Source organism: Saccostrea cucullata, unplaced genomic scaffold (genome assembly GCF_032062105.1).
Source record: "Saccostrea cucullata isolate Sc308-1 unplaced genomic scaffold, CSIRO_AGI_Scuc_v1 ctg251, whole genome shotgun sequence".
Taxonomy (NCBI): Eukaryota; Metazoa; Mollusca; class Bivalvia; order Ostreida; family Ostreidae; genus Saccostrea; species Saccostrea cuccullata.
This window is the reverse complement of record NW_026935559.1, coordinates 260,205-330,277: the sequence shown is the minus strand read 5'-3', so window position 1 is coordinate 330,277 and position 70,073 is coordinate 260,205. Positions and strand designations below refer to the sequence as shown.

Sequence of the window (70,073 nt, the reverse complement as noted above, 5' to 3'; positions counted from 1 at the left end):
GATCATGTAGACCTAGAGAAATTTGGCTCGTTCCGATTTTTTAGAATTAAAAACATTGTCAGTCTCAGAATTATTTTTTTAAAGAAAAAAAATGTTAAATAGGCAAATTAAGATACATTCTTTATATAATCAAGTAATAAAATAATATATTGATGGTAAAATTGTGGCTCATAATATTTTTAATGACTTAAAAAATTAATTTTGAAACACAGAAAAGGTGGAACAGTATCTCAATTTTAATTTTGTCCACTTTCATGGATTGTTTTATTTTTTTAAATTAAAGAGAAATACAATTCACTTTCTTTGCAATCAAAATTAAATTTTTATTTTATACATGACTTGCAAATAATTATATTGGAGTTATTATACACTGCATAGAGAAATAAAAGTTTGACGCCAAATGCATGCTTTTTGCAGACATTTTATTCACAATACAAATGATATCTTCGAATTCTCGATCATTTTGGATGCATTTCTTTAACATTTACTTTTTTATTTCAAGTTCGCATGCTCTGCAAAACTATTTGCTTATTAAATATTTATAATAAACTTCATGAAGAAATTTCATTTCTCAAGTGCAGTTATATATATTTTTGTGTGAGAAGTAACATACATGTATGGATTTACACTGAAAGTGTGTATTTTTGAATATTTTTGTTTATTTTAAGTGCAAATAGCTACAAAGTTGAAAAAAAACTTTCAATTATTAACTTCATGAAATATTTTAATTTAATACAAATATATTTAGTTTATTCGATCCAAGAAATAAATTAAACAAATGTAGAAAAAAGTGTATCTTTTTCACCATCCTCTGCATCCTTCGTTGTATCATACAGGTCTCAAAACAATAAATAAATATAGTGTACATGTTGTTCTTGTAAGCACTGTTGTAATCGAAGTACCCACAAGCCCTTCATAACCTTGGACAACAGAGAAAGTAAGAATTTCATCACTGAACTATTTAAAGTTAATCTTATGAATAAATATTTTACGCTTTATGTTTTATTACGTGTACGTGTACTCAAATGCCCGAAACATGAACCTCACAAAATATAAATTATTTTTTGTTAAGAAATGTATTGATATTTCATTACTTTATCCAAAGCAAATGCATTCAAAAAAAGATTTATTGTTACTTTGTTGATCTAAAAAATTAAAATGTGGAATCTGTTACATTTACAATTAAGTTCATCGGAATATTTTTGATCAGAGGCTTTTAAAACTCGAGTCCTATATAATGAAGACACAATGTCAATAAAATATGCTTTGAGCAAACAAAATGGTTTAATTTCTCCTTTGTTAAACAATTGGCTAATTTGAAGAAACTGATCAAAAAATACATTCAACCTGTTATACGTTCCATGTCTAAATGAATTTGCTGTCTTTCATTTCAGATTGAAAAAGTGACAGTGACAGACTTGAAAGTCACAAGTGTTTTTTCCCTCTGGTATACATGTATAAGATTTTGAATACATTCAATGCTGTATATAAATACGAAAATAATTAACTCTGTTAATTAGTTACGGGCGCAGTAGGTACTCATAAGAATTCCTACATCTTGTTGGAAGACATTGTTCCCCAAAACCACCTTATACATGTTGCCAGTGAGAAAATTAAGCATCTTTTTATATTAACTTCAGAGTTATTGTTTGTACATTGCGAATATTTTTTTAATAAAATCTTTTTTGCAAATAAGCAATGACAAGAGACTGAATTTTGTAAAATTTTGTGATAAATGTATGGATATAACGAACAGAATTCAAGCTCAAAAGTCCATTCAACAATTAAAAAAAATAGGAGCAGAGCAAACACGGACCTCCGAGGTGGGATCAGTGCATTGGAGGAGTGAGCATCCCTTGCCGACCGGTCACACCCAGTATTTGCTCCTTGTCATGATCGGGAAATTACGGAAAAATCCGTAGTCAATTCAGTGTGTAAATCATAGACTAACAATTAGTTTGAGAAACGTCACTCAGCATTTGACTCAATGATAAATTGTATTTGCTGACACGGTCATTGTATCGACCATTTGAACTTCTGAAATGAAGACTGTAAAAGAGAGTGTTGATATTTTTGTTTCATCAACTTGTTTGTCAATAATTTACCTCGTTTTAGAAAATCTACATACGTAGAGCATGCTCTTGCTTATCGAATCAACTGAGACATTTAAACTCCGTATGCAGGCGATGAAGGTATATTGCTGCATAAGTAAGTGAAGTTGACAATTGAAAAATTAAAGTCATCAGGTTTATCTTAGAGTTTGGTTGATAGATTACCATTTACGTCTTTTTCAAGTAAAATTTCCAAATATGAAACAGATTTGTCAAACTCTGTGGTTTCTTTTATCTCAAGCTCAAAGGGATATATCGTATCGACATTAGAATAAGAATTACTATTATTAACTGACAATACGTCGTCGATATATCTAAATGTCGAATTGAAGGCCATAGCAAGTGTTTTCTTCTTTTCACGTATATGATTTTTGACAAATTCTGCTTCATATGAATACAAAAATAGGTCTGCTAATAAAGGGGCGCAATTGATACCCATTGGGATTCCAATAGATTGTTGGAAGACTTTGTCTCCAAAAACTACATAGATGTTGTCCATCAAAAACTCAAGCATCTCTTTGATGTCAACTTCTCAAATCTAAAATTTCTAAGAGTTCCTTGAAAATATAAGTATCCACGTCTAATTTACAAAATATTTTGAATACATGTACATGTATATTGTTGCAAGTACTATTGAATTTTTTCCTTCACTGTTGCTAATATTTTAGTGAAAAGTAGACTCTGAGAAAGAGGCTTGGTAAACTATACTGGAGCTGGCTATGTACTAGCATTTTGTAAGATTTTTTTTATGATATTTAGATATCCTGTAAAGATATGGTCATCCAAATTGAGTATAGATATGGTATTCAAATTCATTTCGATTATTTGGAATACTAAAAATATTCAAAACTGGTATCTGATTTTGAAGAATTCCTCCTTAAGATAATGAGCCTTATGAGCGAAGACAATGTTGTCCTCTTTATCAGCTGGGACCAGTACTGTGTACTGATCAGGTTCTTTATAATAACCTTGTTCCATTCCGAATTATTAAACATAGAAGAAAAGATTAACACATTTCATTTTTAATACATTTTATCCCTTCTGACAATGTCTTCTTTTTCATTTTGACCTAGGGCCTGATATAATCTTACACAGAATTTATAATATGAAAATATGACGCCTATTGAAAAATTGCTCATTGTGAAAGAATCAATATATCAAAATATCCTACTGAAGACAACAGACAGTATATCCATGGGAATTCTAGCAGATTGTAATGAGGAACTCCAAACTTTGTTCATATAAACTTTAATGAACTTATGAATAGAATCAGAATGGCTTTAACAGAGTAAGTTTGTAAATGACCAATGCAAACATAGGGTCATTTTCGAGTTATTTTTCTTGAAGAAGCCGTTGGCAATATGGTACAAAACTATACTGAGTATGTTATATATATATATATAAATAATGAATGGAATTACAATACACTACTGGATTGTAATTTTATTCAATAGAATCTAATTCAATTGTTTAATATTTATTCAAAAGTCAATTTATAAACATCATTATGAGATATTCTTTGACAAATTGTTATTTTCAAAATATTGACAAGAGTACTAAAATGTACATTTTTTTCTGATATAAAGCCTAAACAACAGTAATAATTTAAGATATTTTTTGGGGAAAAAAAAGATTTTCATCCATAGAATTGCATGCAAAAAACTTGAAGATTTGTATGAAAATCAAAAACAAACGCACTGTGAAAATATTAAAAAATAGTTTGATTATCAAAATGATTTCAAGATAAGTTTTGACCTGAGTATGTTCTCATAGTCGGGTTTCGGTATTTTCTTTTTGCTAATTAATAACTCAGGCCCAAATGCCATACACTGAGAACAGACTCACATCAAAACTTTGAGTTTTACCATCTCGAATTTTATTTAACATGTTTGCTTACAATTAATATGCTTTTGTGCATAACTTTTAAATTCAAACAAATGATGAAAAAATATATCATTATTATCAAAATTATTTTCAAAAGTTTTTATTCGTGTTGCTATTGTGCATAACGTTTAAATTCAAACGAATAATGAAAAAATTAGTTCAATTTTAAAATTATTTCAAAAAATACTAATGGTTTGAAATGTTGACTGATTTCAGTTTATGGTCATAGGCCCAGGTTGCAGTGGACTCTGGCTACGGTATTGCAGGTGGCTGTTTCGATTCCGTAGTGGTGACAGTGAGCCAGTGACGTCTCCGATCCCTGACAGTTCACACTGTTCATCCATATTAAACCATGCCCCGTGGTATATGTTTCCCCTCTTACAGCTTGGGATCGTCTGAAAAAAAAACTCCATTTCATATCATTTTAATCATATGTATGTGTGGACTTGTAGTTTTATTGGATTAGAATCTTGCAAAGCTTTGCTATGCTTGTATACAAATGAAAGGATCCAGAACAAAATCATGATCCCTTCTATGGTTTGAATGAATTCCGCTGTAAAATGGTGCAACCAGGTTCTTAAACGTCCCCTTCTTTGTGAAGATTAATTTTCCAAAAAAAAGATATCATGGATATGTACAGCAGTCTTTTCTATAATGCTGAATGAAAATGTCAAAAGGAAAAGAGCCCCTTAATCATGTTAATCAACCAATCAATAAATTAATAAATCAATCAATCAATCAACTAATTAATCAATCAAATAGTGAGTCATTTATCACCAAGTAATAATAGCTTTAAGGGACAAAAAATGTATACCCGTCATATCCCAACATCCTACACGCGACTTCTGCAGCATTTTCGTCCCAGTCCTTGTTAAACCAGTGTCCCACGTCATAACAAACCACACCCCAGAGTCCGCCCACGGATACTTCGACACGGCCGCTTGTGGCATTCCCATCAGCCAGCCGGATGGCAAACTTAGTATCTAAAGCAATATTATAGGAAATACTCTTCTTTAACATATGTTAAAAAAATGTTGAAAAAAATAAAAATATATAATTTTTGTGAATAAATTTCTACTGTTTTATTGTTATATATATATATATATATATATATATATATATATATATATATATATATATATATATATATATATATATATATATCTTTTATTAATATTTTTTTCTTGTAATTATTGTTTTCTTTTTCAAAAAGATGAATTTTCTGGAAAATATCATCAAAATGATGCTTTGAACTTTTGCTTGGAGCACTGGTTTTTATATATAAACCTTTTACACTCGGTCCTCAAACATAATAGCTCATCATTTATTAAATGAAAATATCCAACTGATTAACTGGGTTATTCAAAGCACAAATAAGTTGCCCTTGAAGAGAACGACCAGCCTACTCTTAACTCCAGCCCTTTGACCACTAGAAAAGATTTACTCTCCTTTATCAAGTTAATCTTCATATATGAACTGTAAAAGTTTGTGATTCTCAAAACTCTGTTAGCAGACCTATTTTTGCATTCGTATGAAGCAGAATTTGCGCAAAATTTTATAAGTGAAAAGAAGAAAACACTTTCTGAAGCCTTCAACTCGACATTTAGATATACCGCTGACGTATTAATAATTAACAATGGTAATTTTCATTCTGCTGTCGAAAACGATATATCCTGGTGAGTTTGAGTTAAAAGATACCACAAAGTGTGACATATCTGTTTTATGTTTGGATATTTTACATGAAAAAGACGTTAATGGTAATCTAACAATCAAGCTCTTTGATAAACGTGATAACTTTCACTTTTCTATCGTTAACTTCCGTTACCTTATGCAGCAATAAACCTTCATCACCTGTATACGGAGTTTATATATCTCATTTGATGCAAGAGCATGCTCTAGTATGAACGATTTCGAAAACGAACTAAATTATTGACAAACAAGTTGATGAAACAAGAATATCAGCATTCTCGTTTTTAGTCATCATTTCGTAAGTTCTATGATACAATAATCTGGTCAGCAAATAAAATTTATAATTATGTCATATGCTAAATTATGTTTTTCATACTTATTGTTGGTCCACTATTTATACACTGAATTGACGACGGATTTTTTCGTTATTTCCCGATCATGACAATGAGCACACGGCGGATGTGACCGATCGACAGGTTATGCTCAATCCTCCATGGCACCTGATCCGCCTCCGATATTTTGGAGGTCCGTGTTTGCACTGATCCGACTTTGTATTATTTTATAGACTTTGATCATCAATACTGGACGTTATCTCCATATGTTTCATGGAAAAGGGAATTCAGTATTTCCCTTTCTATTCAAAATGTCAGTTGTTTATTTTTTGTTTTTTTTTAATTAGATAAGCATAATTTTTGCAACACAGAAATCATTAAACTGCCCAAGATTTGGTCTTGGAATTATTATCAATATTGACTTGAGAAAATGCTAGGGGATTTAAATTAAATAACATAAAAATTAAACTGCTATATCTGTTTTATTAGTAATGGAACCACAGATTCACAGTAAAATGGATTAATTAATGTACTTGTAGTTAGTGTCAATATATATTCAGTTTTAATTAACAAGGAAATAATATTGACGCACCACACCAGATACCACCGTCTTCATTGTGTGTACAGCCAGAATTCCCTAATCCTAAGCTAGAACATTCAAATATCGAATTTTCGTTGCCAATGCAGTCTACGTTTTCAAGATGGATAGAGCCAGAACCTTTGGGTACGATTTCTGTAGGGATGACGATAGCTTCCGACCTACAACATAAGATAGCAGGTCGAGATCATTTGTATTGGAGATATAAGGAATTTGGGCGAGCTCTCAGGAACGTTTTCTCCAAGCCCCCCCCCTCCCCTGTTATTTAATCTACAGGAAGTGGCATAGGTAAAGGGATGTTTAAAATTTGTTTTTAAAAACGAATTATAATTGAATAGTATTCAACACTGGGTTTGGTTAACTAATCTTGAACGAGGTTCCTATATAACCATAAACATAATGAACATTAAAGACTGTCACAAGAACTTGAATAACTGTGAGAAAAAATATTTTAAAAGGATTTCCATGAGAAGAGAACATTTCATCAATAGTTTTTTCTTGTGTCTGTTAAAGTGAGACAATCTAGAAAAAATACCAGAAAGAAAAAAAAAAGACTTCAGCGATACATATTCTACTGTACCATGGATATCCCAAGGAGCGACAGACGACTTGAGCCACTTTGTTGTCGAGTATATCATCACAGACCGCGCCCCACACCCCTCCGTGAAGAACCTCCAGTCTCCCAGCAGTACAGTCACCAAACAGAGGGTTCCCAGCAAGTCGGACATCTGAAGAAAATTACTTTGTCTAAGATATCTTTGAAGTTTAGGTTTTTCAATTCTTGGCTTGTTTACTAAGTTTTACTTACTAATATTATTACTAAGATATTTTAACACTTGAAATTGACATATTCAAAGCAATGTTTTCCCAAACATTTTACAAAAATTTTAGCTTAAGAAGATAAATGTTGGGTGGAATGGAAAACGTTTGAATAAAAAGTGTGTACTACACATGTTACACAAAAAACAGTTAATAAATTTATAGGTCTCCCCTGGGAAGGGGAGACAAGAGTATGTGATAGTAGTGAAATAGATGTGTGAAGATGCAAATATAAAAACAGATAAACAACAGTTACAGACATACACACACACAAAAGTACAACTCTGATAATACCAAAATTATGATATGAAAAATTCTAAATTCAACACAATTTTTTTGACGTACATGTAGTACCCAACAAACAAAGCATGCAAGAGGTGTTCAAAAGCAATGTGAGAGAAAATGATACCATAGAAAATGCAAACTCTAAATATTTTTGAAAGAGAAAAGAGAAGAAACAAAATCAATGATTTATTGTAAAATCACTTACTTTTGTTATTCCAACCTTTTGAATTTGGATAAATTAATTTCAGTATATAAGGAAACATGAAGAATGCGTGTTGTATAAATTAAATTAATTAATCTTTATAAGGTTGGCGGAATAGGTATTATACCCAGAAATAACACAAGAGATCGACATTCAAAGGTTTTGAGTGACCTCAGAAAATAGATTATTATTATTAATATGTATCTATTTCAATAGAGTTACAGTATTGTATTGATAACTGCTTTCTGTATTTTGTTTTTCATACGGAAATAAAAAAAATCGACCGAACCTACGTTACGGGTCGGTATCAAAGAGCATTGTCCGAGTTTCACTGGTTGAAAGAAAACACGATTTATATTAATATGAAAAGCTAAAATTAAGAAAAGCCAAAATTTCCCGAAAATGTGATATGTTTAACTACAAAAGAAATTAGGTGATTTAAAATTTGAAACACATGTTAACAGATACACGCTCACGCGCATAAATAGACAATGAGCCCCTTACTCTTATGGCTAGCCCGGCTAAAGTGGCAAAAATGTAAATAATGCCATGAAAAGGAATATATACAACAAGAGAATACTCGTACATTCAGGACCCTATTTAGACGTCCATCATTTTAGAACGGACTGGTTGACCATCAAAAGCAACAGCTGAGTCTTGTAAAGTTAACTATTTAATTACTTCAGCTAAGCATTTCTTTTCAGACGCTTTTCCTTTCTAAAAAGGACGGTCAAGACATGGGATCTTGAATATTATCCAGCCCCCTGAACTATTTTCTCATATCAGTATTACATGCACTATCACCATTTTTTAACAGGCTAGCTAAACAGATGTTCGATATTGAAATTTTTCTTTTGACGGTTTACAGTCAATTCAAAACTCTCTATTCAAATATGAAGGACAATTTATGGGATTCTGAATACTAGTATTATCCAGCAACTATACTACGAGTCCGTTATAACATTATTATATGAACTCCACCATTTTCTCTTGACATATTCTAAACCCTATTTGGTCATTCCTAGACGTGTCTTCTTTCCAAATTTGACAGTCAAATCATGGAATTTAGGTTGATTTTGAGACCTTTGTACAAGATTCATCTTAATTTAAGGGTTTTCTAAAAGTCTTCTTTTTAAGTGAGACCCTTTGATTTGCTGCTTCTTCACATGTTCATTTCAGTCAATCGTGCATTTGAATTTTTTTTATCAGGACATGTGCATGTACGGATATTCAAAAAAAAAAAAAAAATTGAACCAACGACAGAAAACTGTTCGCAGTTCGAGCAGGGAATAAAGAATACTTGTAGTGAAAATATTTAACTTTTGAATGCTTATATACTTTGGATCACATACATGTAAGTAAGCCAAGTACATTCATGTATTTAAAATCTCATATTTGTAACGTATTCTATTGACCATTGGCAGTTTTCTTGAACAATATAATTCTAAAACAAACAAAAAATCAATGAAAAATTCCCAGATTTGTTTACTTAGAAATTTGATTGCGATATCATTATTATTTCAGTTCGTATGCTTACTGAGTCTGTTCAACTTTTTTTTACTCGAAATATTTTTTGTTTTAATTTTTTCATCTTTTACATGTATATTATCGATAACACACCCAAAGAAACAATAAAATACATGTACAGTATATGATGTAATATGAAAAATAAGTTTTGTAGGCAGTAATTATAATGATTAAAAGATTTATACTAACTAAAGAAGCAGAAAACAAACCTTGGTATATTCTCCATCCAGACTCGTCTTCTTCTACCATACCATTGAGATGGGAAAACAGAATGCATGTTTTAGTAACGCTATTGAAACCGAAATACTGACATGACCCTAGGCACATGGCCCCACAAAGAGTCTTGGAACTCTTGTTGTAGATGCCAAGATTTTCACCTTTTAAATATTTATCCTTGTAAGAAGCATTTTCGGTATAATTTATCAAGTTACACGTAGCCAGAATAGAACGAAAACAACAGAAAAGTAATATATTCCCCAGCATTGCTCTCACCTATTTGCATTCAATGAAAGGCTTAATTATGAAGACTAACTAGGATCGACAAGAACTGTTTACTCATCTGCCTTAACAAATAGGTTATAAAGAGGATATCATGGTACATTATTTCATTGTTTGATTTAATTGCATTCTTAATTGTGAGAAATATTTCAAAACTGAATATATAAATATTTTATCTGCTTCGATTTACTTAAGGTACATTAAACTCTTGCTAAAATCTATGAGGAATTGGAATTTATTTTGTTTATTATTTGAAATCAAATGACGGAAACATCGTTTATGAAACAATGAAAGATAAGTTTTGCAATGATCTGATGTTCACTGAGTAAAGACAAAGACACAAAAGTTTAAAAGATCTTTGTAATTATCTTCATGTATAAATATTTCATTGCATTTTTGGGTTGAATTTTTATGCTCACCAAGATCAAGAATCGGGACGTAATGCGTTTTTATTTTTTTATTTCTTTTTAAAAAAACCTTTTGTACCCACTGCAATTAATTCCTGGAATTCCCTTTCTACAGACGTGAGAGACACAACCTGTATTAGTAAAATTAAAACAAGAATATGCTCACATCCCTCAAAGCCGCCTTCATATTTTTCATATGGAAAACGCTGATGATTGTCAGCGCATGCGTGAACGTGAAAGGTGGACTAAAAAAGAAGAGAGAAATTATGAGCTAAATTAGCGTATTGTGACAAGAGAACGAAGAAAAGAGGTATTCTAATCGCATTTATAGTATTAATAGATCACACTGACTCCCGTTTGGTAAAAAATGTAACGTGCATTACTGTAAACAAAGATAATAAAGAAGTGTACGTGTTCGATAGGGCTGAGAAAACTCGTTCTACAAGTCAGGAGCGTCTATTTATAGCAAACATTCCTACTAGTAAACAACAATGTCGACCGAAGCAAAAACTGTGAGTATATTAGGAGAGGCTAGGGCCGTACTTTATGAAAGTGAAGATTCGAAAGAAAAGGAAATTACTTTAGAGAAATTATATGAGCTTGTGAGAAATATGGGTATCTCCTTAGATGATCGGCTTAACAAAATGAGCTCAATTATCGATACAAGAAATAAGAAAATCGACGAAATGTGTGAAGAAATGGTGAGGCTTTCTCACAGAGTAAATTCCATTGAAAGAGAAATAAGTTCTATAAACCAAACAAACGCAGAGTTTCATGAAAGCTTACAGGGAATAAGTAATGTTTTTGACGGGATAAAAGAGCAAGTGGTCAAATCAGAAAATGAATTTCAAAATATGAAAATAAAGCTAGACGCTATGGAGGCGAAAGTTGTACACTATGCGTCTAACAGAGAGAAAGAAATTGAGGAGTTAATCGAAAAAAATGAAGAGCTAACGGATCAAATACTCGATCTCAGATGCAGATCCATGAAATATAACTTGATTTTCTCAGGTATCCACGAGAATGTACCAGAGAACACAGAGGAGACATTACGAGGTTTTTTAGCTGAAGAGCTTGAAATTGATTATGACATCGAATTCACTGTTGTACATAGATTTGGGCAGAAAAACAACAAAAGAAATCGACCAATTGTCGCAAAGTTCATTTATCAACGTGACCTCGACTACGTACTCCAATGGGCAAACAAATTGAAAGGGAAACCCTTCCAAATAAATCGCCAATTTCCGGACGAGATCGAGCAAGCAAGGAAAAGCCTCTATCCCATTATGAAGGAGCTACGACGCAAGGGTGAAACTGTGAAACTGGTCAGGGACATCTTATACGTGAACGGAAGGCCATATGACCCAGAGGACTCAGGACCAGCTGAGACACCGAATTACCCACAACGCACCCCTAGCAGATACGGCAGTTCGTCGAACAAACGCAGGAGAATCAACTCCACCCCAGAAAAACACTAGGGACTCTCCGGGGAGTGTGAACATGTACCAAACGTGAGAAACTGCGCGCAGAAAAGGAATGAATTAAAAATTCTCTCATTAAACTGTTGCGGTATAAAGAAAAAATTAAACTATCCCGAGTTTCAAGAGCTAGTGAGTCAATATGATATATTGTGTTTCCAAGAAACAAAAACAGATGACTTAGATATAATTGAAATCGATGGGTTTGAAATAAAGATGAAAAATAGAATTAAATATGGTAGAGTGAACTCTGGAGGTATAATATTAGCATATAAGAATGAATTAAAAAACTTTATTAATATCCATGAAACAGAATGTAAAGCTGTACTGTGGCTAGAAATCTCAAAAAAATATACGCTTTTTGAAAAAAATCTACTTATCGGAAATATATATATACCTCCAGAAAATTCAAAATATGGTAGTAAGGATTTATTTAGTACAATTGAAATAGAGATGCAAGAATTAGCACATAGTGACAAATATGTTATGTTAGCAGGTGACTTCAATGCTCGAACTGGAACAGATATAGAAATTTTCAACGTTGATAATAAAAAAATGAACAATTTAGTGAAATCTTTGAAACCATGAAAGATGAAAATTTCCTTATAGACGATGTGTTAGAAAGAAACAACGAAGACAAAATTCAAAACTCATATGGTAAACTTTTATTGGAAATGTGCAAATTAAATAAGTTGTTAATTGTAAACGGACGTATTGGCGATAACTCATTAGGAGAGGTAACGTGTAAAGGTTCGAGCACTGTAGACTATTTTCTTTGTGATTATTTTCTTCATAAGTATATCATGAATATGCAAGTTCTTGAACAAAACAAATTATTTTCTGATGTTCATAAACCTATTGCTTTGTATTTAAAACTACAAAAAAATGATTTCAGTATGAATTGTTCAAATACAACGGAATGTGTAGAAAAAATCAAACCATGGGATCCTTCTAGGGAACATGTATATGTACAGTCTATTGATACTGATCAACTAAATGAAGTTGTAGCAATGTTAGATTTAAACAAGTTAGAAAACGCTACGGACGGTGTAATTAATGAAATTGTGGAAAAATTAAATAAGATATACATAGATGCAGCAAAAATTTCTATAGGTGTCAGTAACGGTAAAGGAAAGAAACAAATAAATAAAAATTCAAAGAACTCTAAACCTTGGTTTACAAAAGCTTGCGATAAAGCCCGAAAAAAATACAGGAATAGCAAAGTTTATTATTTTAGAAAACGTACAGAAAATGCACATAAAAAATATAAAGAAAATGAAAAGAAATATAAAAAAGTCATAGATAAAGAACAGATAAAATATAGAAACAATTTTAGTAAACATTTAAAAGAAATAAAAAATAAGAACCCCAAAGAATATTGGAAAATAATTAATAATTATAAAAAAAGAAATAAACACGAAGAAAATACACCAATAGACATAGATACACTATATAAATATTTTAAAGATTTAAATAAAGCTCCGGAAATAGATGAAGAAATTAATCAAATAGTTGATAATGATATCTCTAGCTTACAGTCCATAGATCTTAACCAAGAACTTAACAAGTATATAAATCAGGATGAAATTAAAAAAGCTATAGAAAAACTAAAAAATAGTAAATCGAGTGGAGAAGATGGTATAAGAAATGAATATATTAAAGCAACGCAGAACATGATGCTGCCAATTTATGAAAAATTATTTAATTTAATTTTTTCATCAGGTAATATTCCCTCTTCTTGGTTAGAAGGAAATATTATACCAATATATAAAAACAAAGGCGAAAAAAGTAAGCCACAAAATTACAGACCAATTACAATTCTAAGTTGCGTTGGAAAACTTTTCACATCGATTCTTAATGAGCGACTAAATATATTTTCTGATGAGTTTAAAGTAATACATGAAAATCAAACAGGCTTTAGGAAGGGTTATTCAACAATTGATAATTTATTCTCAATACATATTTTATTCGAGCTTCTTAAAACAAAAAAGAAAAAACTATTTTGTTTGTTTGTAGATTTTGAGAAAGCTTTTGATAACGTATGGAGGAAAGCATTGTGGTTTAAACTTTTATCTCACAATATTAACGGCAAAATGTATGACATTATTTTGAATATGTACAGTCAGATAAAATCCAGAATTGTCTATAATGAAGAACAGTCAGATTTTTTTCAATGTGCAAATGGTGTTAGACAGGGTGAAAATATGTCATCGTTTTTATTTTCTATGTATCTAAACGATTTACACGATTTCCTGAATGCATCCAATATCGAAGGTTTATCAACTATATCAGAGATGTTTGAAAACAAACTTAATATATTTTTAAAATTATTTGCAATCTTATACACAGATGACACTGTATTGGTTGCAGAATCTTCTGAAGAGCTACGAAAACAACTAGATAGCTTCTGTATATATTGTAAAAAATGGAATTTAAAGATAAATATCGACAAATCGAAAATATTAATATTCAGTAAAAGTAGACGTGAAGAAAATATACAGATGCAGTATGATGATAAGAAAATAGATGTAGTAACAGAATTTAACTATTTGGGAGTTATATTATGTAAATCTGGCTCTTTTATAACGGCAAAAAAGAAGATAGCTGAAAAGGCAACAAAAGCATTATACGAAGTATTAAAAAAAGGAAGATTACATAACCTATCAATACAGTGTCAACTAGATCTATTTGATAAAATTGTGCAACCTATTTTGTTATATGGATGTGAAGTTTGGGGATTTTCAAATAATGCAATAATAGAAAGGGTTCACCTAAAATTTTGTAAACTTCTACTCCATTTAAAAGATTCAACCCCCGATTTCATGATATATGGCGAACTTGGCCGACACCCCATGGAAATCCAAATAAAAACGCGCATGATATCTTATTGGTCAAAATTAATCACTGGAAAGGAAATTAAAATTGCAAATTTATGTTATAAATTGGGCTTCATTATAAATCAAGAAATAGGAGGGAAAATTGTTTGGCTTGAAAATATTAAAAATATCTTAAATAACTGTGGACTCTCAGATGTATGGCTTGAACAAAACCCAATTAATATTAAATGGTTAAAGGCGAAAGTTAAACTCACATTAATGGATCAATTCAAACAAAGTTGGCAATCAATCCTTCAAACCTCACCCAAAGCTTTAAATTATAGAATATACAAAGACGAACTAAAATTTGAAAACTATTTTAATATTTTATCAAAAAAGGACTTAATAACATTCTGTAGATTCCGAACGTGTAACCATTATTTACCAATTGAAAGTGGACGCTGGTTTAATATACCAAGACAAGATAGAATTTGTCCCCATTGTAATTTAAAAGAACTCGGAGACGAGTTTCATTACATATTAAAGTGCAACTCGCTACAAACAGAAAGAAAACTATGTTTAACAGAAAAACACATAAAATTCCAGAATATAATTAGCTTCAAAAACATTATGAATAACAATAAACACTGCTTTCTAAGAAAATTGTGCTCCTTTGTAAAGAAAATAAATAAAATATGCTCCCCGGCCTAAATTCCCATACTTCACATTTATAGTAACCTACAATTTTTTTTTTTTTGTTTTGTTTCTTATTCACGCATGCCTTTCTAGACCTATTGTTGTATATAACATCACCTATGTGTTTTTTGTAGTCTCTGTACGCTATTGTAAAATGGTGAAGAGATTCAAATAAATGATTGATTGATAACGCTATTTGAATATAATTCACACAAAATTAAGGCGCAGTAGTATACCTAATAATGATCTTTATCGAAGAAATATAATTGACTCTCCTAATTGTTCATGTGGACAAATTGAAGATGTATACCATTTCTTTTTTGTATGTAAAAAAACATGAGCGGCCAAGAAATTGCCTCTTATACAATATTTTACAATATAATCACTTGACAATAGTCAACTCCCATCTCTTATTATTTGCATTATTGTCATATATTTTTCTTTCCAAAGTACTGTTGTCATTGTAATCATTTACATGTAACATTATAGATTCACATATTGTAAGAACTCTGAATCTTTAGTAAGTGTCTTAACTTGAAATATTTTGTATTTATCATGTATATGTATATTGTTATTTTGGCAATCACTAATTATAATTATTGTATATATTACAGGGAAAGGTTTTTTTAAGCTGCAAGAACTTGTAACCAATCCCTTTGTATAAATTATACAACAAAATATGTTCAAAACAAATGCGTTTCATCCTGTCTTTCCTTCTACCAATGTTATAGTGAACATCAATATGTTTCTTCGTTTAACTTCCTATTCGAGAATATTTCTGTTATATTGAAAGGCCACAACTTACCAAAAGAGGGTTGCAAAATTAGACTGTATTCGGTACTTACGGCCTTTCAGCAGTTTAAGATTATCTCTCTTTTGCCAATGCCTACTGCGAGATAGAACCTCGACCCCATCAAAAGGACAGGTCTCCATGTCCCACGGGTATTTGATTCGAACACCAACATGAGAGTTAACTACTTATGCATAAATTCTTTGGAACGATCCCACTAATTACTGCAGGCGACCATCCCGTTTTTCATACATTTGAGTATACACCCGCCTTGTGCTCCTTGTCATGGTTAGGAAATAACGGAAAAAGTCTGTCAAATTCTGTCCGTAAACAATGGCCTTACAATTAGTATTGAAAACGTCAGTCACCATTTGACTCAATGATGAATTTTATTTGCTGTCAAGGTCATTGTATCGAACAAAGAACTTACGAAATAATGACTTTAAAAGAGACTGCTTATATTTTTGTTTCATCAACTTTTTATCAATAATTTACCCCGTTTCAGAAATTGTACAAACATGTACGCAGGGCATGCTCTACATAAACGTAACTCTTGCGGAGAATCAGAGTGATATTTTATTAAATTACTTCTTGTTGATGACGACTTTACCTAGTATATAATATGATTAAGTTTAAAGATGAAGTTTGAAGAATTATCGTGGGTAAAAAGATATTACTTTGTGAATTCAGAGACATTTTTGTGAGCATTTTGAATAAGCTAATGCCAGATTTTCAGAACCCAATGATCGGAGTACTTAAAGCAGTTTTTGTGAGGAATAAGGATAAGGGCTCAGCAAGGCAACTGCTAGATAAGACAAAATCCGGCCATATATGAGATTTTTATGTAACTCAGGCTTTGAATCCTGTATAAGTAAGGTAGATTTAATTTACTTCCGATGCAACTGACTGGAATGTTAGAATTTGAAAATGTTAGAGGATTTTTATCATTATAAGTGAATTGTGAATAGAATTTTGATATCCAAATTTAGAGTTACAATTAATTAAGTTACTCTAAAATACATTTATAAAAGTGTCTTACAAACAAAGACGATATGGTCATAGCCTGCTGGAATGATAAATATTGTGCGTGAAGTATTTCTAATTCTTATACAACTCAAATGTATTTTTAGTTTTTTCAATTCCAATAAAGTTAAAAAAGTACTTAGAACAAGGTACGGTTTCAATATAAATATTGCCCTGTGATTTTCTTAAATATGAAACTGATGTCAAAAAAAGAGAAAACCTATGCTTTCTGAATCATTGAAATTCCACGCAGAAAAAAACCCCCACACAAATCATTTTTTTTCACATGCATTTCTAAATGCTAACTGTGACGTCATAAACATAAACATATACATTTTCCGTATTTTCTTAAAAAGTTGCAAAAGACACCAATTTAAGAAGTCATCATTTCGCAAGTTCTATGGTCAATACAATGACTTTGTCTGCAAATACATTATTTATCATTGAGTCAAACGCTGACTGACGTTTTTAAACTAATTGTTAGTCCATTATTTATTCATTGAATTAAAGACAGATTTTTCCGTTATTTCCCGATCATGACAAGGAGTTCACGGCGTGACCGGTTGGCAATGGATGCTCACTCCTCCATGGCACCTGATCCCACATCTGATGTTCTGGAGTTATTTTTTGCTCTACCCATATTTTGTATTTTTTTATGGACTTTTGATATTGAAAACTGTTTGTTATCTCAATATCCTTCATTATATACTAGTAGGTCCTTAAAATAATTACCTTTAGGTCTTAGCTCAATTTAAAGAGGTATGAATTTATTTTTTTTATCAACAATGTTATACTGAAGATCTCAGCTTCAACTTTCTGTTGGCAAATTATGTGCAAGGAACTCAAGGGTAGATTAGATATCTTCTAACACAGTTCAAAGAGATCACGGCTTCAACTTTTTTGTTGGCAAATTATGTGCAAGGAACTCAAAGGTAGATTAGCTATCTTTTAACACAGTTCAAAGAGACTTGCTTCGCTACATCTATATAAAACAAGAGGCCCAAGGGCCACATCGCTCACCTGAGCACATCTACTAGGAAAAAGCACATATCAGATCAAAACTGAAAGTTAACCGGGGAGGGGGAGGGGGGGGGTTGGGGCTTGAATTTTAACCCACCTGGGTGTCATGATTTCAACAATGTACAATCTACACTACCTGAGGATGATTCCATATAAATAGAAAAATATCACTAATCATGGCTTTGAAGTACTTGAAAAGAAGATTTTAAAAAAGGTTTCCCTATATATCCTTATGTACAAATTTGGTGAGCCATTTTGGGCCCAAAACTAGCCCCAGAGGTCATGATTTGAGCAAGCTTGAATCTTCACTAACTGAGGATGATTCCACATAAGTTTCGTCTTTCCTGGCCCAAAGGTTCTTGAGAAGAAGATTTTAAAAGTTTTTCCTATATATTCCTATGTAAAACTTTGGTCAGCCATTTTGGCCCCATCCTAGCCCCGGGGGTCATGATTTAAACAAACTTGAATCTACAATACCTGAGGATGATACCACATGAGTTTCATCTTTCCTGGCATAGTGGTTCTTGAGAAGAAGATTTTTAAAGATTTTTTTTTATATATTCCTATGTAAAACTTTGGTCAGCAATTTTGGCCCCACCCTAGCCCCAGGGGTCATGATTTGAACAAACTTGAATCTACACTACCTGAGGATAATTTCATTTAAGTTTCATATTTCCTTTCTCAATGATTGTTAAGAAGAAGATTTTTAAAAAATTTTTCCTATATATTCCTATGTAAAACTTTGGTTGGCCATTTTGGCCCCACCCTAGCCCCGGGGGTCATGATTTGAACAAACTTGAATCTACACTACCTGAGGATGATTCCACATGAGTTTCATCTTTCCTGGCCCAGTGGTTCTTAAGAAGAAGATTTTTAAAGATTTTTCCTATATATTCCTATGTAAAACTTTGGTCGGCCTTTTGGCCCCACCCTAGCCCCGGGGGTCATGATTTGAACAAATTTGAATCTACACTACCTGAGGATGATTCCACATGAATTTCATCTTTCCTGGCCCAGTGGTTCTTAAGAAGAAGATTTTTAAACATTTTTCCTATATATTCCTATGTAAAACTTTGGTCGGCCATTTTGGCCCCACCCTAACCCCGGAGGTCATGATTTGAACAAACTTGAATCTACACTACCTGAGGATGATTCCACATGAGTTTCATCTTTCCTGGCCCAGTGGTTCTTAAGAAGAAGATTTTCAAAGATTTTTCCTATATATTCTTATGTAAAACTTTGGTCGGCCATTTTGGCCCCACCCTAGCCCCAGGGGTCATGATTTGAACAAACTTGAATTTACACTACCTGAGGATGATTCCACATGAGTTTCATCTTTCCTGGCCCAGTGGTTCTTAAGAAGAAGATTTTTAAAGATTTTTCCTATATATTCCTATGTAAAACTTTGGTCGGCCATTTTGGCCCCACCCTAGCCCCGGGGGTCATGATTTGAACAAACTTGAATCTACACTACCTGAGGATGATTCCACATGAGTTTCATCTTTCCTGGCCCAGTGGTTCTTAAGAAGAAGATTTTCAAAGATTTTTCCTATATATTCCTATGTAAAACTTTGGTCGGCCATTTTGGCCCCACCCTACCCCCGGGGGTCATGATTTGAACAAACTTGAATCTACACTACCTGAGGATGATTCCACATGAGTTTCATCTTTCCTGGCCCAGTGGTTCTTAAGAAGAGGATTTTCAAAGATTTTTCCTATATATTCCTATGTAAAACTTTGGTCGGCCATCTTGGCCCCACCCTACCCCCGGGGGTCATGATTTGAACAAACTTGAATCTACACTACCTGAGGATGATTCCACAGGAGTTTCATCTTTCCTGACCCAGTGGTTCTTGAGAAGAAGTTTTTTTAAAAATGCTAATAATTTTTCACTAATTCATAATTATCTCCCCTTGGAAGAGGGTGTGGCCCTTCATATGAACAATCTTGAATCCCCTTCACCCAGGGATACTTTGTGCCAAGTTTGGTTGAAATTGGCCCAGTGGTTCTTGAGAAGAAGATGAAAATGTGAAAAGTTTACGACAACGCCAACGACAACGCCAACAACGACAACGACAACAACGACAACGACAACGACAGACGACGGACAAATTTTGATCAGAAAAGCTCACTTGAGCCTTCGGCTCAGGTGAGCTAAAAAACTCTTGCTCCTGCAAGTAGTCCATTAAAAATGGGATCTGGTAATATTTAACGCAAAAGTAACGAAGACCTGATTATTATTGACGTGAGACAAAAATCAAATCATGGGGTATATTTGGTCTATGTATAATACAAAATTATTGTTAATACATTCATTATGCTACATGAATGAACTTTAGATTTGTTAAGGTTTATCTTTTTAAATAACAGTCATGACAAAGATCCCTTATGAGTTTCAAGTTTTTTTCAATAAATGGCAGTTAATGCAAACTTTGAAATAATGAAAGTTCGTTTTTGAACTTTATTTATGAACACGTCTTTTTTCCTTCCAAACTACGTAGAGAAATTTTTTATGAACTTTGAAAATTCTTTGAACTTTGTAAAAATTTATCTGTATGTGATATCAATAGCCAAATATAGTAAATCAAACCTTTCCTATCGATTTAATGAAACTCGTATTGGGATTTATGCCGTGTAAATTATTCTTCAAACGAGCAGCTGCGTGTTACATGATACTGGACTTTCATAAAAGATTCTTGCAGGAATGTGCCATTGTCGCTATTTCTATTGCCATAAAATGATTTGATGTTCCAATTGCAATTGCAATTGTCTGAGAGAGAGAGAGAGAGAGAGAGAGAGAGAGAGAGAGAGAGAGAGAGAGAGAGAGAGAGGCATAATTCTACGTATGATAATCCGACTTAAACCTTATTTTCCTTTCTAAGGAAAAATTCTTAAGTTTATTAGTAAGTTTTGATTATTTTAATATTCTCAACCAAATTGAATTTGAATTACCATATTTATTCTGGATTCCAGAACGTCACTTAAACTTTACAAATAAAGATTCAGGGGGTTCCAGCAATTGTTTTACATGTACCAAGTGTACATGTACCAATATTTACGAGCAGTAAATAGGACATGGGTGCTTAAAAACCCCAAGGAATATTAATGTTAAGGATATCCGATCCTCAGTCAGGAAGGATAACTCCAAAAATTAATATTTAATTTGAAATGCGTCAAAATGAAGCTTGAAAATGGAATTTCTTCATGCAACAATTTTCATGTTATTCATCTTTATAAGATGCAAGATTTTTTGAAGTCTTAGAAAATGTCTTGTAAAACTTGACATTTGTACCCTATAAAAGGGAAAAAATTAATACAGTTTTAGAGAAATAAGATTTTCTTGAATCCAGCCTTAGATACCAATGCTCATTAGCATTATATGAAATAAGAAGTGACTTGTGGTGTTTTGCAATGAAAGCAAAAGCATTTTACACTATAATGTATTATAGAATACATGACGGAAATAGAAGACAAAAGATATAAAATTAGAATGAAAATCATGACAATTTCTCTGAATGCCTGGATACCTATCGTTTTTTAACCTATTTTTTTTTATTGATAATACATATCTTGTATTGTTTTATGGACTTTTGATCTTGAATTCTGTTCGTTATCCCCATATGTTTCATCTATGTGTTTTGATTTGGAGACCACGTCTTCCAATTTGCAACAATCTGTTGGAATTCCTATAAGTACCAATTGCTATTAGCAAACCTATTTTTTGTACTCATATAAATCAGAATTCATTCAAAATCTTAAAGAGAAGATGAAATTACTTGCTGTGGCCTTCAACTCGACATCAAGATCTATCAACGACGTATTATCAATAAACAATAGTTATTTTCTTTCATATTCAGTGAGTTTAACAGAAGACATAAGACAGTCTTACGAGTACACATCTTTTTAATATTTGCATATATATTCGAAAAGGTTGTTAATGGTAATCTAATATCCAAGCTTTATGATAAACATGATGACTTTAACTTTTCAATCGTTTACTTCCCTTTCATAAGCAGCCTCATCATCTGTGTACGGGGGATCCTATCATTTGATTCGATACACAAGAGTAGGCTCTTCGTATGAAAAATTCAAACTTGAAAAAACGTTGATGAAACAAGAATATCAAATGCGTCGTTTAAAGTCTTTTTTCATTAAGTCAAATAATGAATGACATTTTTTTTAAAAAATATTAATTAGATTACAATATTATTTACATAATGAATTGTCAACAGATTCTCCCGGTTTTTCCTGATCATGACAAGGAGTACATGGCTGATGTAAACAGCAGGAATGGGATGATCATTCCACCATGGTACCCAATCCCACCCTTGATGTTTGAGAGGTCCATGTTTGCTCAGTTCCCGCTCTGTATTGTTTAAGTGGACTTTTCAGCTTGAATACTGGTCGTCATCTCCATATATTTCATGTATCGTTTTGATTATTCAAAGAATTAATTATGAAAAATGCATTATATTTCTTACAACAATGTTATTTTCTTCCACAATAATTATCATTTTAATTTCTTTGAAAAGTGAGAAATTTGAAAAAAGGATAAAAAAAAAGATATTCACGGTAATATATTTGCTTTCAGGATTGTTTTAAATATCACTGATTTTTCCGCTTTTTTCCTCTAATAATTATATGTGATGGAGGTCTGGTATGATGAGGATGATAGATGTGTTATCGTGGGTTCAATAGGTTCAATATCATTCCTATGCGGACAGCGTTTCAGGTTCACAGATTCTTCTTAGTCTTTTTTATAATTTAGGTAGTGGATATGTATTTGATTTAATCTTTTAACAGTATAGTTATGCTGGAAGAAAGGGACAACACGTGTCCTCAAACGAGTAGTTATACACAAATTTGCCTCCTGTATTACTAGTAGTCAGGCTTTTCCCTTTATGTGCCATTTTTAGATCATACATTAATTAATAATTAAATACAAATTGCTTTATCATAATGACTTTTATATATTACTTTTCAAATTAAAGATTCGCATTTCTTTTGCTGACTAAACTCAAGTAAAGAGTTTGCATAATTCAAATTCGGTAAAAGTTTGGAATAATTTTTCTTTTCCGAACTTTCAGAAGGATGTGATTGGCATCAAAATATCTCTATTGTAGATTTTTTGCGGGGTAAATATATTGTTAGCTAGATAAATTTATAACAATTTGTTTTTAATATTCAACATGATCTTTAATTGTATAATTATACCCGAGAATAAGATATCACTACTATATATTGTTCAGAGCAAACTCAGAGGTTACTCAAGATATGAAATAATTGATACATGTGTAATAAAAATAATACTGCATCTCATTTAATTTATCTAGTGTTTATTTATGACCATCATTTGGCTTTATATGGTAATTAAATTTTTATTTCAAACATATTTTTAATATTTTTAATTTTTGTGATTTTTCTTCTGTCGGTCCTTTAATATCCTATTCAAATCAATATCCGTGTCATTATAATGATTTTTGAGTGAAAATATGTAAGGAAGTTTCTTAATAAGATTTATCTGAAAAGATGTGAAAGGTCTGTAAAACATGTTATGAAAAGAATCAACCATGATAAGTGGATGTATAATATTTACAGGCACCCGACGCATGCATTCTAAACCACACCTTCAGGAAAATTTTTCCTTTTAATATGTTTTCACAAAATGACAATTAAATGGATATTTCAGGAATCACTATCTAGTAAGGAGACTATGCCAGGGCATCAACAATAGTGGGAAACATGGGATAATTTGCATAGCTATAAAAATAGTCCCATAAAACACGAAACAAATTTAATGATTGTTTAGTTACTGTAGTCAAACATCAACGTTTATGAAATAAACAACAAAAGAATTTTAAATTATGATCAAAGCAATCATTTTAACGTAAATTATATATGTGATCTAGATTTAGGTTGTCGGAAGCACAAACACGTGTATAGGCCCTAGGCCACTTCTCCGCCGCCATATTGAATGCAATGTTGCAGTTGATGAAACGGGAGTTGGTCAGAATTTGTGCGGATGTTAAAATAGCAGAGGAAATTAAGTTGCTTACGAATTTTAAAATATAGCATAGGAAGTTGAGTTGCTTACGAGGTCGGATGAATGAGGGACGATGTCTGTATCAGATGATGGAGTGTGGCTGTGCCGATTTTTCCACGTGCTCCAGATAGGCTGTTTACGGATGTGGACTTTTTGGCCTCGCTGATAGTGGACAGCGTTGCGCTAGCGACTTGCTTTTGATCCGAAGATAATTCATTCTTTATTTTGTTTATAAAAAGATATAGTTTTATTATATTTAATTATTTAGTAAACAATTAAACAAAACATCTATTTTTCTTCAGTGTATTTATACGCCACTCATATACATGCAAGTGGACATCTGATCTTTCAGTAGTATTTCAATGGAGAAATATACATACCACAGGTATTGCCAATTAACAAGATGGACTTTTGTAGTGTTTATCATAGAAAAAACAATTGAAAATGGAAATATAAGGTAATATATTTATTTTTGAGCATGAAGGATTCTGAAATGAACTCCATTTTAACCGTAATTTCATCAACATATTTGTCAGACATGATAATGTGTCAAGGCTTTGTCGGTCAGCGACCCCACAGCTTAGTCGTGCACCTGCAGTTCTGTCCCCACAAATTACACTTGCAAGAAAGTCCACTACAGCAACTATGTTGGATCTGCGATGACCAAGGTAAACAACGATTGTTCCATCCATTGCACGTAGGTTGTCGTAGCTGGTAATAATTTCGCCTACAAAAACGTAGAATGTTATTATCTTTAAAAATAGATAAGTTAATTTTCACATATCTAACCGGTAATTTGAAAAAAAAACTACCATTACGCATAAGTATATTTTTACAGATGGGTACAATTATATTTTTTTTTCATAAATTTGATAAATCAGCTTTTGAAAAAAAAGGTCTAAACATCCCCCCTTGGTGTACTATATTAACTTTGGTAAATGGAAAGGAAATTTACATGCACGGGACTTGTTTGTTCCCCTGAATATTTTTTCCACTGTATACTTATTTAGAGGATGTTCACTGCTTTATAGTTAAAAGGGATACAATAGGATTCTTCGATATTTTCCAGATTTCGAAATACAAAATCCTGCCTCATGAGTGAAATAAATTAAATGTACATGATATTTAAAAAAACATTTCCTTTGATTTTTGTCTGTATCTGATTTTTTTTTGTAACATCGTTAATGAAATAATGAATCAAAATCATGGTTGAGCAGTTGAGACAACAAAGCACTGATCACTTTGTAATTGTGGACTACAACAGCATATTTGGAGAAACTTTGGTGCTTCCAGTCTCCACCAGGATGGTTTATTTACTATCTCTAAGCCAAGGCATTCTTCGGGATGGGAATGAAAATCAAGAATTTTGACTTTCATTCAACGAGAGACTATCACTTTTGTTCAATAATTGAAGTAGAATATTTCAATTCTAAAATTGTATTAAAAATAGAAAACTCTTTTCCCTGGTTTATTGTTGTTCCCTCTAAGTAGTAACCTACGACGAGTTATTCGATATTGTTTATGTTTGCCCAGTTATGTTAGTTGGTTAATCCCATCAGCTATACTTGCTTTTATGGACCTGTATAGATTAGCAAAAAAGTCTCTATTGGAGATGATTTGTTATTCAGATGTTTAACAGGCAGTATTTCTCACTCCCATGCAACTGGAAATGAATAATTCAGAGGGAATAAATGATAAAGTCATATTCAAATCAATTAGCTGTATGAATGTAGCACATCAAAAACTACCGAGAGGACGTTTTATTTGAATTAGAATATCGGTATCCTTTAAGCTTTATAATAGAAAGTATCAGGTTTGAATGGTCGTGATCTCTTTTTTAACAACCTAAAAATTCAAGTTACATTTTTGTACTGTCTCTTTCACGAAACAGCAATCCATTTCTCTCTAGAATATGAGAGGTGAAATTGCTCTAGAAAAGACGTTTAATATATTTGAAGTCCTTAATAATAATAAAAAAAAAACCTTCCATAAGTAAATATTTGATACAAACCAATAATCAAACCCAAGTAATTAGATAAAAACTATGAAACATAACTAAATCGATGTTTTACAGGATAGTGAACTCTTGAGAAAATCTTTGTATTTTTTTGTTTGGTTTCTAAAGGATTGAAATTGCTTGCCGCTTTATACAATTACGTTAATTTTGTGCAGTGGCTAACCATAATTACCGTATTTATTCCTTCTCAATAGGACGATTACTAGAAAAAATTGAATCAATGGACTTTTTCAAGTTACAAATGAGCATCACGAAATTTCTTGACATATCCATTTTTTCAGTTTCATTTTTTTTTAAATGAACAATTTTTACAAAATGATTTTCATTTCCCTGAAACGTGCATAGTATCTCCATATATAATAACCGGGACACTAATAAGTCAGATTAACCAGTAACAGGAAATTATTGGGCTTCGAGACAGACTTCATTTTCCGGTGCTCAATTTAGATTCAGCGACAAGGCCTTTAATGATGAATGCATACAAGTGACGTCAAGTTTTGAGAAATGAGATATGTTTTCAAGAAAAGTCAATATAGTACAGTCATTGGACGCTGATTTTCACAAAGCGATGAAATATGATATATTATAGAACATTGTATAAATTGCATGATTTATGATGGTGTGTTAAGGGGCGTGTGTATGTGTTAATTGAACACTGAAGATTAAGAAAACGCATCCGATCTTCTACTAATTGCAACGAAAGACATTTGATAGAGACAAAAGGGCAAAAAAACTAAAAGTTATCTTAGTATAGCATAACACCATATGGATCCATGGAATAATGGAATAGAGCCAACTAATAAATAGATGTAGAAATTTTTCCTGAAAAGCTAGAGAAATATGATGGTCAGAAATCAATAAAATAAAAAGTTAATTTCTTCTTTTCTATTTGCAACAATTTAACATGATCAGTTAATTGTATTGTGACATGACCCGGCGAGTTTTCCTTTGAAGTCAAGCATATTGTAACTGCGATACAGAACACTTTTTGAGGGCGTTTCTTATGCAAATGAACAAAAACTGTACTGTATCTGCAAAATATCAACGATACAGTACGGTTTATTTTTAGCGATGACGGAAAGCTGTATCTGTATACAGACACAACAATCGTTCAATACGCATGATAGAACTGGTAACATTTACTCAAAATTTGAGATGAATGAAGAGTAAAATTTTACAGCATGAATTTATTAGTGTAGGATTCGAAAATTTTAGAAAGCAGGGAGTTTGACAGATCACAAATGATTACTTTGAAACCCTCCCCCCCCCCCACATAAAAAAAAAATAATCAGTGGAAAATCGTATTTCGTGAGGTTAGATTTATAACCAAGCAAGACACTATGTGCGTGATATCGTAACCTAGTATATATAAATTAAAAAGCGTATAATGTACACAAGTTTATCAAAAATCATTTACGAAAGGAAAAAGAAAAAAGGGTGGGATGGAAGGCACAAGTGAGTGCTGGGATCACCTTTGTAAAATACCCCCCACCCCCCTTCCTTTCATCTGTTTATTTCAATTATGTTTATGAGGACCGGTGGAGGACATTGTCGGACACCTCTCTCAGATTACATTTTCCCCAAAGCATTTTTGTTTCTAAAATATTTCCACATGATTCTTACGTACCTCGTATCAAAATGTATTGCATTCAATCGTAGCTTAAAGTTGAAAAAATGTCAGCAAGAGATGAATAGAGAAAAAAATCCTACGCAATGAAATCTACATTTAATTTTTTGGAAAACAAATTATATAATGCATCCCCTAAATAATTATTTCAAATGTTAAATACCTGCACGTCCACCTCACTCGACATTTCAGTTGCAGATGCTTAAAATGTGATACTAAATCAACTTTCTGCAAAATCATCTGATTGGTTGAGTGATATGTACCCAAATACGCATGTAAATATGTGAGGTCATTAGAAAGGTCATGTCACAAGACATTTAAAGTACGTAGTTTGCACTGTTTTGAGGAGATACAGGGCGGGGCCCGGTCGAGCTATCGCTCTCGCCTCAAGCCCCGCCCTGTATCTCCGATACATAGGAAACTTACTTTAAATATAACTTAATTCTTTTCAGAACATTCTTCAAAGATGAAGAAATCTAATACTGACTTCAACTTTAGGATTAAACATCGCATACGCTATAATACTTTGGCCGACAGGAGTCGCAACTTTCTGATTTAGAATATTGTCATTCTGTAGTTTTTGTCAGTTTTCGTTGACAAATTACAACTGAAGTGGAAATTGTAATACATACAGGTTTTACACTGACAATTCTCACAAGAGGAAATAATTAAAATTCTTTGGAGTGATATGTAAATTCGAAGGTGATAAGCTTAAGGTTCTAACAGAACTGCAAAGTCGAGGTAATTCTAGATAAGCACTGTCTTCTAGATATGCTTCCTTGACAGATTGTAATAACGAAACATACGGATATTACGAACAGTATTCAAGATCAAAAGTCCATAAAACAATACAGAATACGAACAGAGCAAACACGGACCTCCAAAACATCAAAGATGGGATCAAGTGCCATGGAGGAGTGAGCATCACCTGCCCTCCCTCAACCTCCATGTGCTCCTTGTTATGATCTGGAAACCGAAAATTCCAAATATCCATGTTGGTGTACATGCAAGTCATATCATAGATAAGTATCTTGGTCCATCAGAAATTTGATTTTTGTATATAGTTGTACCTATATTTGATACTAGTATATGATTTTTTTTTAATGATCACAAAATAATTCATCATAGTAGTTTCAACTGGTCGTGCCACATTGTAAAATAATTGGCCGTCCAGGTGTAAGTCTTTCGAGGCTGTTTTGGCCTTTTTAAAGTGTTTTTCCGCATCTTAAATTTTGTTTCTGATACAATGCAAGAACATGCAAAAACATGAGACTGGATGCTTTCATGTAGATATACTATATGATATTGTTCTGCTTGTGCAATCTAGGTAGAATGAAATTGTCCCTTAACTATGTGATATATTGATGTGTATCCGTGACAAAAATTGTATTTTTTCGCATAATTGTAATAATCCTAAGATTGTTTATAATGACACAACAAGAAAGAAAGGCGACAAAACACAATCTTACATCTAGCATCTAGGATTAATTGGGTACGTTATCTCAGGTTCAATAAGAGTGAATTATAATCAAATGCTTGATCTCTTCCAAGTCACCTGTTTTATGTATGTTAATTTCATATCACAATAATTTTTTTTTCTAACTTGTTTGTTTAATACCCTGGAGCTGAGGTGTCCGAAGACATTATATATAGTTACAATTTAATCATCAGAGCCCCATCTTAATTCCAAACCTCTGTTTATAAGTGCTATGCGTTTCAAAAATTTGGCAGGGCTATATGTTTCATTACAAATCACGCCAACAGTTTAACTACTTTATATCCTGGAGAAAAGAAGATATTTATTTAACAATGACTTGAAATGGTTTTAATGCAACCTCTTCGTCCCCTGTGCAGAGAGCAGGAAATTCATAATTTTTATGGTAGGCTTTTGGCCATAGGTATTGATGCGACGCCAAAACTGGTTGAATTTGCTTCATTTGCTCGGGTTCAAGAAAAGAAGCTTAAATGTTAAAAATTGTGGTGAACGAAGCATGCTGATAAATAAAAACGGGCATCGAAATTATTATGAATGATTTATCTTTTTTCTAGTATAAAAATTGCAGAAAATAGATTAGCAAATATGAAAATGAATTCTATCGATAATTGCGGCATAAGTTGAGAACCCACGATACTATGAAAAAATATCTATAATAAAGAGGGACAACCGGGAGGTAGGTGAAATGTGTATCGGCACTACGACACTATTTGATATGATCGCAAATTTGATTTTTGACTGGGATGCTTCTGTTGCAACCTCATGCACTGGCCACATTCAGCAAATCTGGACCAAAACGGCGCACAGTGTACCTCAGGATATTGGTTTTCCGGCAGCGGATCATTTAAAGGTCTTAACTGTCATGACACCAAGAGATTTGTCCATTCTACAGCACTGGGTAATTTGGCAGCATTTTAGATATACTAGTGCCGATTAGGCAAATGTTCAATTAAGAAACGAGAATAACAATTGGCGCGTTAGCCATTTTGTCTGGTGTTTTGTTCTACAACTCTAAATAAAACACAATGTTAAACTTATAGCATAGTTGTTTTTTCTTTATCAAGAGCTATAATCAAAAGAAGATATAAGAAAGAGGGAGCGTATCCATTTCATTGACATTTATGTCCTTAGGCTAATGGAAAATTATCGATACGTATCATTTTAACACATTTATCTTGAGAGCATACATGAAACATCATTATTATAAAATCGCTCATGTTATATATCGACGAAAAACAATGATTAGATCTAAGGAGAAATTTTTTATACGAAATACTAATCACAAAGGAATATGGGCTATTTTTTATTTCTATTATACGGTGAAAGTATACTATAATGAACATTTCCTATTATAGTGAAACAACATGAAGACAACGCGACTTGCATGTAGCGTCAAATCTTATTGAAATAAAGATGTCCGCGTCGTATAAAGTGAAACTCTATAGTTCTGTATAATGCAAGAGAGCAACTTCTTAACAGCGCGACGCTTAAACATTCTGAATCGTTTTTCTAACACATCAGAATATTTAAATCCTTATAATAAATATGGAAATTAATAAGGTTATATTCAAAACAAAATTTGAAAAGGTAAGGTTTGATGAACTTAAGTACTAGGGTATTTTTCAATACTACTCATTATATAAGCGACAATCATTCACGATACAGTTACACTCTGACATAAAATGGTACTTTATTGACACTAAATACCTTCTGCGTTTTGTTGCAAAAGTAGACACGTAAATAGTGACTCTTAATCTTTATTGCTTCGCTTAAACATTACCCTTATTAAAATACTACTCTCAGGTAAATATACTTCACTTCAGAGTTATCATATTTCTATATCAAAACAGCGGATGTGCCTGGTAGGCTGGGGATGTTTAGTCCTCCATGGTACCTGATCCCAGTAACTCTGATGTTTTAGAGGTCCATATTTGCTCTGCTCCAAATTGCTTGGATTCTTTAATGGACATTTGAGCTTGAATACTGTTCGTTTTCTCCATAAATTTCATTCAATAATTATTGCTTTCAGACTGTTATTATTCACTATTTATGTACCTATGGTTGTTAGGGTCCACATGCAAGTAACAAGTTCAGAAAATTACTCACAAAAAGATATGGCGGTAGCTTTACCATATATTGTAGAATATATTTACATCCATTGGCCATTTCATATTATTTCTTTTATTTCTTCTGCAGACCATTTCGGTTAATCAGTCCATAAAATACACTAAGCAAGCCACCTGCATAGATTTCTTGAACATATGCTGTTCCATAAGTTAAGCATACAATGACATAAACTCTATAATACAATATTTAACATATTTTACATCGATTTGTTTTTCATACAGATGCAAAAACATTTATAATTTTAAAAAATGTCTTGTTTTGATAATAGTTCAGGAATAAGCGTCGTAGATATTGCTTACGCGGGTTATGCATTTTTTTTTCTGCCACAGCCTCGACATTAATACGATTCCCTTTCTAACAAACCAAGAACGCATTTCATTGTTTAAATAAATGATATGGAGGAAATTAAATTATGGATTTTGACTCTAAAGTCCTCATTATTTATTATTTGTAAATATACAAGTACAAAATGACCTGAAAAAAATTAGTCAAAATACAAAAGCCTTCATCATTTTACACAAGCTTCTTTAGCACAAAGTCTGCATTTGTCCAGATATTTGTTTCTGATGAACACATCTTCCTTAAATTCCCCATTTCTTACCTTTGCATTGTTTTGAATAGATCTAGTGCCCTGTGTTCGTTATAATAATCATCATCATAATCTGAAATGAAAAATATCAACTTTATCTAAATTCTAAACTAATACACTAGACAAAATTGCTAACGCACCACTTAAAATTCATCTATGTGAATTGAACATTTGGCTAATCGGTATTAGTATATATAAAACGTCATATATTCCAATTCAATGGGATTGGCAAATGTCTTTGATTCAAAACAAAACCCCAAAACGACCTTCTTGCTAAAACCAATTTCCCGTCATGCTTTGCGTACTTCTTTTTTGCCCAAATATATGCATTGCTAATTACCGGTGATGGTCCTTGAGGTTACACCAGAAACAGTCTCCCAGTTAAAAAAATAAAATAATACGCAGTGATTGACTATTATATCGCCTGCTAGTTATCCAATGCCTTGGGGTCCATACCCAGTCCACTCAACTTCCGGTTGCCCGAATTTTGTAGAACGACATTGAAATTGCGGTGTGGTGTTTACTTAATGGCCTGGCTATCTAGAGTGAACATTTTTATGTCTACTAATCTATCTGCAACAATTTCTCACCAGAAGAATAAATATTGTTTACACTGTTTTAATTTTTTACATATCTTTCCAAAGGAACCCCCTGCAGACACCATACTGTCTGTTTTATAAATCTCCTGGGATCAAATGCCGCATACGGTATAATTTTATTTATAATTTTCTAAATATACAAACATAAAAAACAAATATGCAAAGAAAAAATTAGAAATTTATCCCTCCAAATTAGTATGGACACGATTTTTATGTTTTCTATGAAATGGTCACGCTTCATTTAACATTGTAGTTATTTATCAATTAAGATATTTAAATGCTTTAGTTTTGATTTTGTAACGTAATAATATATCAAATACAACTTAAACAAGTTTTGAAAAGTAAAATATTACTTTCATCTGGTGGTTCGTTAGTAATTTTGTCTAGTGTATATTTAAATTAAATTTAAGATACATGTACAGTACCAACATGAGGTAATGATCGATATATCCAATTTTATAATATTTAAAAGATTAATAAAATAAAACACATCTTAATGCTTCAAACATCATGTTTTGAACCTCTCCCCCCCCCCCTTCTCTCTCTCTCCCTCTCTCATTTTCCAAGTTCAAATAGAAATCCATCTAGCGTGACATATAAGAACACACAATTAGCTCGATGAGGAAATGAAATGCACAGGATCGATACAATAGAAAATCATTTCTCAATAAGTCTCTGTAGAGACAGTGAAAAGCGACTTAAAAAACACATAAAATGAAAACTAAAAAAAAATTGATCTCAGTAGTGTCAATAGCAATCTCAATTAACATTCTCCAAATGTATGTTTTTCCGTTTGATGTTCAAAAGCCTATTCAAGGTTCCAAAGAGGCTTGTCTTTTGTTTAATCATTATTCAAATGTATTTTAATCTCCGCTTTAGTAAAATCCATTTGACAACGATTTTTCTTTTAAAACAATTTGATATAGGTGTTTTAGATTCAATTCATCTTTTATATCATGCAAGAGTAGAATATGACCTGTTGAATAATCGGAAGCTTTAAACTCAATGTTTCACCTCAGGTTTATACTTAAAGTGAAAACAGAAATATGGCATACCGGTAATATGAATTAAACATCACGAAATTTCGTTTTATAACACCCGTTTAAGTTTCAACCTACCGTTTGCAATGTTAATATTTGTAACTTTATACCTTATATAAAATTAACTGCACAATTAAGATATAATCTGTACATGAGTCTCAATATACATGTAACTTAATCATTCAGAGAATTTCAAACAATCAATAATGAAACATATGGAGATAACGAAAGTATTCAAAATCAAAAGTTCATAAAACAATACAAAATAGGAGCATAGCAAACACGGACCTCCAAAACATCAAAGGTGGGATCAGGTTTCTCAAATCAGTGTATAAATAATGGACTAGTATTAGTATAAAAAACGTCAGTCAGCATTTGATTCAATGATAAATTGTATTTGCTGACATGGTCATTGTATCGACCATAATACTTACGAAATGATGACTTTAAACGAGACTGCTGATATTCTTGTTTCATCAACTTGTTTGTCAATAATTTACCTCTTTAAAAAAATTGTTTATACGTAGAGAATGCTCTTGCGTAGCGAATCAACTGAGATATGTAAACTCCGTATGCAGGTGATAAGTAAGAGAAGTTAACGGTTGTAAAAGTTATACTTCAGTAGTCATCACGTTTATCATAAAGCTTGGTTGTTAGATTACCATTAAGGGCTTTTTAATAAGCCCCCTTTTCAAAAGCTCAACATAGATTGTGAATGAACCATTATATTTTTATACATATGTAGATAAAATAATAATTGAGCCAATATGACTTCGAATGTTAAATACCACAAATTAATATTGCAAGGGGGAAAATGACATATCATTCTATATGTACAATTACATCTTACAATAATTTAAGAGGCAATTTGTATTTAATAAAATTGATCCAAAACACTGCATATATTTTTTATCCTAGTGTAAAGAACGTTCCTATTATTCTATAGCGCCGATGCAAGGTTTCATGAGTGCCTTAGGAGGTTTAAATATTGAAGATTTTCAATGGATTTCATAACGTAAATAACACTGTGTATACAGAATTTTTTTTTTCATTTAGAGATCTTTATTCATCATTTTAATTTATAACTAACTTTTAATGATTAATTATTGTAAGGAATTTTACTCCAACATTGCACCTGATCTCACCTCTAATGATTTTAGAAGTATGTATTTCTTTTGCCTACACTTTGAATTGATTCAATAGACTTTTGAGATATATTAATGTTCTTTGTCTTCATACATCATTATAAAAAATCATGATTCAATAAAAAATTTAAAAGATGTACTTTTTATATCTTATTTTGCTTAAATGGATTTTCAAAAAAACGATTCTTACCCAGCATAAAAACTTACTTCTTCCTAGGATTAGATTTGAAGTGTTCTAGGAAGGGAAATCCAGTAAAACTCATAAAGGGATATCAAAACGTCAAAGTATGAAATGTAGCACATTAACACAACCGAACTTTCCATATAAATGTCGATTGATGACTTTAGTCTCCTACCAAAGTGGAACCTTTATTGTGTAAAACGGACTTTTCATCATAAAAACCATTGGATGCAAACATTACTTTACGCTTTCATAGGCGATGAATTGGTTTCAGATATTCTTCTCACCATTAAGAATTTTATAGTTATTGTAGCCAAATCCTCTGCAATTAAAAGCTAAGAATATAAACACCTCTGTCGATATTACACATAAAAATGGGGGGAAAATGAAGGTAACGAGCAGAAATCAACCTCTTAAATCCTGTAAAAGTACGAATCATGAACTAGACAAAAGCAGGATCTCTAGAAACACAATAGGTCGGATCAGGGGCTAAAGAGGAAAAAGCATCCCCTTTCGAACGGTCACTTCTGCAATGTTCCCTCTGTTTTGCTTAATTACATTAAACAGATAGTAATCCGAAGTCAGAGTTAGTTTAGGCCCACTAACAGTGGCAGAACAGAATTTGCCGTGTTCCATTATTAACAGACCTGTTTCTTTTTTCCTATGAAGCAAAATTAATTTTTAAAAAGTCTACATGGAATGAAGTAAGCTCATTCTGTTGTCTTTGATTCGACATTTTGATAAAATATATCAGAGGTGTTGTTATATATGTTTTGTTGATTGTTCTCAACATTGGTATTGTTGGGATGGACTTTAGAGAATAATGTTTATCTGAGAATGATGACTGTTCATTATCTTCCATTACATTTTTGGTACGATCAATCAAACATGATAGTATTTCTCAGGATTTCTTTAATTAAATATAATCTCGACACGGAAAAAAAAACCAGACATGTTCAGCATTGATAGCTTTCTCTTAAGTAAATTTCTGTCATATTCGAATGTTAGAATTTATTAAACTTAATACCATATCAATGTCTAAAATCAATGTTTTGGTACATATCGAACAACTGCACGTAGCAGAATCACTGTAAGAAGCAGAGAAGAAGAGTGTGTAACTGTTTGGTCTTCATTACTCCTGTAGTAACCTTTTTTACATATTGTCAACGTTAGATAGATATTAAATTATCTCGTTATCGGGTACATTTTGCAAACTATCGGAGGCATTTTGAACACCTTTCACAGCTATATTTAGGCGACTTTAAGGTCATCTTGCAGTTCATACAGCAATTGCCAATAGTTGTACACAGATGTACTCTGTAGTAGATGTTCAAAAGAATCTCGAGTTTCTTATTGTAAGTTATGTAGTTTTAAAAGATGTTCCCCGTTATCAACAGACCTTATATTGTATTCATAAGAAGGAAAAGTAATTCACTATCTTATACATGAGAAAAAGGACACCATTGTTATAAACTTCAACTCGACATTAAGACCTATCGACGACGTATAATATCCATTAAAAATAGTTCCATACGTAGACTCGATATACTCCCAGTGACTTTAAATAACAAGACGCCACGAAGTCTGAACTTTTTAATTGGATATTTTACTAGAATTTAGAAAAAGACATTAAAGGTTACCTAATACCAATTCATAACAAAATGATGACTTCAAAATTTCAATCGTCAACTTCCTATACTAATGTAACAATATACCCTTATCACCTGAATATATATGAGGTCTCTTAGTTAGGCCTATGAATAAGAACATGTTCTGTATAAGAACAACTTTGAAGCAAGGTAAACTATTTACAGGTAAGTAAATGTAACAAGAATATCAAGAGTCTCGTTCACAGTCATCATTTTTCAACTTCTATGGTCAATACAATGACCTCGTCAACAAAATCAATTCATCATTTATTTATTTACTGATTGACATTTTTCATATTAATAATAAGGCCATTATTCACACAATCAATTGTCCACGGATTTCATCCCGGTAATGACAGGGAACACAAGTCGGGTTTGTCCGGTCGGCAGAGGATGCTTACTCCTCCATGACACTTTATCCTTCTAATGACTTTTGACCTTGAATACTGTTTGTTGTTATCTCCATATTTCTTCTGATTGACTTGGATTTGTTTGAGCTCAAAATTACCAAAATATGAAGATAACACAAACAAGTTTTAAGTTGAGATACTCATTTTCCCTAAAGATGCTTCAACAAGGATAAATCTTCCTATAGAATCACAGTGTCTTCCATTCCTGCTAATTACTGAAAGACCTTAAAAGTGCATTGAAAAATTATCCATGTTTACAAAATCTAGGAAATCCGGAGAGGTATTGAATTTTAATTTCTGCATCAATATTACTCCAGTATTAAGGCTTTTGATTTGGGTATCTTTTTACTGCCAATAAGATGCTACGAGCATGAAAAGTGCATCAATTACTCGAGAAAATCCGCAAGAACTTCTCGGATAAATATTGATCTAAACAGAATGATTGAATAGGATGACTATATCCTGGTATAAAGAAAGGGTTTTCTTCTAAATTTGCATCATCCTTACAATGTGAACACTCCTTAAATAGTCTGGTTAAGTGCAGTAACAAACTGATATTGAAAATACAGAAAGATTTCTCACAAAAATCCTTGATTTGATTACAAATTTTGTCCGTAGTAATTTCAATGTTCAAAATGGAAATGGTTATGAAAATGCGATGATACGAATGTCTGAATAATGTTTAAATAAATTGTTCATGTCTTCTGAAGGATCGATTTCTATTCATTATATTATTTGGAATATCTTAAATTATTTGTTGTAAAATTCAAACTGCTTTCACGTTTTCATAAGAACTTTGAATGAAAATGCAATTTTCTACACCCTTTTTTAAAGTTTGGTTTCAATTAAAGAACGTTTCCATGCATACAAGGAACCTTCTAAGCTGAAGATACTTCCATATTAAATTCTCCTTAATTCAGTACAATATTACAAATTATTGGCATTTGCTCTCCCTCATTATTGTATTAATGAGGAGCAACCTGTCACCAACCTGCCTTAACAATTGGATTTCAATTATAGAGACGAGATGAGGTCAATTGATTCTGTATTATACGGTACTCAATCAGTGTCATACTGTTCCTATAATGATCGAATCCTTTCGTAAGAAACGGTCATTTGCTGCTTCCTACGAATTACCAATATAAATACTCTTCTGTCATCGCATTTTTGAGGAGAAAAAGACAGCTTTGATTTCTATTTACTAAATTTTTACTTTTTATTCTCTGATTTTAGATATTTTTCATAAAATTTTATAGATTTTTACTGAAATTGGTACTAGTATTTTTCACTCACGGATCCAAACCTTTTTTATAATCCTTAAAATAAGAAATGTGTTCAAAGATAGAATTATATCAAATTGAAAAATCTTTGTAAGCGAAAATGCAACCAAAAAACAAATAAATAAAAATTGATCTTGGATAACGTTATTCAATACGTCGATAATAAAAATAGTATTTTTCGTTCCTTTGTTGATGGTAAGAATAAAGTTCTACATTATTGACTTACCTGCATAATACATGCAAGTTCCCAGATTTAGTGAAATAAGAAGAATCCATACTACACCGAAGTAAAAATTCATATTCACAGAACTGCACAACATAACAGCACTGTATTATAGCTAGCAGGCAGTAGGGATCCTGAAACTCTTATGCTTTAGATGGAAGATAGATATCTTACAAAATTGAATTAATACCATTTATTATACACGGTCTGTCTGCTAAAATTTAGGGTAATTAGAGAATCCAATTAAGATTGTACAGACAAAAGAAATTGAAGCACTTGATTTTGCGCTCTTTCATTTACTTATATTTATCATATCTCCCACTCAGATGGTCTCCTTCCACCAGGGGGCGCGGCATGCAAATAATTAACTATGACGAGGGAATACGATCGATGAGGTATTTATGACAAGTATTCAAAATTATATCAATTTGCCGCGATTTATGGATAGCTATCAGGAGGGAATAAGTTAGAAGGTGGCTTTGCAAGCTGGCCTTCCACTTAATTCATCGTCATTCTCCTCTGATTGGAACGAGGAGTATATTTATCCATAAAGCGCTTATGTTTGCATTGGGCATGAATCAAAATGCCCGTTGGTGTACTCTTAACAAATGAATACCCATAGAGTCCTGATGAAGCCACTCGACTCTGTTTGTTCAGAGGCTGGGTGTATTTATTTCAAAGAAAAATTATCTCAGAAGCAATGATTAAAGATACTGCGTGAAAAAATCTTACATGGTTTTGTTGAATTTCTGAACAAGTAACAAAATTAAATTGGATAGAATATCAAAATACAGCAGTTTTGATTGAAAAGTAATGATCATGTAGCTATTTTTCAGAATTAAACGTAGTACAGAATCTATACGTACTGCTGTTATCTTTAATCTAAATGTAATTTATTATTTTGAATACTTTCTGGCTTCTAATAAAATCACAATTATAGTGAAAACATAACATTAGATTAAACATAAAATTCTTACTATGTGTTTTTATAAAGTCTCTATTTTTCTCAAATTATCCACATTATCCACTTTAAAAAAATAAATAGGAACTCAACCAGAACATCAAGTACTTACTGGTAAAACTAGAAAACACTGGAGCAAAGAACATTTTAGACTATATGTATCTGACTCTGAAATAAAAGACACAAACATAAAAGAAACAAAAAGTACTTTGTTAGTATATGTGTACATAAGAGTCAATTGTTAACGAACAAGATGTAAAACGGATATAGTAAAAATATTATGCAAATATACAGAAAATAAATGTTTTTTGTAATCTGTGATATAACAATTGGTATGATTAACTAGTTTAGTCAAGTATAAAAACTCTAAAAATCAATTAGACTCATGTATTCCCTTTCATCCATTTGATAATCATTCCAGACAATGATTTGTCTAAACTAAATATTTGATGATCCCCAATCTCACACTATAAATATTCAAAAATATCTAAATATAAAACTAGTCTTAAGTCCAAATCTTTCACAATTATGACAAGAGTAGACTTATGAAATCTGTAAACATTTTTTCGGGAATATTATATAATAACTGGTTACTTTGGGTTTTCAAAGTTTTCTAAAGTGGAGATAGCAACTTGTTAATCAATATACAACCAGTCCTTTTTTCTGTAATCACGTTAAACTTTCCTGGCAAATTAACTAATTGATTTGTTTATTTGGGAGGGAAGGAGAGAGAAAGGAGAGATTAAGTTAAACCTAAATCATAAAAAGAGACGCAAAGACTTTAATCTACTGAGGATGCATAACAGGAGAGCTGTTTTCTATTCCTTTTCAAAGATGAGAAGTTATGGTTATCTCAGGGACCACTGTGTTGTATTCTTTATGTAACAATTCTTAAAAAGTGGAGATGACGTCTTACATTGACATCAATGTCCTTTTGGCATTTATAGAATACAGAAACAAAAATTGCTTAACATTATATCACAATTAGTTAACAATTATAATAACTTGTAATAACACAATAGCAAATTAATGTTGTTCAACAAAAAATTATCAAGACTTTCATGTTGACCTGCCTATTTCCACAATTTTCTGTCATATGGACCATAAATCTTCCCTTATTTAATTTTTAAAAAATATTTTACCTGCATTCAGTTACTCCCTGCGTATCGTAAAATACGGAAACAGTCTTCAAACTGTTCTAAATCTGTTAGCAGCGATAAATTGAAACAAACCTGATTGATTTTTCTTTTCAAAATTTAAATTTACACTTAACAGGAAATAAAACAATTTTAACAGACAAACGTTTTATTGTATTTATTATATTTTTCAGGAATGAAAATGATTCAAATCTTTGAAAGGGAACAAAATGATCTAATTCATGAGGATTTGATTTTGTGATTAAAGGACAAAATGATAATGTATAGCTGGAAATTTTGACATTTATATAAGCTCAGGAAACAAGTCCTCTCAATATGGAGTGGTGGAATCAGGTCCCATGGATGAGAAAGCATCTTCTCTTTACAGTCACACTCACCGTGTGCTCATTGTCATGATTCGGAGTACGTTAATTCCCATAGACAATTCAATTTGAAAATAATGACCCACAAAATTGTATAAAAACGTCATTCAGCAATTGGCTTAATGATAAATTATATTAGCTATCACGGTTTTTGTAATGATACATGATTTTTTTCATATATGACTGTGTTATGTATATTAGCAATCAATTATAAATTTCCTAAGGTCATTGAAATTGAAATCTCCTGATACATTATAAATTGTCTTTTTTAATGATTTCTATGGCACGCCAAATTCACAAAAATGAGCATACATAAGTATTCAAAGAAAATGATTTTTCATGTATGACTGTGTTAGCCTTATGTATCAATTAAAAAAATATTCATGGACATATTGTCTTTGGTATATTATAAATGTTCTAAGAAGAATATGCTACTTGTTAATTGAACTTGAAATCTCCTTATACACTATTTCATAAATTTGACCCTTGATTTAGCTTTTTTAATGATTTCTACTCCTTGTTTTAGTAAAAGGAAATGAACAAAAAAAGGAGATGAACAAAAAAGGAAAAAAATCTCTTCCTACCTACACATATATATATATATATATATATATATATATATATATATATATATATATATATATATATATATATATATATATATATATATATATATATATATATATATATATATATATATATATATATATATACAATTTTGAAAATAGATATAAATCATATTCTGCTTAGATATGAACAGATAATAAATAAGAACATGTCTTTTATCTATATAGCATGCAGATTTTAACATCCCTAGTGCCCGTAGATAACCTAAGCTTGCAAATGAAAGTTGTCTAAAGGAAACTTTGGGAGAAAAAAAATAATAACAAAAGTATTTGTATAACATATCCACATATAAGCCTGTCATTATAATTTAGGATTTTTTCTCTTTAAGGTTTGAGACTTAATCAAGAATTGAAAATCACAACTGGTGTACTTTCTAAAGAGAGGAATTTGATCTTGCTCAACGCTGTGGACTAATATGTTGAAGTTTCTTGGTTTGTAATATGTAAAGCTTATAAAGGATTGCATAAAAGCATAATCAAATTAATAACATAACTCGGGAAAAAGGAAAAGTACATTTAATTGCACTGGCACCGGAAGTGTCGCAGAGTATACTACTGTCTAGTCAAGCAAATATGTATACTGTTATGAATTTAGGAATTCCAGACCAATTTTTCCCGGAAAGCAATAAGTTCATTTAGTTCTAACACCATTAAATACACAATGATGCCCATTTGGAAATCGAAAAACGTTTGGTTTAAACGATAACGTATTTCCTTTACTAATAAGACCTTATCTTTTATTGCATCTGGCGTCAGCAAACAACCGTGGTATGGACTTCCTAACTCACGTGACTTTATTTATAAAAGTCATTAGACTGTAAGTGATAATTAAGGTAATTGCAAAACGGATGAGAAGTAAAAAAGGAGACACGTGTGTAATACCTGTATTATATGCCAAGGTAGATTTCTAATATTATTTGTTTGATTTGAGAAGCAGGCTAAATTGCATTTTGCATTCAACCTAGATATGTTTTCATCAGTGAGGAGATAAAGAACAGTATTCAATATCAAAGTCCATAAAAATAGTAGCAGAGCAAACACTGACCTCTAAATCATCAGAGGTGGGATCAGGTTCCATGGAGGAGTGAGTATCCCCTGCTGACCGGTCAAGGTGAAGAATTAATTAAGTTTGTCGACTGTAACATGGATTTCTGAACAGTTCACGAGAACATTGAGAACAGAAATAAAAATTGATAAAAGTTAAAGGAACAACCTCAACCTCATTGAATTATTGATGTGTTTGTATTTAAATAGTTAGTAATTAGGCTTTAAGCAAGATACTTTATTTCACCTTTTAAGAAAAACAAGTTCGATCTGGCAATTTCGAGGTGTGTTGGAACAGCTAATTTAGAACCCTTAGTAGTTTTAAAGGTGAAAAAGTTCATCTGATACCTTGTTATTCATTACTCTACATTTCCTTTTAATAAGTAATTTGTTCTACGCAGGTGAGACAAGAAGAGTGTGATACTTTTATATGATATTAATGAGTAGAAGAAAAAAGGTCGCTGAAACGGCTTCAAGTTGCTTATTTATCATACATAAGCCACGGTGATATTATTTTTTAAACCTCTAATTTTTAATACAGCCCGTTTATTATATTTATTATTTTCCTTTCATTTGAATAACGTGGATTGAAATAAAAAAAAGAAAAGATCGCGAACACCAGTTGATCAAACAAAAGTCTACAAATACAAGACGTTAAACATGGCATAAAACACAGACCCCTGGGGGATCAGGCGCCTTGAAGGAGTAAATCACCTTTCGACGGGTCAACTAATAACAGAGTTGTGTGCTTTGATTTTCTTTTTAATTTGGTTTTGGAATCTACTTTGATTAAACTCTAGAGTTTATCGCCCATTGTCAGTAAAATATTTTTCAATAAAACTTGTTTTTAACACAAATTTTGCTTTGAATTATATACACATTTTTTAGATTAGTATTTTTGGACATAAACTCTTCAGATACATATATATTTTTTCATATGAATTTGAAACTTTACCAACGAGACAAAGTGCAGGAAGTAATAAGGCAATTTCTAAATGTAACCGCTTGTCTATAGAGATGATAAGATATATCCAAATTATACCAACGATCATGCTTCTATATATTAATTAATGTGGTATATGTAATCGATATTTTACTTATCTTAATTGTAACAATCAGATCATTTTAGAAAATAATTGCAATAATATTTTCCGTTAAACTGACTTTCCAAAGATGTCTTAGGAACCGTTTCCCTATTGTAATAGACAGCATACTGTCTCTATTGAAAGATAATTAAACAAAATGCATCATCAAACATTGCTCAAACGACAATTCGCATGAAACTGCACCCTGAAGATGAAATTCATTAGACCCATATCTATGCTGTATTGAGTTATCCGACAGCACTATTGAATCATGACAGTCATAAAGGGCCTTCTGGGAAATACTACCACCTGTCTGACGTCATCATGTTCGTGAGCTTTAAGTCTCTGTCATGCAGCTTGAATTAAAAATCATCGATTTGTCTCCATAAAATAATTTTATCTAGACATTGAAGCAAATGCTTTCATATATATCTTAAATTAAACGGAAAAGATTCGTTTGTTTATGCTTAGAAAACAAATTTTAAATTTTGTGCAGATAAAATGACAAACAGAATGTCAACAGAACCTATAAAGAAATCCGTACTTCATCATGGATTACATGCATATCATAACTTATTCATACCAGATTGGTATTTGTTAAAAATTTCTGAATTACAGAAATTAGCAAGATAAATTAAACAGTCACACATCTAAAATCTAGGGTTTCCAATTCAAATCAAAGTCTGTGGGAATAATTTTATGAATATTGTTTGCAACTGTTTGTTCAATTAATTAGTCTGAGCTGTGTAGATTGCTGGTTGAAAGATGGTAATCGACGAAGAAGCACGTAATAATTTTGTAAGCAGCTAATGCAACATCAGTTTCGTTATCAGCCTTATAAAATCAGATAAAAAGACGTTATTCATTATGACTTTATGATCAAATTTCAAATCACATCTTTTTTTTCTAAATCTCCCGACTAAATTTAATTTAGAAGTTAGCTTTGCTGATTGACGTCATACAATATCATTACTAAGGTATAATCTAAACTTTACTGTCTTGATATTTTTACAAACCAATGACAAATTTATATAAACTCAAATATCATTTTCCTAGATTGAATAAAGTGTTTTATAGCCTGTAAAGTATTAATATGATCACATCTTAAATACAAAGAAAAATTATATCTTTCCTTAATGTGGCAGAGTGATGGAAAGAATGCACTTAAACCGAAGAAATATTATGTCGTTATGTTTGTTTCGATTTTAATTATATATTATTTACAAGTCAAAATGATCATGAAATTTTGGATGTCCTTTTTGTTTTTATACAATAAAAATTCTTGCATAATTTTCTTATTCTTATCGACAGTGTCTTATCAAATTACATTAGTTATTTCCATTCGTAAGTCGACTTGATATATCTCGGTGAACTTGAACAAAAAAAAAACCACATCTTTTTCATAGTTAGATGTTATACTGGCTATAGACGAAAAGACCATTTAATAACTGAATTTTATAACGAGATGACTTCTTTTATGCAGTAATATTCCACTATCACCTTGTTATAGTGGTTATGTACCTCAACTTAATTATTTGCTACTCAAAACCTGTCTCTGATCATGATCTATTTTTAAAGTGAGACAGGCTACTGAGTGATAAATTGATGTTACAGGGATTTTAATAGCCTCGTGAAAAGAAAGTATTTCGTAAATTTTATGGTCGTTATTATGACCTCGTAAGCAATTATAGCCTTTATTTTGTCTTTTTTCGACTGACTTGTTATATGAATATTGCTTGTTTTTATACTGAAAAGTTCCATCATCTACTTGATACATATTCAGTGCTCATGGAGGGTTCGATGGGTCTCAAAATGATGCCTACTCCTCCTTGGCACTTGAGACCACCATAGGAATTCCAGGGGTCAGCGTATTATGCACTATTTACAGATCTGTATAGTTTATAGATTTTTTGAGATCGATTAGTACTTGTTATCTCCATCATGAAACTTCATCAAACATAGAGATAACGAACAGTATTCAAAACCAAAAGTCCACAAACAACACAAAATAGGAGCAGAGCAAATATGGTGTCATGGAGGAGTGAGCTTATTGTATCCAAAACATCACAGGTGGGATAATTTACATTTTAGAAATTATCATACGGAGTGAGCAAGGTTATTGTATGCAGGTGATGAAGGAATATTGCTGCATAAGTAAGGAAAGCTGACGATTGAAAAGTTAATGTCATCACATAAAACATCAATAGAAATAATGATTTTAAACGAGCAATACATTCAGTGTCTTTGCTTTATAACCAGGAGCGGAAGAATTCTTGATTCATCGACACACATTGTTTGTCAATAATTTACCTCGTGTTAGAAATTGTCATACACTTGTGAGAAAAATGCATGCTCTTGCGTACAATTTATTGTATATCTTAATCCCTCTAACATGAGATATATAAACTCCGTATGCAGGTGATGAAGGAATATTTTACCCAGTGAAAGCATAAGATATGTATTTTTAATTAAGGAAAGCTGCACTTTGAAAAATAGTTAAATATTTGAAAAGTTAATGTCATCACATAAAAACATATTAATATGATAAAAAGGATGCCTAGCCTTACACTCTCCTGAACATCTGTGTTTTAATGGTCCAGGGGGATATTATTATCCACCCATTCTGTTGCCGAAATGACCATTTCTGACAAATTCTTGTCATAAAAATTAAACATGGAAAGAAATATAAAACTGTAAAAATCTTTCATTGCTATACATTCAGTCTCTTTGCTTATAACCAACATTAAAACCAAATATTGTTTCTTGTATGGAAGTTATTCAATTAGTTTGCGAACTTTTTGATCACCCCTCGTATTTTCATAGAAATCATGCTTTCCCACAATATAATCAATAGAGCCTTCACTTTCACCAGAACCCCAAACCCTTAGGCCATGAATTTTATATTTTTGATATTTTAAGACGCATCATTTGGTATGATAAGCATGCACTTAGTTTGTTTAAATAATATTCCCAGAAGCAGAACATAAAATTCACAAATTTTATTCCCTTTTACCCACAGATGATATATACCAAAATTAGTTGATATTGGTTCAGAGGTTTCAGAGAAGAAATTGAAGCCCTATGTTCAAATGTTTTGGGACAGTTCCTGATGGAAGGGGATAACGGATAGCTGAACTTAAATTATAGGTTTAAAACTTATGCTGTAAACCAACTATTATTCGCGTCATCTTTTTTCGCGATTCTTCAATTTGGAATCAATCCGCGACGATTAATTTTCACTCTTTAGGAACCATCCTTTACTTATACAAAGCAAAATAAATGCATGCTTTACTACTTTTAATATACGCGAATTAAAGTAGGACACGAAACTCGCGGATATTTCTCGCACGCAAATAAAAGTTTGTTTACAATAATTTTTTTAATTAGATAAGAAGTTATCAGAACATTTTGCCTTTATTAAAATTCAACAATGAAGGAATATGAATAGAAGGAAACTTGATTTCACATCATTAATACTAAGAAACTATTCTACTGTGTATGGGGTTTATCAGAGGAAATAAATGGAGTTTAAGAAGAAATATATTGGGATGCCTTAGCTATTGTCCGGCCATTGTCCGACTTCATTTACAGCAACAAGTGTTTTTTTTTATGTTGTTGGTACTCAACAGTAGAATTTCATGGATTTTAGTTTTGAAAAACATGGAAAAACTAATATGTAATTGAATCTAACGTTACCAATCTCGTTCTGGTTTGCATGAACAGAAATCTAAAGAGTAATAAGTAGGCATTATTGAATTCTTACCTATTTTAAGATGCATTCTACTGTGTTTTGCATAGTGGAAGTTAAACTGCATGCTTTTCGTGCTTGTTAAAAAGTAAAAAACTTAGAGAATAAAAGATTGAAAAAAAGATAAATAGAATTTTTAAAATGATCTCTATATAAACTTATAAAATCAATATCGTTGGTAATTCAGATCATATATATGAACACCATAACAAACAACCAGAAATTAATTATACTAGGCATTTCAGAACAATGGAGAAAAGTCTTGTTCTATATTTAGCTTTCATGTCTTTACCTACTCACTCTAGTTTAGCTGAGGGAATGCCGTATAAATGAAAATTCCTGATCCAATAAATGTTTATTTATGAACATAAAACTTCCATTCTTCCTCCTTTAAAGTGAATTCATCCAGCTAAAATGTGTTTGTTTTAATCCCATCAAAGCCCCGAATGTAAATCAGTTGTTTAATGTATTGTGAATATTTAATTGTCGCTTACAGAAAGGCAAAGGTTAAACTCGTATAGTTACGTACAAAATAAAGATTCGTTTGACTTTTATTGAATTGTAAGTTTAAGGAGCTCAATGATGCTTCAGTTCCTGTATATTCTGGTTTCTTTAAGACTCATAGAGAGTACTTCGATGCTCTTTTAGATATCCCCAGTTTTTACCAGGCAAAAAATACGAATACGTTAAAACTACGTCATAAATAATTTTCCATTATTGCCGCCATATATGGATAACTGTCCATAAAATAATGTTTACAAAGCTCAAATGGCATGTAAAACTACTCTTCTATAATTGAAAAAATGGTGGTCGATATCTATTTAATGTAATACGAATAACAATAAAAATCAGTCTGGCAAAACAGTGGACTAACGTTTTCTTATCTGATTTATGGTCCTATCTTAACGATCGACGTAGCGTAATCAAAATGGCTGCAGCACGAAATATTACTACTTATTGTTAAAAGTGTTTTTATGATGAATTTAAAAACTTAGTTACATAATGCGGAGAAACTAGAATTTTACACGACTAAGGATCTACAACTTAGGGATCTATGATCTATTATTTGTTTGTTTGTTCAATGTCCTGTCGAGTACTTTTACACTAAAAAAACTGGCGGTGGATGGCTAGTAATTTATTCTTGTTCTCGGCACACATGGCCACTAAGCAATGAGGGATATTTTCCATGCCAGCACCTACTGCGACACTGGACCTCAATTTATACGGCTTCATATGAAGGACATCTCTCCACGTCCAACATAGGAATCATTTGCCTACTCCAACACTCTAGAATAAACAAAATTTGGACATCAACAACTGCTCTAGAAATATTTCACATCCTATTATATTCAAAATACTTTGCATGAGAAAAAGTTTGTATGAAGCTTTGTCAGCAAGTTTTACAATGTAGTTTGTATTATATAGTGTTTTGGTAAAACGTTTCCTTGGCCTTTGTATTTCATTTTTATGCACTGCAAGTCTTGCATTTCAATTGAGGATGTTACTTTCCTTTGTAGTAAAATCAAAAATAATTATATACTTTTCAGTAAAGCTAGATGTATACCGGTAGATTCAGAAAAAAAAAATCGGCGTATATATACATGTAGAGAATAAATTGAATAAGCCTCAAACAGAAATGAAGAAAAATCTGTGTGATGCTATTTGGACAACAATGACATGTTAGGAGTTTTCATTTGACTGAAAACATACACTCCTCTACAAACATTGGCTTTTCAAAGAATGAAAGAAAATGCCCTATTCGAATAATTTCATTAATCAAGACGTAATTAGGTTGATGACACTTGAGACTCTGTATATGAATGCTTTATAACATCAGCTTAGGATACAAAAATTCAATAAATTGATTCCAAAGATGATACTGGTACAGTATTTTTTTTTATTACAAAACATCAATTAAGCATAAGGTTATAGATAAAAACAAACATGGGTTAGGGTTGAACCTAGCCCTAACCCTAACTTTATATAAGGAGGATATAGAAAAAAAACAAACATGGTTTTGACTAGATTGTGGAGAAAAAGAAAACTATAGAATTTTTTTCTTTCTTTAACAGTTCCCTTCCATGCATTCTTCTTTAAAAGTTCCGTGATTTTATTCAATTGTAATAATCAATATATGTTGACTTGGTAATAGAACTTGCTAACTTTTATTTTCTTCGGTGTGGTTAAGTACTTAAGTTTACTAGTATAATTGCAAACAAACTTCGAAAACTTAAAATGTAGTGTGATTCCGTATTCAAATATTAATGAAGCAGTTGCTTCTTCGAATTTCTTATATTACTCCTGCTAACAGAATTGATCAACTCAAGCAGTAGAAACTGTTTACATATTTTTCTACTCGTTTTTTTTTCTTTTTTTTTTTGTTCATTTTTATGTCTACAAGAAACATGATTTTTTTTTTAAAGAAAAGTTTCATTTTTTCTGAGAGACAGAGCTTTCTAATGGCAAAAGACAGTTGATTGTTCAATCTTGTTTGGTCCAGTGCTTTATTCTATCGAAAATCAGGTCTTCAATTTATTACCAATTTCTAGCGAAAATCGGTAGAACTATATCTAGCGATAGGGCAAAGAAAGACGTTTAAAAATTAAGATGGCGAAGGAGATAGGCAAGAGGCAATCAAAACCTATTTTCTAAGTAATACAAGTAGACCATTCTGCTATAGACATCTTACAATGCGTTCGATTATCTAACAAATCTCATTTTCTGCCGAAGGGCAATATAGCTTCAGCATTTTACCAAGAAATCTTCAAGAACAATGGATTGCCAGGGATCCAGGTATGATAAATGGAAATTTTAAAATTTATTATCACACTGTACGCTCCTAGGCGTCAAGCCATGAGCCTGTATACAGCTGTACAACAATGACCTGAGAGAGGGTAAGGGCAAATAACAATTGAGGACAATCAAAATGGAAAGATATGCGACAGATACTAGTGATTTCTATGTCACTTTTTATTTTAAAGATAACTTTGTTATCGAAGATTTTACAACGTAACTATTTTGCAATAATTTCATTTCAGGGTGTGAATTGTTTTAAAGATTTTCCATTAGAAGATGGTCGAATTCAATATAGCTTTATTCAAATGCTATTACTTCAATTTGATTCAAGTCAAATTCATTTCTTGGACTTTGTATCTTATACAACGATTTTAACATTGAGAAGATAAGAAATTAGCAAAAGAATTTTACATTAATACTATTTTAAAGACTTGTTATTTCTTTAAAGAATGAAAATGCAAATGCTTTTCTTATTAAAGTCTCTGTAGAAAACAGCGAATAACCGAAATATAGTGAATTGACCAGTATTCGTTCTGCATGTAACTTGTTTGATTCTACTATTAATAAAATTATAAACTAACTTGTCAATATAAAAAGTTAAAATGTCATTTTATTTTATATTGAACAAAACAATAGACGTGGAGATCACTAGTAAGGGATGTTGAAGATAAAAGTTGAAGGCATCACGTTTATCATAAAGCTTGGTTGTTTGGTTATCATTGACGACTTTTGTAGTAAAATATCAAAACATGAAACAGATGTGCCAGACTCCATTGTATCTTTTATGTCATGCTAACTGGAATTTATCGTTTCTAAATATGAATTGAAGTAACTATTGTTAATTGAGAAAATATTATTTATGTATTAAAAATTCAGTTCCATTTAAATTTCGACTTGATGATAGTATATCACAGTAAGCTCCAAATAAAAGACATCACTGACGAACCCATCCTGTTCCATATTAAGATGTCTTACTGACAATGAACGGTTTTTTTTTCTGTTTGTTTGTTGTTTAATATCCCCCTCGAGAATTTTTCATTTATATGGAAGGCACCATCTTAGGTCTTCGTATGTCTCCAAATGATTTGAAACGCAAAAAATTCTATGTATGATCAATTTTCAGTCCAAGTGAGATTCTAATGTGAATGGAGAAGATAACAAACAGTGGAAATTTTAGACGTGGGATCAGGTGCATTGACGAGTAAGCATCCCGTATTGACCGTTCATACTCGCCGTGAGCTATATGCATAAAAATTGATCAGGTAGACAAACCTGTAGTCAAATCACGTGTAAAACATTACGATTGTACTAAAAAAGTTGGGCTTCTTACAATCTTGTTTGAATTGATTTATTATTATCTCATTTGTAAATACAACCTATATTTGGATCCAGATGTTACTGGTTTGTTTCATGACGTCAGTTGGGCTGTTGTTCATTCTAATTTTGACCACTGAATATCCCGTTCAGCTAATCAATACAGGAGGCCCGCGATGAGTGTGACCAGTCGACCCAGGATGCTTTCTTCTTATAAGCACCTGGTCGACTTTTTCTTTTACCAGGGGTCTGTATGGTATGTTACGATTATATTGCTAATCGGATTTACAGATTGTAAATATTTGTCATCGCGTATCCTAATTACTCCCTTTAGTTCCTAATTACTCCCTTAAGTTTAAAGTTAGTAGAAGGATTACCGGGTTTGTGAGACAACAGATAAATAATACGTAAACAATTAGCCAAAGATTTTCCCCTACGTTATCGCACCAGGAAAAAATAAAACAAACACATTTTCACAATTCTATTTATTACTTTCCCTCTTCAAGTAATCAATATTTTTATTATCAAAAGAATTCTTTAAAAAAACATAGCATGGGTATATTGATGAAAATTTTAATATAACACTAACTTAATATAAGATACATAAATACTGTAAATAATAATAAAAAAAAACATGCAAATCATTGGAGCATTAGATTATTCATCTACGTTTTTCATTAAGCATAGTTCTTAACCATAAATTTCTATCTTGTACTTAAATAATTAACTGAATTGAATTTCTTAAAAATATTTCTGATTAAAAATGACCTAAAAACATACATATTTATAGAAGATGACTTCATATATACGAGTACAATAATGCAATAAAAACTTTTTAAAGGATTATAACCAATTTGAAGTGTGTTTAAGCTTTTTTATTTTACTAATATAACTAAGGATAAATACCCTAAAAGCTTGAAAATAAGCCGCGGCTTATTTTAAGTTTTGGTAAGAAAGTAGGGGCTTATTTTCAAAACCGTCTTATTTTCAAATCACGGCTTATTTTCAGTACAAAAATCTGGTAAGCGGTGAGAGCATAATCAAGGCTTATTATCAATACAATAAATTGTAATCGATCGATTGAAATCTACCAATTCGTTCTAAAAATAGATTATCCAAATCAGGTAAACAATTAAATGAAAAGTGTTCAAAGGCCTAATATATTGGGCGCACGTTTTTCAGTTTTTAAAACAGTGAGCTTTTAACAAAAGGTAGTCGCACTCCGACTCCTAGGAAAAGTTATAACCGAGAATTCAAACTTCGGGTTGTAGGACATTATAAAGAATTGTCACTTGGAAATACAAAAAACCGTATCATCGAAACCGCTAAGTTTTTTGGAATTGATGAAAGCAATGTGCGGCGATGGATTAAGTTAAAACTACAAGAAACTCCAAAAGGTTCGAAATCGCACGGCTCGGGACGGAAATCGCTTTATCCTGAGATGGAAAGACAACTACATCGTGAATTCAAAGAAATTCGGGAGGACGGACTTAAGGCCAAATCATGGTGGTTCAAATCCCGTGCAGCTGAATTCGCAGATTCTGACTTCAAATGCAGTAGCGGCTGGTTTAAAAATTTCAAAAAACGGCACAATATATCGTATGCACCAACCAGTGGAGCTCAAAATCCACCAGACGCTAAAATTGAAGCCTTCAACAGTTTCCATAAATTTATCCGAAAAAATGCAAGCAGAGACTGCACCGACCCTAATGGTCGCTTTAAATTAGTTGCCAACATGGATCAATCTCCACTCCCGTTTGATCTAAATAAGGGGAAAACATATGAAACAACTGGTGCTACTAAGGTATGGTGCATCCGGACTTATTACAGACAGGCAACATTACAATATTTTCATCGCGGAGTTAAACGCATAAAGCCGCTTGTTATATTCAGGGGAACAGGCCAGCTTTCCGTTCAGTGAAAAAGTGAAGTATGACAGTCGCGTTGTGGTTCAATTTCAACAAAATGCATGGTGTGAAAAGTTATGTTGTTTTGGATAAATAATATGTGGAAAACTTAGCAATCCAGTACAAACCAACAATGTTAGTTGCCGATGTACACAGAGCGCAAAATACGGAAACAGTAAAATCAAAGTTCCGAGAGATCGGCACAACGTTAGCGTTAATTCCAGGCGGATGTACAAGCGAACTTCAACCCCTTGATAGTGTTCCACGCTCCATTGAAGAAAAAGATTGAGGAAATAAACACATTTGCATGCAAACAGAAAACAATGGCTCACTTTCACAGCTTCAGAAAGGTAATTACTAAATAATCAAACGTTAGCTCTGTGTTGTTTTTACATTTAATAGTTTTTCACACCTGTTTTAAGGCTGTGCATTTTACCTTAAGTGTGTAGAATTCTTAACAAAAAAACACATTTAGTTAATGATTTGAATGTATTTTATTTAAATTGTAAAATTTGGGTAATATAAGGAACAAACGGCCGCTGTGGTGAACTTTAAAAGCTGTGGAATAAACAAAACAGATGGCATAAATATTCACTTCACAGGCATTGACAATTAATTTGAGCCAGAAAAAAAAGACACTGAACATGGCTGTTTTATTTTGAACAAAAACGGTGAAAGTGATTCAGATGAGGACATTCCACTGGCTGAGCTAAAATTCAGAGTTTGACAGTTTAAATACAATTTTATAGTTTTAGACATAATATAATTAACTAAGACAATACATGTAAGTTTTTATCAAAATAGTGGACTTTGAATTTTTATGGTTTTTAAAATGATTCTAAAAACATACATTTTTAATCAAAATATTGGACTTTGATATTTTTATACAGTTGTAAACATTTTATTTTTAATTTTGAATTAAATCATAATTTAATGTCAAAATATTTATAATAAATAATTAAACTTTGTTTTAAAGGATTATAATTTTCAAAACAATTTTCGAAGTGTGTATTAATGCTTTTGGCTTATTTTACTAATATAAATCCGGATTTTCAAATATATAATTAGTTAAATAAGAGACAATGTCAACCAATAAAAATGATCCTGATTAACAACATACATCTCTGGCATCCAGTCACATAACAACATTAATCTTTTTCTAGATACTCCATGTCTTCTTTCTTAAGGAAATCCTTCAGACAATCTATCGAATACTTCCACAGGGCTTCCTGCTTCTGCTGGTCTCTACAATTCAAATTGTAAATTTTTTAATTTTGTTTTTTTTCTAAAGGATGATTGATGTTTGCATTTTGCATGTAGGTGTCATTGTTGTTGGACATCTAGTGTCTGTGAAACCTTTGTTCCACAGGGAACAGTGTTAATGCATGGTGAAATATGACAATTAAACATTTGTCTTTGAACTTTATGAAATTTTTTTTTCAATCCTTGCCCTACAAAATAGCAGTTCTAAAGTTACAATGTATTGTGATTTTTTTTTTTTTATTAGAAAACATCTTTTACAACTTCAAATCATAGTTTCATTTCAGGAAAAAAAATTAAGAAAAAGATAAAAGCAGCGTTATAGCTAGATACATGTACTGCATAGAATTACTGAAATACCAATATGAATAAAATGACATAAAACGAGAGATCCTCTTAAATCACAATAATTTAAGAAGTACAGTAAATTACGATAATTAAATTGTGTGTACTTTCGTGCAAAATGATTTTGCAATACGTGTTTTTATGTGGCTTTATTTCATTGAAGATGATAAAAAAATAGAAATCATACACGAACAATATGCTATGTCCAGCAGACAAGTTTGTAATAATATCGTTTTTTGGTTAGACTAATTATAGTGATTGTAAGAAGAAAGTTTTCATTTTCGTCATCTAAAAATTTAAACATTTGCTAGCAGTTCACTTTTCTATATTTCTTTATTCAATAATCCAGGTGAAAAAAGAATTGGATGGATTACATGATCAGTACGTACTGGTACCTGCTGACAATGCAATTGTCTTTGTTTGTAAGGCTCATTATATAAATTGTATTTTAGAAGAACTCGGATTTAATTCTACAAGTGGTAATCCAACTTATACTCATAGTTCCCTTTCTAAGGTAGAAATTTTTCAAAATTATATGTCAGTTTTGCATAATTTTAATATCCCAAAGAACCAAAATGAATTTGAACTACCATATATATATTGGATTCCGAAACTTCATAAGAATCAAAGATACATAGCGGGTTCCAGTAAATGTTCAACCAAGCTTCTTTCTTTACTCCTCACTAAGATATCAACAATAGTGAAGAAGATACTTCAGGAGTACTGCGCAACAATATATTCAAGAAGTGGTGTAAATCAGATGTGAATGCTTAAAAATCCCAAGAAACTTTTGGACAATTTGAAATCGCAAGATTTTACCAAAATCAACATTTTAAAAACTTTATACACAACCATTCCCCACGATAAATTAATAAAGCTGCTTTTTCAACAAAAATGGAACTCGAAAATTTACTTACCTTATCATATGTCATTTGCAAAATTATTTTGTTAAAAATAACATTCTGATTGTACACACAAGTATTCTGAAGTCGACATAAAAAAAAAATGCTTGAGTTTCTGATTGACAATATCTATGTAGTTTTTGGAGACCAGGTCTTCCAACAATCTATTGGAATTCCCATGGGTACCAATTGCCCGCCGTTATTAGAAGACCTATTTTTGTATTCATATGAAGCAGAAATTGTGCAAAATCTTATATGTGAAAAGAAGAAAACACTTGCTGCGGCAACTCGACATGTAGATATATCTACGACGTGTTGTCAATTAACAATGGTAATTTCCATTCTTAAGTCGATACGATGTATCCTAGTGAGCTTGATATAAAAGATACCTCAGAGTCTGACATATCTGTTTCATATTTGGATATTTTACTTAAAAAGAGCGTTAATGGTTATCTAACAACCAAGCTCTATGATAAACGTGATGACTTTAACTTTTCTATTGTCAACTTCCCTTACTTATGCAGCAATAAACCTTCATCACCTGCATACGGAGTTTACATATCTCAGTTGATCAGATACACAAGAGCATGCTCTAAGTTTGAACAATTTCTAAAGCGTGGTAAATTATTGACAAACAAGTTGATGAAACAAAAATATCAGCAGTCTCATTTAAAGTCATCATTTCGTAAGTTCTATGGTTGATACAATGACCTTGTCAGCAAATACAAATTTTTATTGAGTCAAATGCTGACTGAGGTTTTTCATGCTAATTGTTAGTTCATTATTTATACAATGAATTGACAACGAACTTTTCCGTTATTTCCCGATCAAGACAAGGAGCACACGGCGGGTGTGACCGGTCGGCAGGTGATGCTCAATACTCCCTGGGTCCTGATCCCACCTCTAATGTTTTGGAGGTCCTTGTTTGCTCTGCTCATATATTGTATTGTTTTATGGACTTTTGATCTTGAATATTGTTTGTTATCTCTATATGTTTCATTTTTAAGATGAAATTCTTTAAAATCATGCACACTTCAGCTTTTACACTTACATTCTGGACAGTCAAGAAACGTTAAGTTCGATCTACCCTACCAATTCAAGAGTCCTTTAACTTTTGTACTAATTATGTCCTAATCTCAGATTTGTTTTTGTTTGTAGTTTTATGATCAATCCCTGTTTTTATCTTCACAATTTTATTTCTTACCTTTGATTTTGTGTACAATTCGGCTTTGGTTTTAAAATATTGATTGAAATTATTCGTTTAAACATTCAAAGAAGGAGGATGATAAATAATTTTTCTTTCATTACATAGCTTGCTGCACTTTGATAATTCAAAGCAAAATGGTTGTTTTGCTTAATTTATGATGTGATGTCATTTTAGCACTCTGCAAACAAATACCTTGCCAGGCTGTTTGCTTGATTTATTTTCATGTCCATAAAATAAGCATCTCTCGTGTCTTTAAATTTTGGGTTGATTGCTGCACTGATTAATGTCTTAGCACCTTCAAATGGAGTTTTTGTGTTACCTGTAAATAAATAGAAAAAGTAATCCAAACAAATAAAATAAGAATCCACTGACTTTGTAACACAGAATATTTATCCTGCTTGTATTTTCATTTGCAATTTCTACACATACGGTATTTTACCAGAATTATTTTAGCCCTTTCATACTACAAACTACGTATAAAACCCCATTTTGCATTTGACCAAAAAGAGCTGCATGTGTTAAGAAGATAATGTTGCTTTCATTGAATTTGCTCTTTATTTTCCATTTCCCCCACTGGAACATGGGCAAAATAGGCGAAAAGAAAACAAAGTCAAATCTTTTTATGCATTATCAGAGAAATTATAACTGATGGGTTTCACTTCATTTTTTGTAATTCCTTTAGTATATGTTTTCTTAAAATATCTTTGTATGTACGTACATACCAACTGCTTTTGATAACTGAAAGAACACTCTCCATAGTTGTAATTCAGAAAAACTTCGACTGATTTCTGTATCAACAATACCCGGATGTATACAATTGACAGTCACGTTTGTATTCTGTAGTCTTCGGTTTAAACAGTACATTTGCATGATCTATAACAGGAAATAACTTCTAATTAACTTTAAAATATTATTATTGGACATAGAGCATTATGGCTGCATTTCCCTTGCTTAATATAATGAGGTAAAGACATACATAGATGTTTTGTTCTTTCATATAAAGTCTTTAAAGAATTAAGAAACCTTTTTTGTTGTCACTGTTTACAATACAGAGGTGAGATAATTATTTCTATTCAATAATAAAGACTTTATTTATATTTGTAAGATTTTATTAATTTTACACTGTAAATTTTACAGTTAATTAGCCAGCAAATGACTGATATTGATGGATAATATAATGGAAAACCATACCTGATACAGTTTAGAATTTCCATAGTACAAGAGTCTCTTGAAGTTTTCTTTTGTGTGATGTTTTCCTTGTGCCTTCTCCAAATCAAAGCTGGCAGTGCGGTGGGCTTCACTGGACACTAAAATAAGGCGACAGTCGTCACCCGAGTTCAGCATCACAGGTAACAGTTTGGAAATCAACAGAAAGTGTCCCAGGTAGTTTACCTACAAGGGGAATCAAGTGAATATTGATTTTGGCTTCTAAATGAAATCTTTATGAAGAATAGTTTTTTTTTCTCTAATGATATTTGATTTTTCTAACTATAAAAATAACAATTTTACTATTTACCTGAAACATGATTTCATATCCATCTTCGGTGTACTCTGAAAAAAAATATCGATATTATTTTTTAAGAAATATCATTTCTGATAATAATAAAACAAGTAGAGGAAATATGTTGTATATTACAAATTAAGATATCTCTCTACCTTGTCCATGAAGTGCAATCCCTGCATTACAAAGTAACAGGTGCAACTTGTTTTCCTTTTCTTTAAAGTTGTTTATGAAGTTCTCCACAGATTTTAGTGATGTGAGGTCTAGAGGCATGAATTCCACTGCCAGATTCTCATTAGAACAAAGTCCAGGAGTACCTTTAGTTTTCTCTTCTCCAAACTCTTTCTGCATTTTCTCTATAGCCTACAAAAATGGAAAGATAATTTACTTTTTTCTAAACTTGTCATAACAAACATCTGATTAGAATTGACTTTTATGAATATTTTGTTGAGCTTACCTTCTTGGCTCGTTCTTCTGATCTACATGCAATGATTACTCTTGCCCCCATCATGGCTATCCATTTGGCTGTTTCATATCCAATACCTAGAAAAGATAAAATCAAAGAGCAATATTATCTCCCATAGCTTAGGCACTACCTAAGTTTTATAAAAGTTGACATTTGTACCCTATAAAAGGAAAAAAATAATACAGTTTTAGATAAATAAGATTTTCTTGAATCCAGCCTTAGATACCAATGCTTATTAGCTTGATATGAAAGGAGAAGTGATTTGTGGTGTCTTGCAATGATAGCAAAAATCTTTTACTTTATGTATTATAGAATACATGACGGAAATAGAAGACAAAAAATTCCAAATAAGTATAAAAATCATTACAATTTCTCTGAATGCCTGGATACCTATCGTTTTTTAACCTAAAATATATTTGTTGATCAATTTGCAATTTTAGAATGCATTGCTGATATTCCAATTCGCCTTTTCTGCAAAAATATTGGAGATTTGACAATTTTCCCTGTATAATATGATTAACTTTAATCTTTAACTTTAAAGAAATACTGTGGATAAATTTACATAACTTTGTGGATTCAGAGATACTTTTATATGCATTTTTGATTACTTAACTCATAATTTTATAAACCTGCGGATCGGACTACCTTAAGTTTATGCTTTTTTTTTTTGCATCATCGACATGCAACTGCTTTTTCGATCAAAATGGAAATCGTTTTATTGACCTATACTTACTTTGTCATTGGTCATCATTTTTGTAACAGAACATCCGATTGTTCGCACAAGTACTCTGAAGTTTATATAATGATTCTTGTGTTTCTTATTGACAATGTCCATGGAAGTTTTGGAGATAAGGTCTTTCAACAATCTGTTGGAATTCCGTTTGGTACCAATGGCGTCCCGTTATAAGCAAATTTATTTTTGTATTCAATGACATATGAAGCAGAGTTTAAACGCTTCTGGGAAGAAAACACTTGGCATTTACTCATTTAGATTCATGGCCACGACGTACATGTATTATCTATTCACAATTATAGTTACTTCCATTCATATGTCGATCATTATATCCCAGTGAATTTGAAATTAGAAAAACGAAATACAGTCTGACAAAAATGTTTCATATTTGGATATATTTTTCTAGGAAAAAAAGAGGTTAATGTAACCAAATAACAAAACTTATAATAAATATGATGACCTCAACATTTCAATCGCCAACTTACCTTCATTTTATGGTAAAATACCCTTATGGCATGTATATGGGAATTATGTCTCCCAGTAGATTCGATACTCAAGATCAATGTATGAGGATTTATTTTTAATTTATAACGAGGCAATCTATTGACCAACAAGTTGATGAAACAAGAATATAAGCAATTTCGTTTAAAGTAATAATTTTGTGCCGAATGACCTTATCAACAATTACAATCTACCATTAAGTAAAATGCTGACTGACGTTTTTCAAACTAATTGTTAGACCCTGGATTGTCAATGGAGTTTTCCGTTATTTCCCAATCATAACAATGAGCACACGGCGGATGTGACCGGTGTCGCATAATATTTGGTCCGCCTCGTTTAAAGGTCCGGCCGGACCTAATACGATAACATATTTGGTCCGCCTTTGATAAGAAAAGGTCCGGCCCGTATAATAAAAGGTCCCCCTACGTTTTAAGGTCCGGGTGGTGCAAAATATTTTAATCTTGACTTTAACATATGAAATTAAAGAAAGTTAGTTTATACTATACGATAAGAAGGATTTACCCTGTTGTGTTTTATGTTTTGTACAACATACCTGTATCTCTAGACAATAATCTACTCGTTTAGTGTGCTTTAAGCAGTGAAGTTTAGGACCATGATTTCTTCAAAAAATAATGCCACAACTACATGTTTTATGTTAGTGTTTGTTTTTCCTTTTTGCTTTGTGTAAATTAGTACACGATAAAAGGTGTGAAATCTGTCGGTGTGTATGGCTAATAAAACAATGGGGGTGTGACGTATTTGTTTACCTGACAGGTACCCACAAGTAGAGCCCGCGGCAGATGGCGATGTCATTGAATGGTCGGTGAACCTTATGGTCATGTGTTAGCTTTACATATCAATAGATTTAAATTTCTTTGATTAATAATTTATACTAAGAAACAAAATATCCATGCGTACACTTCAAAACTGCGACATTTATAATAATTATAATCATATAGTCTTTATTTGAATATTTAAAGCTAAATATGGCGTATCTGAGCTAAAAATTAAAAATACTAGATTAAGCGTATATTTACACGTGAAAATGGTATTTATATTCAAATTAAAATTTTTACCAATATTGAACATAAATATACCCACGTTTCTATTAATTAAATTCAAACTAATTGGATTTAAACTGTGTCTGATATTTACATTCCGAGTCGATAAGAATCGGTCATTGTTTTAACTCTCTGATTTCTATATATTATACAAAGACGCAATTAATTTAAATTTCGGTAAAAGAACATTTTATAGAATAAATTATAGACTGTTTAGTAAATCAAATGTCTTGGACATAAGTTCGGCGCAGTATTTGGCATTTAATTTAGCGAACATTACATGTGATGAAAAAAATACCTGCTCATTATTTTTAGTGTGTTAACTAGACTTGGTGCTTCATGTACAGATGTATCATACTGTACAGAATTTTTTATAAAAATGTGTTGTTTAATAATTTTTTCAAAATTCCTTTTCTACGTACATGTAACCGGTAAACATTAAATTGCCGGAGAGGTACACGTAACTATAAAAAATTCCTGAAATGAAAAGAAATAAATAAAATGTCGGGAAAAAAAGAGTAATTGTCAGAAATAAAATAAAGAAAATGAAAGTTTCATTAAATTTCCTTCATTGGTATGAGAGGAGTTGTGGATAAGAGAAGAGTACCCCAAAGCGTAACAGACGGACGGACGGACAGACAGACGGACGGACGGACGTACAGACGGACGGAATTAACGATTACTATATACCCTACCGCTTTTCAAGCGGGGGGTATAATGAAATGCAGCGGTCCTATCTTTATATAAAAGAAAGATCTTTTTTATATTGTTAGTCTGAACTCATAAAAAAAAAACGCCTTATATGACTTTTAAAGAAACTTATCCTAAGTGTGGAGTTTATTACTAATAAGATCGATAAAGAGTAAATGTAATTCTCTGGTTTCCTGTAGTCTTCACAATCACCTTTTGTTTTCTGTTAATAATCATGTTTTGGTCCTTTATTTGTGGATATTGTAAAAAATAACCTAATATTTAACCTTTTTTTAAACGGGCCCCAGAATTATAGTTTATTGGCTTGGATCTAATTTATTCTTATACAAATACATCCATCCCTCATCCTCACCATATTGAAAAGCATATATATTTTTTTGCGGAAAGAAAAATAGAAATTATTACATTTTTTATTATGACTGTTGCAGAATGCGGGATAATCTTGTGTTGCAAGAGCGACTAAATTTTGAAATCTTGTCAGTAACCGTAACTGTAAATTATTTTCTATTATAACTGAAAATTATTTTCTGTTATAACCGACGTGAAGCTTTTTTCGAGAAGTTGTATATAATTATTTATCTCATGCCTGTATGGAAAGAATAAGCCTGAGGGAAAATGATTTTATAAGTTCTCGTCCATATACTCAAAAATAGAAGAAAAAAAATAAGGCATACATGTGTTTACAGTGGGATCCAGCATTGCATCACTTGACCCTCTTCATATGTTGTGTATCAAGTATTCTCTGCAAACCCCATTCACCCCTACCTCACCCCAGCCCGCAACAGTACCCAGAAATGGTCATAACCGTAAACGCATTTGATAGGCATTTCGCCTACACTACTAGTGATTATTTTAATTACATCGCTTCTATATTTTGTAATACAATCTTAGTTTATACATGCATAAAACCAAATCACACAATAATGATATGCCAATGTTAATAGTTCCCTCAAAAGATCAATATAAAAATTATCCAGTTTGTATGAAATACCCCCCCCCCCCGGTATATAAGAAATACTCAGGTTTCCACCTAACGATGACATATTGTTGTCAAAGACCACCTTTAACCAGAAAACAACTTATGAATAATTTTATTTAGATATGACTGCTCTTCATTCTATTTAGATAATTTTGGTTAAAGGTGGTCTTTTATCATTGCAAAGAAAATTATATTAAGGGTTTATTTTCGTATAACAATTAAGAATCAGAGAAAGGGACATGACGGGCCTTAAAGCGCAGTTATCAGAAAAGGTATTTCAGGTATCTGTATCTCATAAAGGAAACATTTCTAGAGAAAGGGACAGGGCGGACCTTAAAACGCAGTTATCAGAAAAGGTCCGCCCTCTGTATTTCAGATATCTTCATGTCATAAAGGAAAATTTTTCTGTTTTCGTTGCTTAAAAACACGAGAAAGGGAAAGGGCGGACCTTAAAACGCAGTTATCAGAAAAGGTCCGCCCTCTGTTTTTCAGATATCTTTATGATTCAGAGGGAAATTTTGGACAGGGTTTTATTTTCGTAGCTTAAAAGACTAAAAAAAGGATAGGGCGGCCCTTAAAACGCAGTTATCAGAAAAGGTCCGCCCTCTGTATTTCAGATATCTTCATGTTTTAAAGGGAAATTTTTGGACAGGGTTTATTTTCGTAGCTAAAACATTTAGAGAAAGGGACAGGGCGGACCTTTAAACGCAGTTATCAGAAAAGGTCCGCCCTCTGTATTTCAAATATATTCATGTCATAAAGGAAAATGTTTCTGTTTTTGAAGCTTAAAAACACGAGAAAGAGACAGGGCGGACCTTAAAACGCAGTTATCAGAAAAGGTCCGCCCTTTATATTTCAGATATCTTCATGTCATAAAGAGAAATTTTTGGACAGGATTTATTTTCGTAGCTTAAACACACGAGAAAGAGACAGGGCGGACCTTAAAACGCAGTTATCAGAAAAGGTCCGCCCTCTGTATTTCAGATATCTTCATGTTTTAAAGGGAAATTTTTGGACAGGGTTTATTTTCGTAACTTAAAAACACGAGAAAGGGACAGGGCGGACCTTAAAACGCAGTTATCAGAAAAGGTCCGCCCTTTATATTTCAGATATCTTCATGTCATAAAGAAAATTTTTGGACAGGGTTTATTTTCGTAGCTAAAACATTTAGAGAAAGGGACAGGGCGGACCTTTAAACGCAGTTATCAGAAAAGGTCCGCCCTCTGTATTTCAAATATATTCATGTCATAAAGGAAAATGTTTCTGTTTTTGAAGCTTAAAAACACGAGAAAGAGACAGGGCGGACCTTAAAACGCAGTTATCAGAAAAGGTCCGCCCTTTATATTTCAGATATCTTCATGTCATAAAGAGAAATTTTTGGACAGGATTTATTTTCGTAGCTTAAACACACGAGAAAGAGACAGGGCGGACCTTAAAACGCAGTTATCAGAAAAGGTCCGCCCTCTGTATTTCAGATATCTTCATGTTTTAAAGGGAAATTTTTGGACAGGGTTTATTTTCGTAACTTAAAAACACGAGAAAGAGACAGGGCGGACCTTAAAACGCAGTTATCAGAAAAGGTCCGCCCTTTATATTTCAGATATCTTTATGTCATCAAGAGAAATTTTTGGACAGGGTTTATTTTCGTAGCTTAAAAACACTAGAAAGAGACAGGGCGGACCTTAAAATGCAGTTATCAGAAAAGGTCCGCCCTCTTTACCGGTATTTCAGGTATCTTTATGTTTTAAAGGAAAAATTTTGGACAGGGTTCACTTTCGTAGCTTAATAAACTAGAGAAAGAGACAGGGCGGACCTTAAAACGCAGTTATCAGAAAAGGTCTGCCCTCTATATTTTAGATAACTTCATGTTTTTAAGGGAAATTTTTGGACAGGGTTTATTTTCGTAGCTTAATAATTTAGAGAAAGGGACAGGGCAGACCTTAAAACGCAGTTATCAGAAAAGGCCCGCCCTTTATATTTCAGATATCTTCATGTCATAAAGAGAAATTTTTGGACAGGGATTATTTTCGTAGCTTAAAAACACGAGAAAGAGACAGGGCGATTATTTGAAGGAATATTGATAAATCTTTACATTTTTTTTCAAAGTGCGTTAATATGGTCGATATTAACGCACTTTGAAAAAAAAAAAATTTTCAAAGTGCGTTAGCTTGGTCCCAAATTTTAACTCACTTTGAAAATTTTTTTTAGGTGCGTAATTTTTCAAAGTGCGTTGTAACTCACGGTGCAAAATGAAAACATATTATCCTTGTGTCACTCGCAGCTCTAACATATTTCAATTTCAAATTTCAAGAAATTTCAATTTCTTATTCATGCACTTTTACAATGTCATTATTATCCGGAAAATCATGACGATTTTCTTCCATATCTTACACACTCCCAAGTCAGGGAATACCTATTGTAAACTCTTTTTCGTATAACCATAAATTGTCAATTATCTGACGAGAAATGACTATGAAGTTGAAACATAATTAAAAACAATTAATACCTAGTATAAAACAGTTTTTAAAAATATTTTACTCATGATTTTACACGTTTTCATTTAAGAATTATTTTACTGGACTAAAACAAAAAAAGAACATCTCATTTCCCCCTGTGCGCTTTCTAACACAATCACAAATAGATCGGCTGCTGCTGTGGCCGATGATAAAAAGAAATCAGTCATAGAAAAATCTAACGTTAACCAATTAGCTACAACGAAGTTTTTGATACGTCATGATATTAAAAGACTATTTCTATTTAATTTATAAAAAAAAATTGTATGCTTTTTAAGTTTCTCTTTAATATGTATTGGTTGAAAAAAAATCTCCCTATAGTTCGTAAAGCAGTGGAAATCTGTACTGAAGAAGTATTTCTCTGGTGGAAAATCAAGTCGGGATTGTTTGTTAGATGCTAACGGGAAATTCTAGTATGCCAGGCTTCTGAAATTGGGGGTGTCTTTTAACTCAAGCTCTTTTTTCTGGGGGTGAAAAATGTGGGATATATATGTACAATACCGGTATTCTTTAATATTTTTAATTTTTTGACACGTATCCGCGTGATTTTACTACGCCCCCCCCCCCCCCCGCCAAAAAAAAAAAACATTTAGGAGGGGCCTATAAAATGTTCGGATTTTTATTGAAACCGAGAGACATAAGTATAAATAAATAGATAATGCACGTACAGAGATCTTATATGAGCGACATGACTTTTGTATATTAAATATGAATAATAAAGGCATTTTATAAATCCAGCAATCTATCGACTTTACTTTGATTTCGCCAAGTAATGCACATTCACCTTGTCCTGGAGTAATATTTAGTGGACCGCATTTCATTTCCGGAATTTTCAAAAATAAAAAAATTAAATAAACTTTTCAATTCCGACAGTTTTTACATTTTAAAAGTTTTCATCTCCGACATTTGTCAAATTCATGTCAGTATTTTTTCGGCAATGAAAAAAAGTCATGATACTTCCGTCATAAATAATATTATATATACAATGCCTTGTTAAAAATCTATTTCCATCTTTGTTATATATGTTAACCTTTAAGTGCTATAAAGGTATCTTTTTAAAAATCCAAAAATGTGAAGAAAAATTATAATAATGTCGGAAATGAAAATAAAAATGTCGGATTCCGAAATAAGAACAAAAATTATCGGAATATGCAATGCAAAATTCAGGAAATTAAATGCAGAGATCTAGTAGATATAATTATTAGCCTTTGAATAGGTAAGAAACAGTGTTAACTTATAAAAACACAGGGGATATGGTACTTGAGGTTTTCTCAAACGAGACAATTATAGACTAACCCCTAACTGCCCAATCCGCAGGCATGTTGTTTTTACAATTTAACGGGGGTAGGGTACTACACCGTGACAAAAGCCCTTGTCACAGTGACCCTTAATTAACTTATTGACAACAATATTAAACGTAAAGAATGACAGATTTTTTTTAATTAATACTATTAAGAAATATATTTTGAATGATGTGATTTTTTTTTTTTGCGAGTGGAAGTCGGACGTTTATCATGTACTTACTGGAAAGAGAGTGTAACTAAATGATTTGTGTTGGACTTACGAACATTCATCTGTTCATTGCATACTGATTAATCTGCCAGTAAACAGGCGGTGAAGGTAAATGTATGTACATTTGTATTCTTAATATTTTTTAAAATAATAATGTTGATACCAGTGTATTTAAACGACAAAATAAGCATGTCCCATCTTCCCGACAGGAAACTCGATCAATAAATCTATACATTTCTTTAATAAATATATCATTTATGTATCAATTTCTTACTTATTGTTCACTACATTCTCTTGGAGGAAACACTAGCTATTAATACGACTTTATATCCTCAATTAATTTTAAAACAGTAGTTTTTCAATTAATATCGAATGAACACAGGCATACAATTTGTATAATAGGCCGAGGGCGGACCTTTTCTTATAGAGTCAGGCGGACCAAATATGTTATCGTATTTGGTCCGGCCGGACCTTTAAACGAGGCAGACCAAATATTATGCGACACCGGTCGGCAGGAGATGCTCACTCCTTCATGGCACCTGGTCCTACCTCTGATATTTTGGAAATCAGCATTTTCTTTGCTCCTGATTTGTATTGTTTGAATGGATTTTTCCCTTGCACACTGTTCGTTATCTCCATATATTTCTTTTTGAGAAGTTAACTACCACCCTTCATGTCAAAGAAACAAACCATTACGCATTGGCAAGCTGTTCTGCTTTTCCCCTAAGAAAATCTTGATAGAACAATTTCCATAATTATCATGCAGAAATTCCCTCGTTTTGGACACAGGCGCTTGCATGTTTTGTAATTAAAGTTAAAAATAATAACAGAAACAATCGCGCTCTGTGGTTATATAGAACAGTGATGTTCATGTTCTTTTGCGGTCTCAAGGTAACGGTTTTTAGAGAGGTTTTTATAACATATCATGAAAATGAAGCATATGGGGATAACGAACTGTATTCAAGATCAAAAATCCATAAAACAATACAAAATAGGAGCAGAGCAGTTACGGGTGCCATGGAGCATCCTCTGCCGACCGGTCAGACCCGCCCTGTGCGCCTTGTCTTGATCGGGAAATAACGGAAAATCCGTCGTCAATTCAGTGTTCTAAATAATGAACTAACAACTTGTATGAAAAACGGCAGTCGGAATTTGACTCAATGATAAATTGTATTTGCTGACAAGGTCATTGTTCACATATCGACCATAGAACGTAAGAAATGACGACTTTATACGAGACTGCTAAAATTCGTGTTTCATCAGCTTGTTGAATTCTGGATGTTTCGGGACCAGCTTGTTTGTCAATAATTTACCTCGTTTAAGAAATTGTTCAAACGTGAAGCATGCTCTTACGTATCGAATCAACTGAGATTTATAAGTTTCGTATGCAGGTGAAGGCATATTGCTGCATACGTAAGAGAAGTTGACGATTGAAAAGTTAAAGTCATCACATTTATCATATAAAGACTGGTTGTTAGATTACCATTAACGTCTTTCTCAAGTGAAATATCTAAATAAAAACCCAAATCTCCTGTCTCGGGAGAGACGTTTATTCAAGGTGGATAGAGAATTGGCGCCTCCTTTTTATCATATCAAATATGTTTAAAATCTAAAGTAAACGATATCTTACGTACTAGTATCTAATAATTATATTATTGTTGAAATATTCAGCTATTTTTCAAAGTGTAAATTGGAGGCCTTTGATCGCAAATTGCTTCATAAAAAACACATCTCTTTTCAAACTTGCTTTCACTGGACAACATAACAAGTATCATTTTTAACCATCTGCCTTCCTTCACTAAAACAATCAAACCAATTATTGATTAAATCTATAGGAAGTCATTTGTCTTAATAACCTGTGTACAAATCATTATACGCTGCTTCAAAGGGATTTCTACGATATAGCAAATTTTACAGTCGTTTGTTGAACGAGTACTCCTGAAACAACAATTTTTCGTCACGAGTCACCTATATAGTGACGTCATTTTCGCATTGTGACGTCACAAACAAGGAGCAAAACTTTATTCAGCATATGCTATTTATAGAACTTGTGTATGGCTATGTGTGTAACAACTTTTTTTTCTAATCTGAATGATGGTTTTCTACATATAGAAATAGTTCGCGAACTTTTTGATCACCCCTCGTATATAACTTCCTTTCAAAAAATGATAAGGGTCGTAGCTACATTTATATTTCATGTCCGCATTGGGTTTCCATACCTAAATTTCTTGTCAAACGAACAGTGTTTATTTTGTAATCGTAAGTAAGAATTATATTAATAGGAACGTAAAGGTATGAACAATCTATGAGAAATAAAAACCATGCATTATTCTGAAACTAAGGCATGTTACATTAAGGTGATCAAGCCACACCTACCCGTATTTCCCCCGGTGACTAGAACTACACGATCGGTGGTCAGTGAAACCTGAGGTAGTGATTCTGATCCTCCCATGATGATCCCTAAAGCTTAATTTAAAAGGGGGTGGGAATGTCTCTTAATGTTAACATTCTTATGCTTTATCACAAGACGCGGCGTATACTATAAGGCCTATTGCGACACAGTCACAGGTCGTGTATTGTTTTCATCCGGATGCATTTTCTATGGTGACCCGTTGGGTGCGTATCATTACCGCTACATTTTCAAAATTTTCATTACCGCTAAATAGTCATTACCGCTACATATAAAAGTATACGTTACCGCTTCATTGCCTATTTCGTTAACCAGCCATTTATGCGTGTACAGATTGATGTAAAGTACAACATAAACATGCATAAGACCTGT

At 32.1% G+C, this 70,073-nt stretch overlaps 3 protein-coding genes across 3 annotated transcripts; all 3 read right to left on the bottom strand.

The window, feature by feature from the left end:
- Positions 1–4,108: 4,108 nt before the first annotated feature.
- On the bottom strand, positions 4,109–9,696 carry LOC134243232 (neurotrypsin-like). The gene is made up of 5 exons (XM_062725463.1): positions 9,657–9,696; positions 7,195–7,342; positions 6,609–6,775; positions 4,810–4,978; positions 4,109–4,390 (listed from the first exon to the last, which is right to left on the bottom strand). The coding sequence occupies exons 1-5, from the start codon at positions 9,694–9,696 to the stop codon at positions 4,219–4,221; spliced, it is 696 nt and encodes a 231-aa protein (XP_062581447.1). The 3' UTR covers positions 4,109–4,218.
- Positions 9,697–24,669: 14,973 nt separating this feature from the next.
- Positions 24,670–38,954, bottom strand: LOC134243253 (uncharacterized). Its single transcript, XM_062725490.1, has 3 exons — positions 38,604–38,954; positions 32,086–32,146; positions 24,670–24,945 (listed from the first exon to the last, which is right to left on the bottom strand). Exons 1-3 carry the CDS (start codon positions 38,695–38,697, stop codon positions 24,783–24,785), a joined length of 318 nt encoding a protein of 105 aa, XP_062581474.1. The 5' UTR covers positions 38,698–38,954; the 3' UTR covers positions 24,670–24,782.
- A 15,713-nt stretch (positions 38,955–54,667) lies between these two features.
- On the bottom strand, positions 54,668–69,805 carry LOC134243251 (retinol dehydrogenase 14-like). The gene is made up of 8 exons (XM_062725488.1): positions 69,668–69,805; positions 59,273–59,358; positions 58,971–59,178; positions 58,831–58,865; positions 58,506–58,706; positions 58,037–58,187; positions 57,507–57,633; positions 54,668–54,845 (listed from the first exon to the last, which is right to left on the bottom strand). The coding sequence occupies exons 1-8, from the start codon at positions 69,741–69,743 to the stop codon at positions 54,749–54,751; spliced, it is 981 nt and encodes a 326-aa protein (XP_062581472.1). The 5' UTR covers positions 69,744–69,805; the 3' UTR covers positions 54,668–54,748.
- Positions 69,806–70,073: the final 268 nt, after the last annotated feature.

Bases quoted from the DNA above. Each gene is read 5' to 3' on its own strand.
- LOC134243251 (XM_062725488.1), bottom strand. From the start codon at position 69,743: ATGGGAGGATCAGAATCACTACCTCAGGTTTCACTGACCACCGATCGT. The intron at 58,188-58,505 runs GTATGGTTTTCC...TTCCTGTTATAG, and splicing joins GAAATTCTAAACTGTATCAG to ATCATGCAAATGTACTGTTT. The intron at 57,634-58,036 runs GTATGTACGTAC...ATTTATTTACAG, and splicing joins TCAGTTATCAAAAGCAGTTG to GTAACACAAAAACTCCATTT.
- LOC134243253 (XM_062725490.1), bottom strand. From the start codon at position 38,697: ATGTTGTGCAGTTCTGTGAATATGAATTTTTACTTCGGTGTAGTATGG. The intron at 32,147-38,603 runs GTAAGTCAATAA...TTTTCATTTCAG, and splicing joins AACTTGCATGTATTATGCAG to ATTATGATGATGATTATTAT. The intron at 24,946-32,085 runs GTAAGAAATGGG...ACGTTTTTGTAG, and splicing joins CTATTCAAAACAATGCAAAG to GCGAAATTATTACCAGCTAC.
- LOC134243232 (XM_062725463.1), bottom strand. From the start codon at position 9,696: ATGGTAGAAGAAGACGAGTCTGGATGGAGAATATACCAAG. The intron at 6,776-7,194 runs GTACAGTAGAAT...CTTATGTTGTAG, and splicing joins CGCTCCTTGGGATATCCATG to GTCGGAAGCTATCGTCATCC. The intron at 4,391-4,809 runs GTATACATTTTT...TTTTTTTTTCAG, and splicing joins AGGATGTTGGGATATGACGG to ACGATCCCAAGCTGTAAGAG.